We start from the raw sequence: 72089 nt of genomic DNA, 5'->3' as shown, positions 1-72089 counted from the left end.
GGTAAATGGTAGTATATAAGACAGGAGTCAGTATTTATATAACAAGTTGCCTCTAGGGTTATGCATACATTCTTGTTATGGAAGTAATGCAACACCTATATGAAACAAGTATTCTGACACATTTTATGCATCTGGTTATCTGTGCATGTTTTAAAACTTATTGTGTGAAAATAATATTAATAATGTCTAAGACATGTACATGATTTAAAAGCAATCATGCATCCAATAGCCAAACAAAATCCGTTAATAGTGTGAGAGTAATTTTACTTATATTGTCTAAGGCATGCACACGATTTAAAAACAATCATGCATCCAATAGCCAAAGAAAATCCGTTAACAGATAAAGCAACCAAGTGTTTTAGAATGGCTAGTCTAGTTTTTAATTCACTTCCATGTTTTAATGGTTGAATTTGTAATATATACACTAAAAACCTGAAAGATGTACATAATTTTAAAAAATATAAAATAAGTTGCACAGTTGCCAACATAATTTAGAGGGTAACATTATGTTTACATGTTTTCCAATAAACTAAACAATGTTGTCTTTAATATTGTCTATGTTAAACATATTTTGCAGTTTTGGGGTAAACGTTAATGGCATTAACAAAGTACAGCAGGTGTAAAGACTTGCTAGTTTATTGCACAAGAGGTTGTGAACAAGTTGTCTCCCATGACATTTGCCTTCGTTTGCACATGTTTTAATAAATGTGGTAATGGACTTTGTGTCAGTTTTTTTAATTTGAATCATTGAGCTCTCTTTGAACTGTCATTTCAAAAGCTGGAACATGTAAATAGAACATACTAGCAGCTTCTGTAAGAGCACATGATGGAAAACTTCAGAAAAAGATTCACGTTGGAAGATTTTTTTGTTATGGTTATACATGTGAAATGGAGGCATAAGGCACCTGTGTGGTGGCAGCAAACTGATGCCAGAGCCTGGTAAGCAAGAACCCAGTATGACTATATACAGATGGGAAAAAATCACTCGGCAGCACCAGCATGGGCAGCAACTTCTCACAACTATTACAGCGTTGTGTCATGTGTGAGTCTGGATGTTTTATTAAGCTATAGGTTCATAGGTATGTACTAGGCTGATGACCACAAGGGCCTTTTTAAGCTTAGCCATGCAAATTTCTGACAAGTTCTTATACCCTTGCTAAATGTAAGAGGGGGATTAGGAGATGAAACATTTATAAGCAGGAGCCTGAGAGATGAACCATTTACATAGGTGCCAAACCTGGGATGAATTTCCTGTTCCCCATCCAATTGCCCAAGTTACACTTGAATTTGGTTAGTGGGGAACTCTGCTTCACATTGACAGGGAGCCTGTTCCAGAGAAAGGGTAGTCTCTGGGATACATACCTGTCTGTCCAGCAGGTCTTATTAATATCACAGGCAAGGTTTAAGTCTTTAGAATAGGTAATTCTGGTGCTCTTTGTTTTATGGATATACAGGAGGACCATCAGGGTGGGTCTGACAATGCCTTCTATGCCAGGCATAGGTCTCCCCTCAACAGTCCGCAGGAGACTGAATACAGGGATATGGACATGAGGTGGTCTACATATGACACATTACTTATAACCTGTATTCTTTTAGTGAGGATCTTCTGTGGGTGTTCTGACTGTTGGATTTGCATGGTTAGGTACATACCAAAGGGGGCATTGTACTCAATGATAGGTCTGATGAATGCCAAATACAGTGAAACAATGACCTCCTTAGACCTAGATACCATACCTTTGTTTATAAGTTACACAACATAGAATGATTTCCTCACTACTGTAGACCCGTGATGGTCAAAGGCTAGATTACTGTCTGTGTGTGCCCCCAAGTCCATGATAGCTGGGTCAACTGTTAGGGGTGTGTTGTCAATATGATAGTTATCAGTGGTGGATGACTTCCCAAAGGACGCTATTATGCATTTCTTGGCATATAGTTTTAGTCTGTGGCTCTGACACCAGTTATTTGTCTGTGTCAGTCCTTCTTAGAGAACATTTGTGTCAGTGGGGGATTCTGTAACTGCTCCTAATTTGCAATCATCTGCAAATTTAGTCAGACAGAGGTCACAGTCATTGGCCTTGACTTCAGCAAAGTAAATGCCAAAAAGGAGCATTCCCAGAACCGATCCCTGAGGCATTCTTCTTGTAAAAGGCCTCCTTGTAGAGGTAGACTCCCCAATTCTAACTTCATGGGTTCTGTCTGTGAGCCAGCTTGCTATCCATCTGGTGACATAAGGGTTTATACCCAACCTCTTGAGTTTATCAACAATGCACTAATGGGGAACTGTGTTATATGCCTTGGCCAGATCAAGGTAGATAGTGTGAACAGTTTTAGCCTCATCCATTGCTTTAGTGACCTTCTCAAAGAAGACCACCAGGCTGAGTAGGCATGACCTGCCCTTGATGAAACCAGCATGATTGTTAGTGGTTATATGTTGGCATATCTGGGTATATGTGCGGGTTGTGTGGGTATGTGTGTGTATATATATATATATATATATATATATATATATATATATATATATATATATATATATATATATATATATATATATATATATATATATATATAGATACACACACACACACACACACACACACACACACAACCTGGGAAAAACATTGCTTGCGTTGCCTTTACAAAGCAAGAGGAGAAACACAAAGCAGGCAGGCAAATTAGAGGCACTTTATGAAAACCAATCAGGATGAAGTGCATCTTGGAGTATAGAAGAGCTAATTCCTATGGCCGAAGGCTTGTTCCAGATTCCTGATGTCTGGCTTGAGAGAGGGTATCAAAAAGAAGTCTCCACGGCTACACATGAAGGATAAATGCAATCTAAATGGATATTAATGTACATAACTACCAGAAAAAGAAACAAGAAATTTGACTAAAGGTGGGACTTCACCCAAGGCACAATCAGCTAAATTTCACAAATGGACATTCATTATAGACAGACAGGTAAAGTCAGACTTGACTGATGTAATTCATATTTTAAAAAGGGTGGATAGAAGCTCATGTAAATAATGCAGGCACAGTTATAAAAATCTTGACTGTAAATGAATTTACAGGGGATGTTTCTAGTAACTTAAAAAAGGGTTTTCCAGAATGACATAAGCCTTCTGAATGTCTAGTTGTTTTAGCAGAAATGTTGCTGTTAAATGAAACTACAAACCTCATGAGACACCTGCATGCACCAAGGGGTTATAATAAATCTTTGCTTAAGTATGTTTCTTTGAAGACAAAAGATACCACCCATGTTGGTTTGTTTTAAATGTTCTTAAACAGGACACATGGGAAAATACTCTACAGTCACTAAAAACAGTACTGTGCCCGTAAAAACTATTAGTGTTAGTCAGCAAGCTGTACATAAAAAGGTTAGATATGTAACAAGAACATCTAATATGATAATACTGACATTTGAACATTTAACTACTACAGTTGTAAAGTCTGCTGTCTCCCACTGTGCTGTTACTAAACTTGTTAAATATAATATTGTAGAAAAAGAATGACAGGCCATTGGACTCATGGAACATGATTATGTTAGTTAAAACTCAGTTTGTTTGTAAGCACAAAACTCATAAACAGAAAAATAAAGGACTCTGTATACACTGGGAAAAAAGTAGTACTCAGCAATACAAGTAGAAATGCAAACCCTTATAGGAAACATATAACGCCCAGAATCTCTCGGGCCTGGCTTAACACATGGTGTGATAAGTGGCATAGACTTTCCAGAATTTAAACAGCTATAGAAGATGTGTTTGAAAATTTTAATCAGCTATATTATCCGAAATGTATAATCCCAGTAAAGAAGGAGATATAAGACTAGAAAATAAAAAATAGGATTTGGTTCTGGGTGGTAGGGTTAAATAAATCTTATACTAAATTCTGTCAAGAGACACTAGCTGTTAAAGTAATAAAAAAGCCAATTTGGAGACTAGCAAGGAAGGATCCATAGCTAACAAGTCACTGAGGGAATTAAGTGCAGATATTGGGGAAGAGAAAGATGAAAACCATGGCCGAAAGAGAATGGAAATCTGAATCTAAACAGAGAGTTAAACTTTGTCCTGCAGAGAGATAGTCAGAAACAGAGGTATAACTTTAAGCATAAGAAATAAAACTACTACTGAAGAAGAGAAAGAAAAACTTCAAGTACTTCAGGTGGAAAAAAATATTTTGTTTGCATCCTTGTATGGAAGATGAAGTGAATGAACAGGAAAATCTTTTATATGCATTTATAATAAAAGAGGCCACATCCTCCATTTCATGTCAAATACTGATGAAAATAATGTTAACTTAATTCATCTCCAAATAAGCCATGTCAACTTCAAGAAGGCACAGTGAGTAGACAATACTCAGAGATGAGAGAATATAGTAGTAGTTTTGGAAACAAGTGACTAAAACAGGCCAACTCCATACCCATATTTTAGATAAGAAATTACCTGCTCTATAGAAAGTGATATTTCTGTCTAGTTAACAGATTTCCACTGCATCTGAAGGGGGTACTAAGCACTGTGCATTGGTATATGGGAACCCATATGGGCAGCCTAAATCAAAACAGCAGTTTTCACCTGAAAAGGAGAAAGAATTGGTTATGGGACTAGGTTTTGTGGTTAAAAGTTTCTGATGCAACCAAAAGGGGACAAGTATGGTTACATTGTCTACTGAGGCAGGGTGATGAACAAAGGTCTTAGGAAGCAGCAAGCAGATGAGCACTAAGACACTGATGGGTTGTCAGGAGAGAGCATCTGTACCAGACTACCACAAAGTCTGTATCCTATCTTGATAGAAGTGAATGAATAGACCATTGCAAATAGTGATACATAACCAGATATAACCACAGTTAAGCTTGCAGGGATAAAGATTGATCAATACTTGCATGAGCAGCCCACTCCAGTTAGGGTGTTGAGTTAAAAACATACCCTTGGTTAGAGTCTATATGGATTAGAAAGGGAAACAAAGAAGGACACAGGTAGCTCAGTTTGAAAGCATTACTGCTGATATCCTAATAAAGAATAAATCTGATGTCCTTTTCATTCTTCTTCAATGTATGGGTTTGGTTCTGATCCTCAGATCTGACTTGGCGGTTTATTCCAGAATTAGGATCCAGCTCTTGAGTTCCTCACTCTACCCATAATGCTGTATTGCATCCCCAAAGCCTCATATCTCATTTCCCATCATTATGAACAGCTGCAGGTTTTCCAAGCTCTTGCGCAATTACTGGTTTCATGAGTTATAAAACTTTTATTGGTATTTTTCTGTTTCCTCTTCTATATTAATCTACTTTTCCAGTATATTAGCCTCCCTCTCAGTTTATCTCACTTGATTTGGGTGTTTCTCTCCCTTTTTCTTCCTAATACTATATTTAGATAGTATTTGATTACCTTTTCTGGTATTTCTATTTACCCATAATTTAGGGTATTTCTTGCTAACCATAGTTGGTAGCAGAACTTTTCTATTTTCTTTAATAAAAAAATACATCTGTTTTACTCTGTGTGTATTTCTGTATTTGACAGTGAGTGTAAACTTTTTGTTTTCAAACATTGTGGGTTTCTTTGCAGTTATGTTGGAAAAACTCACAGGTTTCAAAAGGTGCACTTCCTGTGGGCATAAAATTCTGAATTGGGATGCCCACAAGAAGTGCTTACATTGTCTAGGGGCTGAACATGTAGAAACAGTATGTAAAACATACTGCACTTTAACCCTTAGGGCTTTAGCTGATTGATGTAATAAACTGATCCTAAGAGATCTTCTACCTTCCACTTCTATGTCAGGGGCTCAAACCCCTGCAAACACAGCAAGTCTGCTCCTTTGGAGCATAGGAACTGCTCCTGTCTGAAGTCCCTCAGGTCTTCTAGGAGCCTTTGACAAAGACAAGGAAATTAGCAGATCCAGTGCTGTCAGATCCTAAGACTCGTTCATTGGATCTGAAGACTTCAGTCCAAAGACTTCAACCCCTGTAATCACAATTAGTCCAACAATGACACCCTTGGATCCTAAGCAGGGATCTGCTTACAGGAGTACTACTCCTTAGTACACTATCAAGCCAGTATCATCTACCCCATCTTTGAGTTGGTTTCAAACCTCCAAGAAGCACTCTAGGCCTCCTTCCACTTCTTCCTCTAGGTCTTCCAGGAGCTTATCTGAATCAGATGTGGATATGATGATACAAACATTTCTCAGAGCTCAGATCCAGATGGGGGTCTTTCCAGCTCCTTCCCCTCTTGGATCTCTGAGTATGCAAATAACTTCCAAAGTTATTTTCTCTTCTTCTCCAGTCCATCATGTGGTTTTGGAGCCCAAGGATCTAAGATCCCCAAGAAGTCTGGTGTCAGATCCGAGGAATGCTTCGCCTCCAGTTTGAAAATATCTTTGGCCAGTTCTGCTCCAATACCACCAGATCAGAATGAGTCTCTGAGCTGAAGTGTTGGCATTGGGTCCAAGGGGATAGGCTTAGCTCCGATTCTGTTAGATCCATCCCTTCCTCTTGCAGCCTCAGCCCTGGACAGTTTGGATCCAGTTCCAGCCCCAAGGCATGGATCTGAGGGAGGTCTAGACATTCATTCATCAGGAGTTTCATCTCCGAGGAGGCACGTTATGGTCTCTCTGGATCTGTTAGCTTTCAAGGTGGTGGAAAGGACTTGTTCTTTCCACAGAGAACTACCATCTCATGCCTCGGATCCTACTCCCTTTCCCCCATAGGTTCCTAGCTCTGAGTCACTCTGGCCTATTCCACAGGGGCAGCCAGAACTAATAAGTGTCCAGCCAGTTCCATTAGAGGAACTTCCCCTCTCATCTGACACCTCGCCTGAACATCCCACAGAGGAGGTACATCAAAAGAGGATGTCTAAAAGGAGACACATTGGCTCTCTATTGGAATCTCTCAAAGAGGATACCAATTTTGATGAAGGAGATTGGTCCCCCAGATCATCAACAGATGACATCTCCTTTGAAGATGTTCTAGAGATCCTGAAGCAGAAAGGTGGCTGGTTTTCCCAAAACTCCTCACTAGAAGAATCTGTGTTTTTGAAAGCTCTTGGTTCTGGCCTGTCTACATCCTGGTTTACCCCCCCCCCCAGTGGATGAACTTATTGATTTAGTTGCCCATGGTGCTTGGAAGGAACCAGATTCCACTGAACCGATTCCTAAAAGACCTGACAAGTTTTTGATCATGAGCAGCCACCAAGAAAGAGATAGTGGAACAGAGCTCTGCAGTTCATCTGTCTAACAGGGAGTCTAGAGCATTGGACAGATTTGGAAAGTGATTTTTTTGCTTCAGCAACCTTTGCTATGAGGTCATTAAATTGCCTGGCACATTTTACTCAGTTTCAGAGAGATTTTACTAAGAAGCTTTCAAATACTCTCTCAGTGTCCATGTCTGTTGAGGATTTCAGACAGACATTCTCTCAACTGGTCACTTTTTTTTCCATGTCCAATGCTTCAATGAGGTTGATCTCTCATACAGCTGAAGATGCCTCATGAGCTGCCAGTTCAGATACTGCCATAAGGAGACATGCCTGCATCTGACTTTGCAACTTTGCAGAACGCTTTAAGATGTCCTTTATTAATGCCTCTTTTGATGGCACTTTTTTGTTTAGGCCATCAGTAAAATAGATGCTTAACCACAGTGAACAAGATGGGAAGAATCTGACTGCCATAGTAATCGAGTTTTCTATGCCTTAACTAACCTTTTTTTAGGAATCAGAGAAGCAGCAAGAAGATGTGGTTCTAGAAATCTCAGAAATCCTTCCAGGATCCATGCAGTGGCAATTTTTCCAAAGGCAGAGGAGGAAATGTCAGTGGTAAATGTCATCCTAGAGGTAGAGGAGGTCCACAGAATCAGGGCTTTAGAGATTCTTTTTTGGATAGGCCCTTTCAGCTCTCCTGAAATGCTGCCTGACTGACCCAACACTGGAAGAAGTCAGGGGGTCATTTGTCTTTGCACCCAGATGCCTGGGAAAGTTTAACACAAGATATGTGGGCAGTAAGAATAATATCCAGAGGTTATTACATACCATTTTCCCTTCTTCCATCTCACAAAAGGAAGAAACTTACTGACATTCCACCCAGTCAGAGAAGGGCAGCAGCACAAGAAATCCAAAATCTGCAAGACAGAAGAGTCATCCAAAAGGTCCCTTCAGACCAGATAAAACATATTCATGATACTTTGTAGTGCCAAAGTAAACAGGGGACTTCAGACCCATTTTGGATCTAAGCAACTTAAATCAGTGTGTAAAGAAAGCAAAGTTCTGAATGGTCATGGTCCAGTCCATTCTACCCTTTGTACACAAGGATGACTGGATCATTACCAATTCAGAGGTCTACCCTTGGACTTACCACAACCCCCATGGTGTTTACCAAATGCATGGCAGTAGTGACAGCTCACATGAAACTAAAGGGATTCCAGGTGTTTCCATATCTAGATGACTGCCTCCTCATCAGCCCTTCCAAGCATCTACTTCTACATGCCAGGAACCATTTGTTCCAGATTTGCAATTCTTTGGGCCTAACTATAAATCATGCCAAGTCAAACCTAACCCCAGTACAGAGCCTGGAGTTCACTGGTGCTCGTCTAGACACAACAGAACAGATAGCCTCTTTACCTCCTCATCATATTTCCACTATAAGGAGTCAGCTCCATTTTCTCCTTGCTCATTCAGCTCCTTCAGCAAGGTGAGTACTGCAGACATTAGGTTCCATGGTAGTGGCCATCATACTACTTCCTTTGGCATGCTTCTTTATGAAGGTTCTACAATGGACTTTAGCTGTACAATGGGCCAGTCTATATCAGCCCCTATACTTTCCAGTTAGGGTCACTCCAGTTTGCATACAGCACATCCAATAGTGGGTACAAATGGACAATCTATGTCAAAGCAGACATTTGTTCTAGCAGCTCCTACAGCCACAGTAACCACAGATGCTTCTCAGTTGGGGTGGGGGCCATTTCTTGGGAAGAATGGTCCAAGGCACTTGGTCTCCCCAAGAGACCAAATTGCATATCAATGTCCTAGAGATGAGAACAGTCCTATTAGCACTGAAAGCATTTCAAAGTGCTCTCCCATTGGAGACTAATGCATTTCAGAATGACAACATGTCTGTTGCCTGGTACATCAACAAACAAGGAGGAACTCGATCTTATCCCTTTTGCAGAGAGGCCATGAGAGTATGAAAATGGGCAATCTCATCAGACTGCTTTCTAACTGAGATGCACATTCTGGGGAAAACCAACGTGCTAGCAAACAAATAAAAAACTAATAAGATTCTCAGGAACTACATCAGCACCGAATATACTGAGACATGAAAGTTTAGAAAACAATTTATTCGCAGCCTTTTACAGTTTCACAAAAAACTTCATAAGGCATATAAAACTAATCCAGATAAGTTTAAAACCAGATAAATAATTAGTTGGATCAAGTCACATGACCATCAAACCTGATGTAACTGCTGTAGCAAAGGTTTTAAATAAATAGATCCATTCAAGCTGGGTGAAATATGTGCTTTCAGTCTCAATATCTACTTATATTCCTTTAATTCAGTTTTTTTAATATTAAATTACCACCCCCTGTAAAGAATCATCGAATGAAGAAACAGTCATAAATTTAAAATGGTGTGTATCACCAAACTGTTCAACATCTTTATGTAGTGCATTAGAATTTATCTTCATATGCATTTCTGATAGATGGCTACTAATATGGTCCTTCAGTCTTCTGTTGGTTTTACCAACATAATATGCTGTACAGATTTTGACATTTTGCCAGATAAACAAAATTTCTCGTACCACAATTCCCTTAGGCATATACCTTAAATATTTCATTTGCAATAGGATGCATAAAAGTGTTCACAATATTGACATTCACACTTATTACAAGTATAAGTACCTATTTTTTATCCTGGGATACATATTACTTTTATTTTATTTTTTAATTCTTTATAACGTAGCTTCTGTTTCAAGTTATTACATTTTTTATAACCAAAAATAGGTTTATCTCCTATTTTCTTTTTAATTTTGGGTACCAATGTCAAAATAGGCCAATATGTTTTTAATAATATGTTCTGATTTTAAGTAAGCATGCATCCGATGGCATTATTAGACAAAGACCATTTAGTAGCCATATTCGTAGTAGAATTTAAAGAATAAATAGGTTTTGTGTAGCTCTGTCGACCCTGAAGAACCTGTTCCTTAGACTGATAGATAATATTCTTGTTATATCCCCTATTCAAGAAAATGGTCATTGTGCTTTCCAATTGTAACATCAACTCTGTATCTTAAGTGTGCAATCTGGCTATACATTTAATTTAATTTTCCATTATATTATTAAACACAAATGGGGGGGTGCATACTTGTCCAGTGTAAATAGGTATGCCTTTTTACAACCTTTTTATGTAGTCTAGTATTTAGCAAACCTCCTTCTGATTTAACCAAAGAGACATCAAGAAAGTCTATTTTATGAAACAAAATGTCCCTTTTAAAATATAGAAACTCAGTACATGTGTTTAAGAATAAAAAAAATCAAACTGCTCTATTGTTCCTGTCCAAATTAGAAATAAATCATCAATAAATCTATGATAGATACCTATGTTGGTTAAAAACAAATTATTGGCAGGTAAAATATGTTCAGACTCCTACATAAACATGACAATATTAGCATATGTACTGGCTACAGGTGTGACCATGGCTATATAAATTGGTTTGGAACAAAAAAATAGTATTCTCCAATACCATATGTAGCAGCTCACAAAGATTATTAATCTTGCTAATGTCAAAATCAGAAAAATGAGTTAAAAAGTATCTAATGGAGTCAATACCAGTAACATTAGGTATACATAAAAAGCGAATTGACATCCATGGTTACAAGATAGCATGAGGTTATAGCTATATCTTTAGTCCCGTGATATAAATCTTTAAGAAATGCTGAAGAGTCTTAGGTTCATAGGTTCATACTAGGCTATCTGCCCTAGGGCATTTATAAGCCTAGCCAGAATGTGTTTGGCTTTCGCCACCCATTTTAAATTTATTTTGCTATGCCCTTTTTCAAGGTTAGTATACTGTGCCTCTGTCTAACAGTGACACAGAAGTGATACCCGGGGTAAACCTACGATCTCCCATCCACTCATCAAGATTCCTCTTGAAGAGAGTCAATGAGGGACTCTACCTAACCTGGACTGGGATTTTATTCCAGAGTGAAGGGAGCCTCTGGGTTATGAATCTGTCCCACCAGCATGTCCTATTTATTTCAGTGCTGAGGTTCAAGTCTCTTGAGCACGTAGCTCGATGGGATTTGGATTTTCTGAGGTGCAGCATGTCCATTAATTCCAGGTTGGACATGGCTTTATAGATCAGGCACAGATTGCCTCTGAAGAGGCGGTATGCCACTGAGTAGAGCTGGAGTTTCTTTAACCGGGCAGCATATGGCATCTGTTTGAGCCCTTTGATCCTCTTGGTGAGGTACTTTTGGGGTCTTTCCAGTTGCTGCAAGTGTCTGGTAAGGTACATCCCAAAAGGGGCATTGTACTCAATTATGGGCCTGATGAGGGATGAGTAAAGAGGCACAATGACCTCCCCTGATCTAGATGTGAATCCCTTCATGATTAGGTTACACAGCAATCTTTTTCACTATTTCTAGCATGTCGAAGGGTCAGTTGCTGGCGTCCTCTCCTGTTCAGCTGGTGAATCTGGGAATCTTGAGGCAATGTTACAATTGCCTCATGTACACAGACAGCCCTCTCCTCCTCCCAACAAATACAAATATATGTGAGAGATGCAACTATATAGCCAAACTGGAGGCTGAGCTCTCTCAATTCAGTACTGGCAAGACCAGTCAGGAGGAGAAGGTAACCACGCACACCACAAACCCAGTCTCACACAGAACTATCACAACAACAAACCAAACACATAAACACAGAAAAACATACTTGGAGGCGCTGATTAAAAATCTACCAAAACAACAGAGGCCTCCAAAGCAGACACCCAAGCAACCACCACCTCAAGACATAGCACATGCAACACATAGTTCACAAAGTCAGTGTGCTAAACAGTCACAGCCCTTAAGGCCAAACAACATGCCAGACACACTTGTAATAGGTGACTCCATAGTCAGACACACTGACGTCCCGCTCACCAGACTGAACAAGGAAAAGGTCACAGTAAGCTGCCTGTCGGGAGCTAGAATCCGCCACATAACACAAGCACTCAGGTCACTCCACAGCAAGTACAAATATGACTCAGTCATTGTACATGCCAGTGTGAACGACCTGAGACGTACCTCCCTGGACTACATGAAAAGAGACATAGAGGAGCTCTCTGATTATGTAGCCCAGGCCGGTATGACCCTGACCCTGAGCAGCATCTTACCCTCACCAAGAATGATGCCACAGTACAAAGACAAAATGATCAGTTTTAACAATTGGCTTAATTACTGGTGTCATTCTAAGGGGATCCAATCTCTGTCTGCTTGGGATGACATGCTTGACAAGCCACGCTGCTTCGCAAGGGATGGCTTGCACCTGTCACCCCTGGGCTTCCGGATATTGGCCAAGGCTCTTGCCACCCCCATGGTGCCTTTTTTAGGCAAGGCTCAAATGACAAACCTTCAAGGAGGACTCCTTGAAGGCTGTTGCCGAGACATCAGGGTTTTTATAATAAATTGTGTTCCAGTGGATTGGTCGTTGTTTTTTCTGGATTACTGTTCCTGGTTGTTTTATCAAATGACAAACCTACCTCACTAGAAAACACAAGTGGAAAAAAACTAAGGGTAATGCTGCTCAATGCCAGAAGTCTAAACCTCAAGATGCATGCCCTCGAAGCCCTCCTCAGTATGGAGAACATCGATGTCTGTGCAGTGACTGAAACCTGGTTCAAGGCTCCTAAGAGCACCCCAGCACTATCAGGTTTTACCTCATATCATACTTTCCGGCCCCAAAACTTGGACCGAACCACAAAAGGAGGGGGAGTATCCATTTTCATCAAAGATACCCACACCTCCAGGTTAGTGGCAATGCACGAAGCATCGGAGACTATCCAGGTGCAACTAACCATAGGCAAAACTGCCTTACAGTTTGTAGCATGCTACAGACCACCCTCTCAAACTCAGGAACCCCACACAGCCTTCCTGAAGACACTGGAGAGTATGAATGTCTCTCCAAATACCATCATTTTGGGAGACTTCAACTACCCAAACATAGACTGGGAACATTACTCAAGCCCCAACACCCTAGCCCAAAGGTTCCTAGAATTCATAAACTCAAATGCAATGGAACAACTAGTCACCATTCCCACAAGAGGAGACAATATACTAGACCTGATCATCACAAACATGGGGACAAAATGCTCCACACCGGAAGTATATCCCTCTTTGGTAAGATCAGACCATAAATTAATCTCACTGGAAATCCACATCCCGCCCCACCCCTGCACAAAAGACCACAGTGAAGAACTTCTCAAAAGCAAACTTCACACTTCTTAAGACTGAAATGGTATCCTTCAAGGCCCCTGGGCCAGTGGAAACCACAACCCACACTGCTGAATCCTTTGCAAATGCCTTCTATGGGCACCTTCAAGAATGCATGGATCATGCAATCCCAAATAAAACCAAGACCCATTCCCCCAAAGGCAGGCGCCCGGTCTGGTGGACCCCAGCCATAAACAAACTTTACAACAGGAGGAGGAAGCTACTACATGACAGAGCAAAATCCCTAAAAGGGAAGGCGTCTCTGATCAGTACTAGCAAAAAACTACGATCACTCATAAAATCATCCAAGGCCAACTTTGAGAGAAAAATCACAAAAGACACAAAAGACAATCACAAGGCCTTCTTTAGCTATGTTAGAAACCTGGGTGGAAACTCTCAGATATGCTCAGAGTTAGTCCAAAATGACACAAAATACACTGAACCCACTGACATTGCCAACATTCTGACAGACAGGTTCAGTGCAAATTTCTCTTCCCCCTCCCCCCCAAAAGGAGAAATAACTATCCCAGCAGAGTGTAGCCTCCCTAACATCTCAGATGCCCAGGTGAGAGCCGCCCTCTCTAAAGCTAAAACACAGCATCAATGGGACCGGATGGTGTCCCGGGCTGTGTGCTACATGAACTCCAAGAGGAACTAAACCCACACATAAGGCTGCTGTTTAATCTTAGCCTTACTACAGGATATGTACCCAAAGAGTGGCGTACGGCAACAGTGGTCCCACTTCACAAAGGCTGTGCCTCTATGGACCCTGGAAATTACCGCCCCATAAGCTTGATGAGCCTGGTCTGCAAAGCTATGGAGAGGATCATTATGGAACTCACAAACAAAGACATTGGGGACCTACAGACATTGGATCCTACTCAATTTGGCTTTGTCAAGGGCAGATCCTGCCTTTTGAACTTGGTCGACTTTTTTGAAACAGTCACTAAGGCCATTGATGAGGGTAAGGCAGTTCACACAGCCTACCTTGACCTTGCAAAAGCCTTTGACACAATACCCCACTCGGGCATCATAGACAAACTCACCAGCTTAAATGTAAACCCATATGTCACAAGATGAGTCGAAAACTGGCTCAAGGACAGAACCCACAGGGTCAGAGTTGTTGGAGCTATGTCAGACTCTAAGCCAGTCACAAGCGGTGTCCCACAGGGCTCAGTCCTGGGACCCCTCTTGTTCGGCGTTTATTTTTCCAAAGTACAGGCAAACATAGGAGGATTGTGGCTGACAAAGTTCGCAGATGACTGCAAACTGGGCGCCATAATTGATACTCCAGCGGACACAAACATCCTTCAGAGAGGCCTCATAGAAACGTATAATTGGTGCCAGAGCCATGGCCTTAAGCTGAACGCCAAAAAATGTATAGTCATACCCTTTGGGAAAAACAAGTTACCGACAAATTACCACATAGGCAGTAATCCATTAAGTACGGAAGAGGTAATCAGGGACCTAGGGACCCAGGTTGACAGTAACCTCTCATTTGACACTCACATTGCCAAAGTGGTTAGGAAGACCTTCTATATTGCCCACCTTATCATGAAGGGTTTCACATCTAGATCAAGAGAGGTCAATGTGCCCCTGTACTCTTCTCTTATCAGGCCAATGATTGAGTACAATGTCCCATTTGGGATGTATCTCACCCGACACCTGCAGCAGTTGGAAAGACCCCAAAAGTTCCTCACCAAGAGGATAAAGGGTCTTAAACATATGTCATATGCTGCCCGACAGAAAAAACTCCAGCTCTATTCAGTCGCATACCGCCTACTCAGAGGTGATCTGTGCCTGACGTACAAGGCCATGTCCAATCCTGAATTAATGGACATGCTCCACCTCAGAAAATACAAATCCATCAGAGCCACGAGAACAAGTGACTTAAACCTCAACACAGAAATAAATAGGACGTGCTGGAGGGACAGATTCATAACCCAGAGGCTCCCTACACTCTGGAACAGAATCCCAGTCCATGTTAGGCAGAGCCCCTCACTGATTCTATTCAAGAGAAATCTCGACGAGTGGATGGGAGATTGTAGGTTTACGCTGGGGGTCATCTCTGTGTCATTACTAGACAGAGGCATAGTAAACTAATCCCTAAAAGGGTGTAGTATTCTCATCCTAAGGGGTGGTGTAAGCCACATACACTCTGGCTAGGCTTATAAATGCCTTAGGGCAGATAGCCTAGTATGAACCTATGAACCTATATAAAATGTTTTTCTAACCACTTTGGTCACGTGGTTGTCAAATGAGAGATTGCTGTCATCTTGGGTCCCCAGGTCCCTAATTACTTCTTCTGTACTTAATGGATTACCAACTATGTGGTAATTTGTGGGCACTTTGATTTTGCCAAAGGGGATAACTATACACTTTTAGCATTTAGCTTGAGGCCATGGCTCTGGCACCAGTTGTCTGTTTCTATAAGCATGATGCAAGCACTTTTTAAGCTCTAAATATATATACATGGAAATAGGTTCCGTTAACCAGTCCCTTACAGAGACAATTGGTCTCAATGGTGCTTTGATCTTACATTTATGTAATTTCAGAATCCTGTAAATTATAGACATTATCTGTGTGCTGGTCATAAAAAATAATTGAACAAATTAAAACTTATATCACCTGACATATACAGCCTATGTAAAGCTTCATTCACTTATTTTATGATGTTATCTCTATGAAGTTTTGTGATCTTATAGTCAGGAGAACTAAGCATCTCATACATTGTTAGCATATAATAATCAGTGTCTAGTATCATAACACTGCCCCCCTTATCGGCTGGCTTAATCACAATCTGATCATTTTATTTTAATGACTTGATAGCATGATATTCATTCATATTTAAATTACAGAAGGAATTTGTATGATTTGGAGAATAGTATAACTGATATATTTCATGCTCAACAGCTTGCTCAGAAACTTGAACAAAGAATTGGATTGTGGAACAAAAGTCCTTGTTCTTTTTTAAGACTTTTTCCTTCAGATTTTTTTTGGTAAGCCAATGTCTACTTACTTGTTATAGCACTATATGAACACAGGGTTAACAGGCCCCTTAAATGGCAGCTGAGTGAGTTAGGGAAGCTCTGTGAGTTACACTGCAGCAAATGTTGGATCTGGTGAAATGCTGGGCTACAACAGTTTCTGGGCCTTGCTGGCCAAGCTGCTGCTAAAAATAAGGCAGCATTAGGCTGTTTGTAGACTATCAGAAACTGATATAGACTCAAACATTTACCCTGTTCTTAGAAGAGATGAAGCCTCAGAGCTACGTATAACTACTTTTGAATTTTTCAAAAGTAATTTTTGGCAAGTTCCCTAATACCTGCACTGAGGGAAAGGCCAGCTCCTATGACTCCTCTTTTATGAGTTCACCAAAAGGCCATCTGGAATTAATAGTTCTCCAGCAATTACCAGAGGTTGGTAGATCACATCCAGGAGATGAGATTTCTTGCTTAACTAGGTGATATGGAAATCTGCTGCTGGTTCTGGCAAGAATATATTAAACATTTTCAGGAGGCAGACTAAAAAGGGCAGGGTTAACTATTCAACTAACAAGTAACAGGTAGCAAGGGCATAAGTGACTTATCTAGGTCACAGAATGGGTATGGTAGGATTAGGTTACAGCCTAGCAAGAAAGATGCTATTCAAGCATGGCATACTTCTGCTACTAGGAAGCAGACAAGGGCATTCAAAGAAACAATGAAATAATATCAGAAGTTTGTCCTTCACTGTAGCTCATTACAAGCAGTCCTCTTTCAGACCTCACCCACAAAGAACAGACTAGTTAGGCTGGTCTGTTCTCTAGTATGTCAGAAGGTATTCCAAATGCTTAAAGAGACCTTAAGAGTACTACCTCTGCCAGCCAGTCCTGGCTACAGACAAGAATGCACTGTGCAAATAGAGGCTTCAAACCATTGTGTGGGGATGTACTAAACCAGGTTTCCTTAAAGGGAGAAGAGCACCCCAAAATGTGTCTCAACTGTGGACCTCACAGAAGGAGAAACCCCATGAAGCTGCAGAAAAGAAGCATCTGGGCAAAGTTTGCGCTATAAAAACGTTTCAATCCTATTTGTATGGTAGAAAATTAACCCTAGTTATTGGCCACATCCCCTTCAAGTGGTCATACAACACAAGTAATCACAATGCTAAGTTACGTGGTAGAACTTAGGTTTTCAGTTCTACAGCTTAAACATCTAGCAGATAAATGATTCCAGTATGGATGGGAGAATATGATGTTTCTGTGCAAATCTGCCACTTTTATTTGTCAGACTATAACGCATCTGTGAAATGCACATTCATGAATTAGATTGCAGGATTGTTAAGGGTGAACTGTGCATATGTGATTGAAAAAGATGTGTAAGACGTGTACTTGTTTTTCTGTACAATGCATACAAAAGTATATAAGGACTGTAGCTGTGGTTGCAAAAAATGTATTCTTCTGGGACGTGCATCAACTATATATAAAATTTCAAATATAAAATGTACAGCTGATATGTAAAATACATGAAAGAAAGTGTAACTGTTTTGACTTTGTCAGTTTCTCTTTGAGGGAAGGATAGCCATGCTAACTCATTGCTTGTTCTAAATCTTTCATATCATATTTTGTTAATGTTTGTGGGTTGTTGCCCAGAATGAGAAATAAAATATAACATAAGCCTGTTTTTCCTCTCACTTCATATTGCAGTTCCTATTTGTATTAGACTAACTTACCTTTAATTTCTCTACAGACTGTCTAAAATTTGTCTAAATATTAAATGATTGTCATATACCTTGTATCGATTCTTAACCAATGTTTTTATATTATGTCTAATTTGTTATAATTATTTAAACTGCAGATGATTTTGTTTTATTTTTGAAGATTGTAAAATTGTTGTTAAAATGTTTTGTAATAATCTGGAGCTTTTTTCCCTGGGCCTCCACTAAAAATGGGTTTCACCCATTCAGACTTTCCTAGTAAACAAATGTCTTCTCCTGTTTGGCATCTACTTTTCAGAAGTCCAGACCAACACGGAGGGACTCTGGCTGACCTAGTTCACAGATGATTGCAAGCTGGTAGCCATTATTAACTCCCCAGGTGATGCAGACATCCTACAAAAAGGCTTCACTGAGACCAGCGACTGGTGTCTAAACCATGGCCTTAAGCTTAATGCCAAAAAATGAGTAGTCATTCCCTTTGGGAAAAAACTCAGGTCCCACTAATTACCACATTGATGGTAAACACTAAACACAAAAGGCGTTATAAGAGATCTGGGGACACAGGTTAACAACAACCTCTCCTTTGACCCCCCACATTGGCACTGTGGTCAGAAAGTCCTTCTATGTGGCACATCTCATAATCAAGGGTTTTGCATCCAGTAAGAAAGAGGTCATCATCTCTCTCTCTCTCTCTCTCTACTCTTCCCAAATTAGACCGATCATCGAGTATAATTCCCCATTTGGCATGTATCTCACTAAACACCCGCAACAGCTGCAAAGGCCACAGAAGTACCTCATGAAGAAGATCCTAGGCCTTAAACACATGCCCTACATGGACAGACTCAAAAAACTCAAACTTTTCTGTCTCATATCATCTATTAAGAGACAATCTCTGCTTGACTTACAAAGCAATGTCTGGCCCAGCCCTGTTAGTAATGTTACACTTAAGGAAATCCCAATCCCTCCACACCACACACTCCAGGGACCTCAACTGCATTACCACAATCAACAAAACATGCTGGAGGGACAGGTTCACAACCCAGAGACTGCCCATGCTCTGGAATAGACTCCCCATACATGTCAAGCAGAGCACCTCACTGGCCCAATTCAAGAGAAATCTTGATGAGTGGATGGGAAATACAAAGTTCACCCCGGAGATCACTCCAGTGGCTCTAATTAATAGAGGTACCGGGAACTAATGGCAGCATGATGCCAGGGCACTTCTATGGGCTAGGCTTGTAAAGGGCACCAGGGCCGTTGGCATAGTACACACCTACGAACCTATGAAATAAAAGCAACCAGTTAACTAAAGCAGCACAGAACTGTTTTCTCAAAGACATTACCATGTGGAAAATATCATGGACTGTGCTTCTCTGAGGGGAACATGATTTGAAAAAATATGGTAATGGTATACCTCACTTTGTATTACCAGACATCCCTATACGGGATGAAAGGAGTGGCTCTCTTTGCAGAAACCATTGAACGGGCAACCTTCATTTACTGTTTATAGTAAGTATTGCCAGTTTATTGTCAGTGAGTTTATTGCTGCAATAAATCTGTGACACTTTTTTTTTTTTTTTGCTGAAAATTCAGATAGTGTAGATAGATCCAAGTAACTCTTCCAGTTAGAAATAAATAGGCAAGAGTTAGCTGGTTGGACAGATTCTTCTTTTAACCATGCTAACTACTCATATTGGTTGTTTTGCAATTTTCACTGTGCAATTATATACTTCTCTGAATATTTAACTATTAACTGTACTGACCAACTTTTTAGCATAAGTAAAACATTTTTATTTATTCACCATTAAAAATGTGTGACTAAGTTCTTTATTTATGTATGTATTGATTGACAAGAGGGTACTTACTGTGGATGGTGGCTAGTTGCTGGTAATCTGCTTCAGACTGGTCATACTGCACTGCAGTATATTACCATTTCAATTCATAGTAAATTGGATTATTTCTTAAGAGTGGAACAGTAATTGGAATTTCACAGTCAGGAAATCTGGTGCGGTGACAGTGATTTTACCTTGGGTCAGGACAGAAAATTGTAATATTAGGAAATGTTACCCGCTGCCCTGTAAAATAGTGTGTGTGTGTGTGTGTGTGTGTGTGTGTGTGTGTGTGTGTGTGTGTGTGTGTGTGTGTGTCTGTGTGTGTGTGTGTGTGTGTGTGTGTGTGTGTGTGTGTGTGTGTGTGTGTGTGTGTGTGGTATTTTCCCTCACAGCTATGTTAATTTGCTCAAAGTACAGGTTGCATGTAGAAGAGAGACAGTAAGACATTAAATCCAGACCAAAGACAGAAGGGGGTGGCTTGAGAAATTAAGCCTAAAACATGTTAATGGTGGTTGCTCAGTGTGAAGCCTATTCCAGGGCATGGATGGTGTGGGGACAGAGGCCAATCTTTAAGTAGTGAGTTGTTTAGTGGTTAGTTGGTTGTACACATATTTTATATTTTATTCTGCTTAGAGCCAGTAGTGTGAATTGTGAGACCATACCTCCTGGCAATCTTCAGCTTATTGTGGAAAGTAGGTGGAATTCAAGTACCACAGCCCCAAACCACCATAATACTCTCTCCAGTTTACATTTTATGTAAATTTTCAGGTCAAAAATATTTCTTCCTTAATCAGAGGTCAAAGAACACATAATCACTACCCCAATACTGCATCATTATGAACTAAAAAATAATTTGTAAAGTATTAGGCTGCTTACCTCAATGCACAGTCAGCTACTAAGTAGTAACAATGCATCTGTTAGATATGGAAGAAGAATAAATGGTGCTGCAGATTCCAGATACTGGCTAAGACTCTTGCCACCCCTATAGTGCCTTTTTTAGGCAAGGATTCAAATGACAAATTCACCACCTTAACAGGTACAAACAAGCAAAATATGAGGGTAATGCTACTCAATGCTAAAAGTCTAAACCTCAAAATGTATTCACTCGAGCCACTCCTTAAAATGGAGAACATCGACATCTGTGCAGTGACAGAGACGTGGTTCAAGGCTCCAGAGAGCACCCCTGCATTAACAGGCTATAATTCATACCACACCTTTCGGCCACCTAACCTGGACTGAAACACTAAAGGGGGAAGCGTGCCCAAATTCATTAAGGATATTCATACATCCAGGCTAGTTGCTTAGCATAATGCATCTTAGATTATCCAAGTGCAACTAACTCTGGGCAAGACCACAATCCAAATTGTAACTTGCTACAGATCCCCCACCATGCCCCAGAATTTCCACTCCTCAATTTTTGATACACTGGAAAATATCAGGGTACACCCCAACACCCTAATAATGGGCAATTTCAACTACCCCACCATTAATTGGGAAAACTACTCATGTACCAACTCTTTTGCTCTACGTTTTCTGGAATTCATAAATTCCAATGCCTTGGATCAACTTTTCCACAACTCCACCAGGGGCAGCAATATCCTAGACCTGGTCATTACCAACATGGGCGACCGGTGTTCCACGCCAGAGGTCAATTCCTCATTGGTCAGATACAGCCACAAGCTAATCACCCTAGACATCCACATCCCTCTCCCACCCTCCATTAGGGAAACCACCGTAAAAAATTTCTCCAAAGCCAACTTCCCACTTCTTAAGACAGAAGTGGCAAACTTCACGACACCCATGCAGACGGACAATAGAGGTATGACTGCTGAATCCTACACAAATGCACTTTATAAGCACTTACATGAGTGCATGGATCATGCTATCCCTAACAGAACCAAGATGTTATCCTCCAAAAAAAGGAAGCCAATCTGGTGGTCCCCTGCCATAAACAAACTCTACAGCAGAAGAAAGAAACTGTTTTAAAAAGAGTAAAATCCCATTATTGAAGGAACTCCCTGGTCAGCCTCAGTAAGAAGCTGAGATCCCTCATAAAATCTTCCAAAGCTAGTTACGAAAACAAAATCACCACTGATTCTAAAGACAACCACAAAACATTCTATAGCTATGTCAAGAATCTCGATGCCAACACCCAGATCTGCTCTGAGTTACAGCACAATGGCACTAAATATACAGAACCAACTGATATTGCCAACATCCTGGCAGATAGGTTCAGTGCTAACTTTACCCCCTCTCACTCCCTAAAGGGCCCATCTCTATACCAGAAGAATGCAAAGTTCCAGTAATCATGGCTGCACAGGTAAAAACCACACTCTCCAAAGCCAAGAACATAGCATCCATGGGACCTGACAACATCCCAGGCTGCGTTCTACATGAACTGCAGAATGAACTGGCACCCCACCTAAGCACCATGCTCAGTCATAGCTTCACCTCAGGCATTGTGCCCACTGAATGGTGCACAGCAATGGTTATCCCACTCCACAAAGGGGGAGCCACCACAGAGCCTGTGAACTACCGCCCTATTAGCCTAAAGAGCCTGGTCTGCAAGGTCATGGAACGTATCATCATGGATCTTATACACAAAGACATTGGTAATCTCCAAACTCTGGACCCCACCCAGTTTGGGTTTGTAAAAGGCAGATCATGTCTCCTAAACCTGATAGACTTCTTTGAAGCAGCCACCAAAGACGTAGATGAGGGTAAGGTGGTTCACACAGCCTATCTAGATCTCACCAAGGCTTTCAACACCATCCCCCACTCTGAAATTTTAGATAAACTCACTAAACTAGGTATAAATCCTTATGTCACAAGATGGGTTGCCAACTGGCTCACTGAAAGAACCCACACTGTGAAGGTAGCAGACTCCAAATCTGACTTCAGACCAGTGACAAGTGGAGTACCACAGGGTTCAGTCCTGGGTCCTCTCCTGTTTGGTATTTACTTTTCTGAAGTACAGGCTAACACAGAAGGTCTTTGGCTAATGAAGTTCGCAGATGGCTGCAAACTAGGAGCCATAATCAAAACTCCTAACAATGTGGACATCCTACAAAAGGGCCTCATGGAGAAAGATGCCTGGTGTCAAAGCCATGGCCTCAAGCTCAGTTCCAAAAAGTGCATTGTCATCCCCTTTGGTAAAATCTCTGTACCCATGAGCTACCACATAGGTGGTAGTCTATGTATCACCAAAAGTGTGATAAGAGACCTTGGGGCACAGGTGGACAGTAGTCTCTCCTTTGATAATCACATCGCCACAGTAGTCAGGAAATCCTTCTAGGTGGCACACCTCATCACAAAAGGTTTCTCATCCAGGAAAAAAGAGGTCATTGTTCCCCTCTACTCGTCAGTCATTAGACCCATTATAGAGTACAATGCCCCTTTTGCTATGTACCTCACAAGAAATCTACAGCAACTGGAAAGGCTGCAGAAATACCTCACAAAGAGGATTACCGGCCTCAAACAGATGCCCTATGCAGACCGTCTCAAAAACCACCAGCTTTACTCCATTGCATATCTCTAACTCAGAGGCAATCTTTGCCTAACATACAAAGCTATATCAAACCCAGAGCTGTTAGACATGCTCCACTTAAAGAAATCCCAATCCGTTCGAGCTACATGCTCTAGGGACCTAAACCTTGTCACCCCAATAAACAGAACATGCTGGAGGGATAGATTACTGTCTCAGAGACTTCCCATACTCTGGAACAAACTACCTATCTATATGAAACAAAGTCCCTCATTAGCACTTTTCAAGAAAAATTTTGACGACTGGATAGGAAATAGGAAATTCACCCCAGGGATCACCTCTGTGGCTCTGCTCGACAGGAGCACAGTAAAATAATTTTCTTGTGTGGCGAAAGCCAGGGTACCTTTTTGGCTGGGCTTATATAGGCCCTAGGGCTAATAGCCTAGTACCTACCTATGAACCTATGAACCTATGAAACTAAATCAAATAAAAATCTTTCAGCCACTGTGGAGGAGCTGCATCCCAACAGCCCAGTATTATGACCCACCCCTGCATATAAGTAAAATAATCTAAGAAGATGCAATTTAGTGATTTTGACACAGATTTTATTGTCTATATAAAGCAAAGCTTTGCAATAGACAATAATCAAATAATGACATAATGATGCAGGTCTTTATAAGTTCATAGGTGATTACTATGCTATTGACCCTAAATGGCCTTTTTAAGCATAGCCATGTTTCCATACTTCTCAATCTCTTAGCACAAGAATTCTGGACAAAACCAAAAATAATTGAGAGAAAGGCCCACAAATAGGAACACATTTTTAATATTGCTCTTATAAAATTGATAGAATAATATGTTTTGTATTAGCACACATTTTCTAAAGGATATCAAATGTGAGACTCAAATGTCTGTCATTATTTAGTGACATCAGTCTTTGGTGACTTGCCAAAAAAACACAAATTTTATGAGGAGTAGACCAAAAATATGAGAGTAAAAATCTAGACATTTTTCAAAAAATCTGGACAGTTGAGAGGTGTGCAATACTTCCCAACTGTATTTGACAGGTTATGATACCACACATTTTAGAGGGGGTATAACTTGGTTATGAGTGGTTGAACATTTACAAGCTTCATCTTTCCAATAGTGATATAGGTAGCAGACCAGGGGTAAATTCATAATTACCCATCCAATAATCCAAGTTGCTTGTGAAAAAGTGCAGGAATGAATTCTGTTAAACATGGATGGGAAGCCTGTTCCAGGGAAGGGGTTTTCTCTGTGACACATAGCTGTCCCTTCAACAAGTCTTGTTTATGTTGCAGAAGATGTTCAGGTACTTAGCTCAGGTGTTTCTGATGATATTTGTTTTATGGATGTGCAAAAAAAGTCCATAATGACTGGCTCAGAGGCTGCTCTGAATGCCAGGTATAGATTACCCCACAGCAGTCTGTAGGAGACCGAGTACAAGGAAAAGGTTTTGTGACGGCCTGCATAGGGCATGTTTTTCCACACTATGTATTCTTTTTGTGAGGAACCTCTGAGCATACTCCAGTTGTTGCATACACATTGTCATGTGCCTACCAGAGGGAGCTCTGTACTCAATGACTGGGCTGATGCGGGCTGAGTAAACCAGACCATGACATTTTTTTATCTAGATGTCATACCAGTGCTTATAAGTTGTGGAATGTAAAATTAGTTCTTACTGCAGTAAACACATGATGTTCAAATGCACTGTCTACATGTTTTCCCAAATCCTTGATCACAGTGTCAACTCTTAAGGGTGTATTATCGGTGCAGTAATTTTCAAGAGTGGCTGTCTTTCTGCAAGCTACTAGTATGCATTTTTTAGCATTGAGATTTAGACCGTGAATCTACCACCAGGTATTAGTCTGTGATTGTCCTTTTTGGAGGATGTTTGTATCTTTGTGTGATTCTATGACTGTGCCTAGTTTGTAATCATCTGCGAACTTGGTCAGCCAGAGGCCTTTGATGTTGGCCTTCACTTCAGTGAAGTAGACACCAAAACGAATCAGCCCAAGCAGTGAGCCCTATGGGACACCACTAGTGACTGGCCTTTTTGCGGAGGTAGACTCAGCTATCCTGATTTCATGTGTCCTATTTGAAAAGCAGCTGGCTGTCTATTGAGTGACATAGGAGTTCATACCTAGTGTCATGAGCTTGTCTACAATGCCTTTGTGGGGTATTGTGTAAGATGTTTTGGCCTGGTCGAGGAAGGCAGTATGCACCATTAGGCCTTCATCCACTGCTTTAGTGACTTTCTCAAAGAAATCCACCAGGTTAAGTAAGCATGCCCTTCCCTTGATAAAACCAAACTGGATTGGACCCAATAAATGAAGGTTTCCCATGTCAGTCCTTATAAAATCCTAGATTATTCTTTCCATTATCTTACATATGAGAGTGGTCAGGCTTATGAGTTGGTAGTTTCCTGGGTTCATGGATGGACTGCCTTTATGCAAAGGGATAACAGCCTTAGCCTTCCTGTTGCTTGGGTTGAAACCTGTTTTGTGGCTATTATTGAATAATGTGTCCAATAGACCATATTTTATGTTATTAAGAATGCATCTTCAGGTCCTACTGATGTTATGTTTTTGGTTTTGAGGAGTGCATTGAGGACCTCCTCCCTAGTGATAGTTGAGGGAGCTGTGGTTAGGGGTATTTCTCGAGAGGTGTCTGAGGGAAGTGAGGCAAAATTGGAGATGAGTTTATCATTCCGTAGACCTGCTATATCCTCTGGCTTAATGTACTCTGATTCCATTTGAAATGAGTTCAGCACATTGTTATGTATTGTCTTTGAGGTTTCGGACTTAGTTGAAGAATGTATTCTGGTTGGCAGACTGGGGGTACTTTTATCTCATATCTGGCTTTGGTAAACATGATGAAAAAGTATTGCTAAATTAACACATTGATCTGAAATCCCCTGTAGAAATAGATTTCAAAACACTAATCTAAACAAATAGGGTAGCAATATATCTTGAAAGGTAATATCAGATTCACAAGGCAAGTGATCTACAAACAAATCTTTATTTTTTGTAAGTTGTCTGATAGAATGAATTACTGTCTCAGGATTTAAATCAAAAAATGGGGCTGTAATTGATCTGGTGTGAAAAAAGTATAGTACATACCATTGTAAAAGATAACTTACTACAATACAACAGCTTATGGGACTGTGCCAAAGTTATCATAAATCTGAATATTAGACTTGTCTCTCAACATTCCATCCCCAAAATGTGCAACACTGCCTCTTAAAATATACACCAAATGGGCAAAATATAGAATACCTTCTAACATTTGTGATTGGTGAATTCACAGCATGGTTACTAACTGATTTTTCATACTTACAAAAAGTTTTTTTAGATTAGTTAGTATAATTCAATATTGCTTGCCATGAATATTTGTTAAAAATGCTAGCACTGAGTGCGTGGCAGGCTCTTTCAATGTGGGATAGCAAGGAACATGGAATTTTTAAGACTCAAAATGAAGACTGTTCATCATAATAAGGTTCATTTAAGATGTCTGATATTTATTCAAGTCTAATACTTCTGTCTAGTTAAACTATGATATGAAATTTTACACACATAACTAAAATGTTAACATAATAAAAATGAAACAAATTACACAAGTGTCTACATCAACTCTTGCTATATACATGACTAAAATTAATCAAACAGCCATAAATTGATCATAGAACATAGACTAAAATGTCCATATTAATGAGTTCAATTCAATCCACTAAATATAATTTATGGTTATTTTGTTTGTTTTCACCGTAATAGTAGACATTTCTTTATGACACACAATGATGAAAATATTTATAATTTTTTTTAAATTAAGGCATAACCTAATACTCCAATTATTTGTAGTAACTTCACTGACTGTTGTTAATAAGCTCAAAATAAGTGAGGACTGAGTCTTGGGTATACATCTGGGAACTGGAGCACTGAACAGCATCAAATGTTTAGTTAATATAAATTTATCAGACCACAATGCCTGGAAGAAACATTAACATTTTTCTAGAAAGGTTGTAGAACTTTGCAAGCATAAATTACATGCTGCTAATCTGCACTGATTGGGGATTTACACCTCAAATAGCAATACCTTCTTTTTAACATAAGTCTATGTCCGGGTGAAGTGATAAATGAAAGGTGTCAACATTTCTAAAATAATAATCTCCAAAATAAAGATGATGCATTTTTGAGGCTATTAAAAATTATCTATTGTAGTTAAAGATGAGCTGCTCATTGTTGATATGGAATTTATAGTCCATTACTTTACATATTTGAATAATTATGATCTCTTTATCTCACTATTTATGTCAAGATTATTTAGAAACTCAATAATGGGTAGATATTTTTAATTATATCCAATATCAAGTCAACTTTAGAAATTAAGAAATGTCTGTTGATTTGTACTATAAGCCAGTTTTCCTTATCCAGATCATAGTTACCCCATTAAATAGTCTGTGTTAAGTACTTTTGTGTTTCTTAACATTTGATTTCAAAGGATCATTTCCCTATTTTTTAATATTTTTGAAAGTTCAAACTATCTAATGCATTTTGGTATAAATTTTATAGAGTGAATACTGTGGAACACCATGCCGATATTTACATATAAAATTTCTAAATGTCTTTAGTAAATTATCTATGCATGTAGAATCTGTTGGATCATTTGGGTTTTTAAATAAATATTTCTTTAACAGTCACTTCATATTACTATTCAAGATTTGTATGTGTTGTACAGTGACATATTTTATTTAACCAAATGTTTTTTCTGCCTTTTTCCAATTGGCTGAATAATCGGAATTTAACCATAAAACTACTGTTTTAATAACTAAGGCTATAGTATAAGTTTCTAGGTCATGAAATCCTACCACCATGTTTTTTTTTCTCTTACATATTGTCCCAAAGCTACCTTAGGTTTGCTGGGATGCAGTACTAACTTTAAACAAATGTTATTAAATTGTTTAATGTGTTCTTTAGAAGGAATGAAAGAAGTTGACATAATGTATAATGTTTTGGTAACAAATCCCTTTTGATTGAAATAAGCCCATCTTCCACAGAAAATTATAAACTGTTCAATTTATTTTATTTTTTTTTTAATTTTTAAAAATATTTTTATTTTATTGTTTCTATTTTTTTTACAACTGCATATGCAGTAAGCCCTAAATATTTAATTGATTTACCATCAAATTTAAATTCACCTGTAGTTTCCATCAAATTATGTAACTCTTTTTTAATTAATGTCTTAGTTTTATTCAAATTGAACTTAAAAACTGTCATCAGTTCAACATATTTTAAAGATTCTTTATATTTCTTAGTGAATAATCAATATTACTTATCATTAAAAGTATATTAGCAAATAACTGAATTTTGGAAGTATATTGGTCATTTATATTAAATCCTACTAGACTAAGATTTATTTAATTATCTAGAGACTCAGTAGCTAAAGTATAAAATAGAGGAAACAAGGGACAGACTTATTTTCATTTTTGTCCTTGGTTATGCTTATTGACTGAGAAATGCAAGATCCTAGTTTAAAATATTAGAATGAATTTGGCTAAAGATGATTAATAAGAAATAGAAAATTACTTGGAAATCTGTGTTTTTCTAAAATGTTAGTTAAATAAGACTAGTTTACTGAATCAAATACTTTATCTAGATCCAAGCTAATTACAGATAGTTCTTGTTACTGTTATTATCATAAACAATCAAAGCAATTATTCTTTTGATGTTATCTTGTGTTTACCTATTTAATATAAAAACAATGTGATTTTCCTGTTTTAATGTAGGGAGGATATTTTAATCTTTTAGCAAGTACTGACACAAAACATTTGTAATAAACATTCAATAATGATATAGGTCTAGCAGAAGACTATAGCGATGGATTTTATCTTCATTTAATAGAGGAGAAATTATTGTAATTTCCATGATGGATATATCTTAAATGTTGTTTTAGTTTTTTTGTAAATGCTTATGATAAAAGAGATTAAACACTGTGAGATAATGTTTTATATAATTTAGGAATGGTGCCATCATTACTTGGCACTTTATTTTATTTCAGCCTTTTAATTTTTTCCTATATTTATGTTATAAAACAGTTTTTATCTTTCTGTTTGCTTCTTATTTAGTAAAGGTTGATTTTTATTTTCTACACTACTACTATTTGCAATAATTTTCTCATATTTTAAATAGTCCAGCATTTCTTCTACACATGTATATTTCCTATTACTACCAGTGAGAGATATAACATCGACATGATTAGTTTTTGTTAAAATTTGGGATCTAAGAGTTAACCTCTGTAAGCCTTTGGGAGTTAGAGAGTAAGAAGATAATTTGACTTCTTCCAAACGAATGGAAAATTTATGCTGTTGAATCTTCTAAACCTCTGCATTTATTTAATAATAGTCTTTTTTCTCCTTTTTTCTATTTTTTACTTTATTTTCTGTGTCTTTCCTTGCCATTCCAATATGTATGTATCCCATTACCATCTCTTGATGCTGTAGCAAGTGGAGACTCTGTCATAAATATGTTTTTGTTACTACCATAAGATCACATCAGAATTATTACTGAAGTCTGAGAACTGTAGTATTGCTGTTAGAAACCACTTTTTAAACTATTTTAACTTGGATAGAAATAAGTAACAGTGCATTAATAACCATATCTGCATGCTTAAAGCATGCACATTCTTGATATACTGCATACTAACAACATTTTAAATCATTTACTTCAAATATGTTACTAAAATGCAAAATATAAAGAAGTAACCTGGTGCAAAAATATTAGATCTGATCTCTTCTCTATAACTTTATATTCTCTTTTCCTTTCTAGTAACAATATTTGCCCATCCTGATTATTTCACCTCTCAGGAAAGTTTAAACCCAGAGAAGACATTACTAGAGAAAGGAAATACTGGATTGTGCCTAACTGCTATTAAGTATGCCAGATGATCATACCTAACTGCTAAACAATACATCAACTGTACTGTTTCTGCTGTATGCTGTCCTGACTTCAGTTGAGCAGCTGTCCCCATACAACTATTCTTCTTGGTCACTCATGAGATATATACTACATTTCAATCTCTTTCTCTCTAAAACTAAGCAGCTCTGCAGAAACATAGCAAGCAGCAACCCTTTAACCTGTCTGATAAAACCAATTCATAGTATAAAAAAAAATCTAACATTATATTTTGATTACACTGCTGATGAATAAACATTTTTTATTCATTACCATAGATCAGGATCTGACTGTTTTTACTGAGACCTAGCCCCACTCCACTCAGCCACTCTACAACTGGCTTCACTACACTCCCCACTCACCCCATATCATTAAATTTCTTGGCCAGAGCATATTACTTGATACTTCACCACCTGTACCAGCTAATATAGCCAACCAATTAAAAAGTAATAAATGACCAATTAATTACAAATCAGAAAGTAACAATCATTTCGCCCATCCTTCTCTTATCAACCCACCTACCCAACAGGTGCACCACAATATTTTGTAGTTTTCTTCCTTCCATTTCCTTTCTCTACTCTTCTATACAATTATTTCATACCTCCCAACATGCATATGCGTGTAGTTCCCCTAATAGGACATTTAACTATCCTAAGCCAATTAAATTTTTATGTATCATGCCCTACAAGCCCCCCCTACTTACTCCTTGTCCTCAGATACAACTCCCTAATCTCGTCATCCCTCTTCATCAATCCTACCCAAAAATATACATTACTAACCTACACCAAAGAAACAAAAACACATTATAGTGCAATAAAAGTACCAGAATTACTCCATAACCTCAACAACTCCACCACACATCACAATAGTCTAATAGAGAGAGGTGATGTGCACACCAGCCTTGCCCAAACACTAACCACACCTTAACAAACCCAACACCCAACCCGCTCAACCCCCCTGCATAAATACTCCCCTCAACAACAATCCTCTAAAACACAACAAACCCCAGTTTCTTCCCCAGCCTAAAAATATACCTGAAGCATCTGCAATAAGATATATGACCTTCATGCATGGATTGAATTCCATCAACCCCACATCATAGTTATTATTAAAACCATAAGACCTGAAATTAAAGATGAAGTCATTCCTTGCAGTTACACCATCATAAGTAAAGACCGAATAGGTAAACAGGCTAGGAGCATGGCCATCATCTTTCAAACCACCTTACAAATCCATACCCACCTCCCAACATGTACGAACCCAACTATTCCACAATACACCAATGAAGAAATACTAATAGCCAACCTCCACCTAAACAATCAGCAATGGATAATCATTGTAGCCACCTACATTCCCCCACCAAAATGTTAAAACTCCTGAAAACATACTTAGCTACTTATCATCTATTTTCAACCAAGAAACTATCCTGTTTGATAATTTTAGCATAGATTGGACCTCTTACAAACCTAACTGAACCCCCTTAATTTTGACCTCTATCATTTCACTCAGCTGATCCAACAACCAACTCAATTTGACTGCATACTGTCAAACTACCATGAAAAAGTAAGCTAGTCAGCATCCTCCCAGACTTTGTGAGAAACTTAACCCATTTTGATAAATCCGTATTTAGTGATACACTTAAACAATGTGGCTGGAAACCCCTCAAATATCTGATTCTAGATGAAGCTATCTGTCACTTCAGTAACTCCTCCTTAGCCATACTAAGCCAACAAGCCTCACTGCCACATAAAAGAGTAAAAATAAATTCTGACCCATGGCTAACCTATCAAACTAAACACAATATGAAAGACAGAGACAAAGCCTGAAAACAATGGCACAAAACTAGAACCCAGTCCTACCTAGATAGATATTGGTGCCTCAGAAACTATAAAGATCTAAGTTCATTATGATTAAAATAGCTTTTTCACCACAAACCAGATCACACATACAAAAGAAAAACACAAAAGATTTTGGCAAAATTTAAAAAAACTCTCAAAACCAGCCAGAAAATCCACCCCAAATCCTTTCCCATCTGAAACTAGTAGGGACATTGCAGGCAATTTCAACAAACACTTTATTTCCAGTACTCTATTTAATTGAGATAGCAAGAACCTATACAAGGTAACCAAGAAAGTAAACAAACAGGAATCAACAAAATCCAAAACCAGCAATAAGGTCCAGGAATGAAAAATGCAGGCCAACCAGAGTTTCAGTACTTTAATAAAATACAAGATTGAGCACTTTCGTATAAAAATACTTCATCAGAATAAAATGCATAAGCACAAACAGCATCTTTAAATACCCCTCCCTATACCAACCCAGCCTAACCCCACCATATCTCCACACCCCAGCTTAACAACCATCCAAACAGCAACAAAAATACATTAAAAAAATGAAAACCACAGCACTAGACCCTGACAACCTGCCATCCATATACCTCAGTATAGCCTCTAACTCCATTTGCTACCTCGTATCTCTTCTAATTAATAGATCCATTCAGGAAAAATACATCCCAGCCCTATAGAAAGCTTCCTTCACAATCCTATTACACAAAGGCGGCATGTCCACTAAACTGTCAAACTATCATACTATAGCAATCCTTTCACCCCTCTCCAAAGTACAGGAAAAATGCATATATCAGTATCTCCTATCCTTTCTACTTAACAAACAATTGCTTTCTCCTACCCAGCATGGCTTTTGACCCTACAACAGCACTGAAACTAACCTGCTATATTTCCTAGATCCCCTAATCAAAGTAAAAACTCAGATAATTTTGTCTCCACACTTTTCCTGGACTTGTCAAAAGCCTTTAACATGGTCTCACATCAACCACCTCTCCAATGACTAAATCTTATAGGCCTCACAAAGTTGTCAACTAGCTCTTTCACCAGCTACCTAAACAATCAAACCCAGTCTGTAAAATGAAATTACTCTCACTCCATATTCTTTCCACTCACCACTGGAATCTCACAAGATGATCTACTTGGGCCATTGCTTTTCAATATCTTAATGTAGACAACTCAGCTTTAGTTTGTTCAGCTACAAATCTTTCTACATTACAAAAATCACACAGGAGCTGGCAACCCTACAGAAAACTGGCTAAATAAATCTCAGTTGCTCTTAAACCTCAACAAAACCAAACTAATCATATTCCTTCCTAAAAACATAAATCAAAACAACATTGACCATAATATTATCTCCTCAAACAATACAAACATTGAAAAAGTGGCCCACACAAAATTAATAGGAGTTGTCATTGATAAGTTAAAATTTTGTTGACACTGCAGTCAGAAAGACATAATGCCGACTAGGCTTTCTTTACAGAGCAAAGCACTTGTTAAGTGATGAAAGTAATAAAAAAAAATAGCTGCCCCTCCCTTCTCCTTCCTACCCTTCAGTATGCCTCAGAAATATTCACAAATCTTAACTCTTCAACCAAACAGAAACTAGAAAGTACCTACAGCAAAATTAGAAAATTTGCCTGCAGCCTCCCAAACTGTTGCCATCACTGCACAACTCTCAACTGGCTTGGACTTCCTCAACAATCATCCTCTCCAAGTTATTCACAGCACACAAAATACTTCACCATCAACTTAAAACACCCTCGCTGTCAAATTTCATCCAATGGCATGTACCAAATAGAACCCTAAGATCCTCAGAAATTTAATACCTTTTGCTAATAAATCTAATAATTATTATTATGGTGACTCACAATTCTATGTTGCCATCACCAAGGCATGGAACAATCTCCCAAACCACATCATACTTTTAAATAACCTGCAACATTTAAATCTGTCCTATAATATCACCTGGTAACTAATAAACTATGCAACTGTACCACACGTACACTTTGCAGTATGCAGTCCTAACTCTCATCACTATGGATAATATGCAAGTGTATTAATATAATATTTTTGATTCTACTCACAATATCTTGAAAACATGTATTTCCTTAATCTGATATACTTTAAAAATAATGTTTGTTGACCATTTGCTTTGAAATATTTTATAAATAATGTTTGTTAACCATTTTTATTTTGAATTATCACAAATGTATTTCTATATTGTTTTAGAACTTTTCTCCACAGACCTCTGCTGAAAATGGACGTTTCAGTTCCTAGATGGACCTTCCCAGTAAACTAAAGGAAACAAACAAACAAACAAATAAAGTTGATGCTTTTGGAACCAGCAGAACCTGAGAATGCTTATATTCAGCCAAAGTGGCTGCTACTGGTCACATTTCACACCTTCCAGCTTGCTAGTTAACACCAAAACAACTATTCTGGCATCATAGTTAAAATATAAATAAGGCTTTGCTGTTTGTCATGAAAAAATCCTGAGAAGTGGTAACTAGAAAGATAGATAGATAGATAGATAGATAGACAGATAGATAGATAGACAGATAGATAGATAGATAGATAGATAGATAATACAGTCTTTGTAAACTCATGTTAAAACATTGAACTTAGGTTCATAGATTAGTACTAGGCTAACTGCCCTTGCAAGCCATTTTAAGCCTAGCCAATTATCCCCTGTGAGATTCAAGCCTTGTACCTTGTGTTTGTAAGGCAAACACCTTAACCATTAGGCCACACTCCCAACCCCTTATGCATATCTATATGACAGACTATGCAACAAAATGTCAAGTAAATATGTTTTACGCATTAAGTGAGATACCTGTGGACTATACCCTGTGTGTGTAAATAAAATGTGTTAAAATAAGGAAGATGGCATAACCTAGGCAGAGCTTACCAAACAATATGATATAAACAGTCCTTATTGTAAAGAATAAATGATAGAGTTTAAAAACTGCATTGTGTTTATCTGACCAGTTAAAGGCATAATACTCGTTCTCAAAACATGTATTTTAAATCCTCTCTGAAAATTAATATAAATATAATAAGAATAGTAATAATATTGCATGATTATTATTGCTATTATTATTATTATTATTATTATTATTATTATTATTATTATTAATGGCACATTGAAGTCCAGGAAGATAAAGTCTTGTGTGAAGTTTCAGTACTAGTTTACTGGATAGACAAAAACTATACTTTACTTATATAAACATACTAGGTTGTTGCATTAATGTTCCATTTTCATGTGTATTTTGCATTTTGTTAGAACACTTTTCCATCATGGTCTCTTTACTTGTCTCTTTAGGCCTGAGTGTCTCCGGTCCACTGTTTCCTGAATATTGTTGATCTTTTCAGATTTAAGAATGGAGATAAAATCTTCTATAAAATCAATAGTAATTGTCCCCTCTGAAAGAAAGATTTTTAATCTTGCTGGAAATAAAATGTATAATGTAGTAATTTATACTATTTTAGGGACTTTACTAGCAATAAGTATGCCTTTCTTTTTTCTATTACTTTCTGTGATAAATCATTATAAAATCTAATGACAAAACTACCAATTTTCAGAGGGAAATTTAATGTAAAAGTTCTAATAACAAGATGTAAGATGAATTTTACAATTATAGACATGGGTGACGTGCCATCCTTAGCTGGAAATTTTAGTAGAGATCTCTGAGCACTCTCTATATGATATGACAACCCTCCTGGATATTTAATACTTTTGGAATCCAGCCATTGAGGAAATTATTATCAGCAGCTTATCATTGCTACAATACAACTGAAATGGAATTTTGTGGAATATAATGATTTCTAGGATCTAGCTATTGTGTTGTTTTTCTTTCTTTCTTTCTTTCTATGGTAACTTTTGTATTTTATATATGATAGCTAACATTTGCTGTGTGCATTTGTATTGTGTTGTATGGCATCTTGTAGGATATGTTAACTGTGGAGCTTTTCTCCCCAGACCTCTGCTGAAAATGGGCCTGTCATGGCCCAGTTGGACTTTCATGGTTGAGAAATGTTAATAATAAATAAATAAGTAAATAAATAAATAACATTTTTTCCATTTTCACAGGCACACAGAACATCCTCACTTTATTTCTTCTATCTCGGTTTTCTAGGTTGTCATAGCCAACAGCCAGTTGCATTGTTGTAGCAAAAATTCAATTATGATTTTCTTGCTCACCCAGTCTTCACTCAATATCATTTAAATTTCTTTTTATACTGTTTATATGAGTATTTTGTTGTTGGATCATAGTTTTTAAAAGTTCAAACTGTTTGTTGCCATTTTGTTGTATATAATCCACCTTTTTATCCAGACTGTCTATTTTTCAGGATAATCCTTGTATAGAAGAGAATCCCTGTTATTCATTAACATCATGTCCATGTCATCCCAAAGCTAACACAATTGATCATGTTAGTACAACAAGCGGTATTGCTAACCAAATATGCAATAAGTCAAGGCAGACAGCATGATGAGGAACCTCACCTTGACACCACAGCACAAGCTTGTGGCCACATCATAGTAAGCAAGTGTATGGACAAACGAGTGTGCACAATGTAAACAGAAGAGTGTGCTAGAGAAAACACACAATCAGAGGTGAGGGCACACACACTCGACAATATAAGACATCAATATATTGGAGAAAACTGGCAAAGGAACCTGGGTATCAGGAGCAAATAACTAGAGAGGGAATGGTAATAGAATGGGGAGAAGCCAAGAACTTATTTGGACTGCAGGCTAAAGATTGCCTTCCATATCAAGGATTGATGTCAGAGTATAAGCAAAGAGAAAGAAATAGGGTGGTCCTAAACAAAAGACCAGCACTGGTATTTTAGTAAAATCTAGAACAGAAGTTGCCATTAAGAAAGGAATAATTAGTAGAGCATACCAAATATTGCATGATAACTATAAGATTTAATCAGAGGAGGTTAGGAAGGACTGGGAAGAGAGATTAGATAAGCAATTCACAAAGAAACAATGGGGGGATATATGTATGTCTCCCAAATATGCAACAAAATCTAGAAGATTTCAGATCATTGCCTGGAAGTACTTACATAGGTATTTTTATACCCCAAGCAGACTTCAAAGTATTTTTCCTCAGGTAGACAGCAAATATTGGAAGTGTGATGAGGAAGAAAGAGGTAACTGGGAACATATTTTCTGGGAGTGTAATGAGTTGGTAGACTTTAAAGATTCCCTGCAGACTGCTCTGTTATAGATGCTGGGTGAGCAAATTGGAGTGAGTAGGGAAATATTTTTTGAGCTATGATACAAACTTGGAATTGCCTAGACATAGTAAGGCCTTGCTGAGTCTAATTATGGCTGCCAAAAATGCAATTACTAGAAACTGGAAATGAAAGTTTAAACCAGCTTTACTGGAAGTAGTGAAGATAGTAACAGAGTTAAAACAACTGTAACTGGGAATTTTAGACAATGGTAGGAGCAAATTATATAGGAAAAAAATAGGAACCCTGGGATCAATACACGCAGAGGAGGAATGAGGTTTTAAAAAAAGGCAGGATATGAATGAGTTATGTAATGGTTGATGAACAATGACTGGATATTTTAAAAGTGATATGTAATTTTTGCAGCTACAGTTGCGTTAGCACTGTTTGGAATTTATAATGTTGCCACTTCTCAGGATTGTGTCACTATGATTTATTGTTATTTATATAAATGTAACATGGCCTATGTGATACATTTTAATTTAATAAAGATGCTTCTTGTTTAAAAAAAATATAAGACATCACTGCATATGGGAAAACCTTGCAACAAACAGACAATAAAGCAAGATGAAGTACATTTCATTAACTAAACTCATGGAGATGTTGAACATTGTCTTCTATATGATTCACAAAAACAAGCAGTCATTGACAAAACTGGTTTTAGGGCAATATGGCCACATGACTCTTTTTTCTTTAACATGGACACACTTCTTAACCTCTCAAATGCAAGGACTACTTAACAGACACACAAATAATATGGGGACAAATGCACTAATGTAGGGGAAACTTGTAAATAGTGCTCCTACACTTTGTGAAACTGGATAGAATAACAGTTGTGGCAGTAGCATGCTTGTTCTGAAGGGTCTGAAGTCAGATACACAACATTTCTGCCATTAGTGACTGCAGTCCTCAAGGATATGCCAGATAAATGCCAGGTGATACAGCATATACCAAGTTATGATGCAGAGAGTGGAAAAACTGAAGATCATAACATGTGAGAATTATGTACACAGGACATGTTAGATATGTGAATAAACTGGCATTTTGATGCAACAACGTGTACGAACCTAAAGGTGGGTAAGAAATGGTAGATGGTTTGTCTCAACGTAAGTGCAGAACTGCAGTCAACACACCAGTATATCGGTATTTTTATGGTGATATGAGACACTGTACATATCATAGTGCAAGGAGTCATGAGAACATAATCAGTCAAATTTCTCACATGTGCAGGCTGATTGCAAGAAAACAGAACAAATAACAGACCTCAAGGGAAGTGAACATGGAACTAACACATGACAAATTTACCATACTTATGCCTTAACAAGGACAGTCAGTGAAGCGCTCATGATGCAAGTGTCCCAGGCCACATTATACATCCTTGCAGATATACACAGATCACCTACATATCCATTATTGACACATATCCCCTAAATGGCCATTGTAACTGTGGCATAAGACTGCAGATAAATCCATTCATGTTAAGACAAGATAGGCTAGCCAATAATGTGGGGAATGCAGCACATGAGACTAGAAAAAGAGACAAAATAAGGGATGAGATTGAATCCCTTCCAATATCACAGACTGTCTACAGACCACTGTCATAGCTGGACATGCTACAGATGCACATGGAGCAGAGGAGGTGAGTATAATAGGTGAGTATAATAACACATTGCTGGGGTGCAGAACAATTGCTATCAGGCAGACAAAATGGTCATATCTATGTTTGAACTCAAGGCTCTGTTAAATTATATATTCCCAAGGAATGCAGATTATCAATGCATGATAACAGACTGGTCAAGAGACAGGTGGCTGCCAAATATATTTCAGCAGTAAGGTGCGTAACTCAAAAAAGCAACAAAATTAAGTGAAAGGGCTCCCTATTGAAATCGAGTGCCGACAAGCCAAAAAAAAAACGTCCAAAAACATAGGAGAAAATTGTTCTTTTCCTTAAAACCTCTTTTTGCCTTCTTTATACCAACAGCAACATTGCCATAATTTGGAGAAAAGGGAATATTCCTAGAAATGGCATCTCGGACTTAATATATATAAGTTTTTTCTTTTGGGCATTCAGTCTCCACATTTTGGGACTTGCTCTAGCGGGTCCCACCATTTCAAATGGTTATTAAGTGGAAGACATTATCTTTTTAATAATTATAAAAGTCGCCAAAAGTTTAGCGTAAAACAATCATACATACACTTTTGTCCCTTATAGGAACACTATAGGATTTATTCATTACAACTCACTTTGCTAATGGCTTCCCTCTTTGTGACATCACTTGTGATGGTACATACAATCCCACCAATGGCATTATCTTTATTTAAATTCCTGGTCAATCCCTTAGCTCAGCCGTCTTGGTTCCTTGTAGAAATATGCACTCTGCATTTGGTTCCTTCAAATGTTCTATTCTTCATTAAAAAATCTCCTGCATATCTTTATTAGGCAGTTTTGCTTTGGATTTGTTAACAGATCATTTTAAGTAATAGCATTTTGCCATAAATGCACTATATAGTTTTTAATTATGTGTTTCCTGCACCAAAAGCTTGATCTGTTGCTTTTAAGAACTGGCTTTATTCTTCCTAAGACAGATGTCCATTACTGACACGAAAGTCAGTAAGCCAGGACAAGTCTCACTTTTCAGTTTTGAATGAATGTGAAAAGTTCAATATCATGCTGACAATTGAGCTTATTAATTTGCTCTGTGATGTATGGGTAAAAGAATGCTTACATGAATATGAAAAGTTGTATGCTGTGCTAACAACTGAGATAAATAATGTAATCTGTGATGTATGGGTAAAAGAATGCTTTCATGAATGTGAAAAGTTTGTGCATTTTGGAGATGTTGCAGGTTATTACTGGCGCATATAAGTGTTGTGTCATCTGCATATTGGATAGTCCAAGCCAGTGGGGTAGCACTATGGAGGTTGTTTATAAAAATAGTGTATAGTAGTGGCCCAAAAACTGAGCCTTGAAGTACTCTTACTGTGACGGGAAGGGGTGGAATAGAACATTAAGCCATTTTACAGATTGTTGGCAGTCCTGTAGATAGCTTTGGAACCATTGAATTGCAGAGGGCTGAGGTTGAATTTGGAGAGTGTATTTAATAACTTGGGGTGGGAGACCATATCAAAGGCCTTGGACATATCTAGAAAGACAGAATAGGCTATTTTGCCATTGTTTCTGAGTTGGTTGATGGTATTGGTGAAACTGAGGAGTGCAGTTGTGGTATTACGATGGGGCCTAAAACCATCTTGACATGTTGCTAGCATGTTGTTGAAGGTAAGATAATGAATCAGTTGGGAGTGGATAAGAGCACTGACATATTGTTCATCTCTACAGAATGTGATTTCTGCACTAGCTGTGGGCCATCCGTCATGTTGCATACATTTGACACATAGTCTGCACCTCTACTCATCCGGTAAGTACTTAATGATTACGTACTGCTCAATAAGCTGGATGAGATGCAGTATTTTATAGTGATGGCCTATTCACTATTTGAATGAATGGCTCTCAGAAGGTTAGTGTATACCAGCTGCAGAAAGAACATTAGCTTGCTGTAAGGTTTTGTTAGTAATGGCAGTATTTTGCTTTCTGTATTTTAGTACTTCCTGGCATTTTCAGTCAGGATTTTACTTCCATTTGCTAAGCCATCATTAACACAGTTTTGGAATACATGACCTACTTCAGGTTTTCTCTAAACCCTTGTATCATTTTTTGGAGGTAACATGCTTGAGTCTCTAAGGTGCAGAGGTCTTGTGGTAATCCCCTATTACAGACCACCAATCACTGATTGGCTCTCCACTGCTGATACGACCATGTTCTTTCTTCTTAGAAATGTTACTCTTATTATGCACATAGTTCCCTGTGAGGATCTGCCTGCAGTAGTTCATATCATGTTTTCTTTCCACCTAGATTGCTTTTTGTTTGCTTTTTGTAAACGGATCTTCCTTGATCCATATGAACCACCAGGCAATCCAGAACCCAGCTGCTCATCAGTGTACTGGACTTTTTATCATCATATCACTGATGTTGTGCATGCATGGCTCATCATCTAGAAGGTTCTCGTTTACTATTTCATTTATTCATTCTCCCTACCTCTCATCTGATTTTTGTTAAATCCTTAATTATGTTAGTATAGTGCTCAGTAGATAGGTAGAGGTTCAAGTGTATCAGTAGTAGGTTATGCATGTATGTCTATATATCTATATATCTATATCTATATCTATATAACTATATCTATACAGTGAATATAAAAAGTGTACACACCCCTGTTAAAATGCAAGGTTTTTGTGATATAACACCTGCCATCAATTAAGGAGACTCTGATTAACCTCAAATAAAGTTCATCTGTCCTACAAGGATTTTCCTGACATTTACTCAGTTGCCTGCAAAAGCCATGGTTCGCAGAGAGCTTACAAAGCATCAAAGGGATTTCATTGTTGAAAGGTATCACTCAGAAGAAGGATAAAAAAAATGTCCACAGCATTGGATATACCATGGAACACAGTGAAGACAGTCATCAAAAAGTGGAGAACATATGGGACAACAGTGACGTTGCAAAGAACTGGCGGTCCCTCCAAAATTGATGCAAAGACAAAACAAAAACTGATCAGGGAGGCTGCCAAGAGACCTACAGCAACACTGAAGGAGCTACAGGAATTTCTGGTAAGTACTGGTTGTGTACTACATGTGACAACAATCTCCCTTATTTTCCATATGTCTGGACTATGGGTAGGGTTGCAAGACGGAAGCCTTTTCTTAGACAGAAAAACATCCAGGCCCAGATAAAATTTGCAAAACAATACATCAAGTCTCCCAAAAGCATGTGAGAAAATGTGTTATAGCCTGATCAGTCCAAGGTTGAACTTTTTGGTCACAATTCCAAAAGGTACGTTTGGCACAGAAACAACACTCCGCATCACTAAAAAAAACACCATCCCCATGGTGAAGCATGGTAGTGGCAGTATCATGCCTTGGGGGTGCTTTTCTTCAGCTGGAACTGGGGCATTAGTCAAGGTGGAGGGAATTGTAAACAGTTCCAAATACCAATCACTTTTGACCCAAAACCTTTGGGCGTCTGCTGGAAAGCTGAAGATGAAGAGGAATTTTACCTTTCAGCATAACAGTGATCCCAATCATACATCAAAATCAAAAAATGAATGGCTTTACCAGAAGAAAATTAAAGTTTTGGAATTGCCCAGCCAGAGCCTAGACATAACTCCAATAGAAAATCTGTGGGGTGACCTGAAGTGGGCTGTGCACAAGAGATGCCCTTGCGCTCTGACAAATTTGCAGCGCTTTTGCAAGGAAGAGTGGGCAAATATTGCCAAGTCAAGATGTGCCATGCTGATAGACTCCTACCCAAGAAGACTGAATGTTGTAATTAAATCAAATGGTGCTTCAACAAAGTATTATTTAAGGGTGTGCACATTTATGCAACCAGCTTATTGTATGTTTTTTATTTTTTATATTTTTTTCTCCTAACAGATTTTTTGTTTTTCAATTGAATTGTACATGTTATAGGGCACATTAAAGGTGGGAAAAGTTTTGAAATGATTTATTGTGATCTAATTTTTTTATATCACAAAAACCTGGCATTTTAACAGGGGTGTGTACACTTTTTATATCCACTATATATATCTATATCTATATCTATATCTATCTATCTATCTATCTATCTATCTATCTATCTCTCTCTCTCTCTATATATATATATATATATATATATATATATGGTTCCCTTCAAAACGTTGAAAACCCATAACATCTAATTTCAAAACAGCGAGACCATAAGATCGAAAATGCATATCTAAAACAAATAACATCGAATCTCACAACATCGAACACGACAAAGCAAGTATAAATAATATCCCACACACTTTTTACTATGTTTCTGCAGGGGGGCAAGCCACCCTGCACCCCACAAGTGGAGGGATATGCCCCGCACACACCCCCGTAAATTAAATATATCAACTCCAACATTGCACTACAGTGAGAAAAAGTTACATTTCCTAACTCCACTGTATCACGATCACCATAAACAATGTACACATAATATGTAAATCACTTACCTGTATGGCCTAAAAACATGTACTGAGTGGCATAATAAACACTATATACAGATTAACAAAATAAACTATACCATGTTTTATGATACACAACTAAATTTTATGCATTTTCAATGTTGTGAGATTTGATGTTATGAGTTTTAGATGTTATGCATTTTCGATCTTATGGTCTCGCTGTTTTGAAATTAGATGTTATGAGTTTTTGACTTTTTGAATGGGAACTATATATATATATATATATATATATATATATATATATATATATATATATATATATATATATATATATATATATATATGCACACATCTCATTTGATCTAAAGCACATTTCATCCAAAAAAAAAAAACAGTGGCATATTTGATCTAAAACACATTATAACAAACCAAAAAACATCTAAAAACACATTTCACTGAAAATGTCAAAAGACACTAAAAATATCTCCCAAAGATGTTTTTACATCCCCCTGACATAGGTGTACTAACTCCACATGCCACTGTTTTTTTTTAATCCAATGTGTTTTAGATCAAATGAAATGTAACCATACATGTACTGTACAGACTTGCAAACACACACACACACACACACACACACACACACACACACACACACACACACACACACACGTACAGAATATGTGTGCATGTATGCAGCCAGTCTTCCTATGACAGAAAATTGTGTTCAGTAAGTAAGTCTGTGGATACTGATAATGACTGAAATCAAGAATCACTAGTCCCACAGAACACATCCTTTAAAAACTGAAAACTGCTACTTACTAGCATAGGACCTATGCTATAGGAACATTGAAATATAAGACGATGTATGTAATAGTGGGTTGACCATAAATAATTACATTTTGATAATCTGAACTGATTAGCAGTGACTCTACATGTCTATGGATCAGAGTCAGTAAATATAGTGCAATATCATGAATGAAAATGTCCAAATTACATCTTATTGGCTACCATCATGATCTTTGGAGCACTTCAAAATATTTGTAAGAATGCCAGTTTTGTTGTTGCAGACACAGACAGAAGAAATGTTATATTTGTTACTGAATACAGATACCTGCATCTCACCCTTGTCTCCTCTCTATTCTTCTCTGAACACACACATATTGTTATAAACAAAGCAATCTCAAGGCTAAATTTGTGCTACAGGCACTGTATGTTTTCCAGTCTATGGAGGCGTAGTTGAAGTCTCCCAGAACAAGGTATCTGAATGGATGGTGAGTGTCTCCAGTAAGTTGAGGTATGAGCTATCATATTCTTGGGACATAGAGAGTGACCTATAACTTGCCAAGATGAGGTCTGGGACTTCATTTATAGTATAGAAAAAACTCCAGTCCAAAATGACCTTGGAGGATGCGAAGCTAACTCCATCGGCTTTGATCTCCATGTTGCAGCAGTGGTCTAGACATCTTTCTATCTGGCATAACTGATCAAAAAGTGTATTTCCATTTGATCCAATGAAATCATTGCCCTTCTACATTGCACTGATCTGGCCCATCATTGAATACAATGAACCTTTTGGGATATATATTACCAGACATATAAAGAAGTTGGAGAGACCACAAAGTATCTTAACAAAAAAGATCATGGGCCTAAAGGACTTGAGCTACAAAGTGAGGCTGGAGGCCTTTTCCATGTACCCAGTGTCCTATGCACTTCTGAAGGGTGATCTTTGCTTCTCCTCCTATGGCCAGTAAGGGTCTGGCAGTCCAACACTTGTTCCCACTTAATTACACCAGCCACACACCAAGCTACAGCAGGGAACAGCTCCATGTGCAAAAGCAGCAATAAAATATGTAATCAAAACTGACTCTGCTGGGTGTAATAACAAACAATAACCAGGACTTACTACTCCTTAAATTTTATTGATGGCCAAGAACTGTCATGCAGAACAATTAAGGACTTCAATAGAACAAACTATTAACAGTCATCCCAGTCATCCACATCTTTTATGCTAACAAATAATTACATAATCAGTGTCATATCACAATAAAAAAATATCTTTTAAACTTGCATTTTAAATTATTATACACCCAACACGTGCGTTAGAAGTCATGTAAATATATATATATATATATATATATATATATATATATATATATATATATATATATATATATATATATATATATATAAATATATATATATATATATATATATATATATATATATATATATATAGATAGATAGATAAAATATATATATATATATATATATATACATCATAAAAGAATATTGTTGTGCTATAATAATATTTTTTATACAAACCCAATAATGAATGAAGATGTCACTGCCAAATTCTGTGCATTCCAGTTTCAGATCATTATTTGTAAATTTACAGATTTGTAGTTGTCTGTCTTTATCATCATTACATATCCTAGTGTCATAGGATCATAGAATCACAGAATGTGCAAGGCAACTGGGTCATATGGGTCATATGGTCATTTACTTCTTCCCAGCACTCACCCAAAAACTTTAACTCTTTTTTCAAGGAGTTATAGTCCATTAATTATGGGGGTGAATTTATGAATACCCACTAAGAAGAAATTAAAGGAAGACTGTGTCACATTGCTAGATCTGGAGGTGATGTTTGTTCCAGAGAAAGGGTAGTCTTTACCTGATCATTCTGTCTCTCTACCATGATTTATTTATTTGCTGAAGCAAATGTAGGTCTGTGGTTATGGTATTTGCTGGACTGCTTGATTTGTGGAGAAGTTAAAAGTGTTGGGCTGCCAAACCCTTAATGGCCATAGGAGGTGAAGCAAAGATCACCCTTCAGAAGTGCATAGGACACTGGGTACATGGAAAAGGCCTCCAGCCTCACTTGGTAGCTCAAGTCCTTTAGGTCCATGATCTTTTTTGTTAGGATACTTTGTGGTCTCTCCAACTTCTTTATATGTATGGTAATAACTATCCCAAAAGGTGCATTGTATTTAATGATGGGGCAGATCAGTGCAATGTAGAAGGGCAGTGATTTCATTGGATCAAATGGAAATACACTTTTTGATCAGTTATGCCAGATAGAAAGATGTCTAGACCACTGCTGCAACATGGAGATCAAAGCCGATGGAGTTAGCTACACATACTCCAAGGTCATTTTGGACTGGAGTTTTTTTCTATACTATAAGCTTAGCTAAGTCCCATACCACATCTTGGCAAGATACAGGTCACCCTCTATGTCCCAAGAATCTGATAGCTCATACCTCAACTTAGTGGAGACACTCACCATCCAACCAAATACCTTGCTCTGGGAGACTTCAACTACCCCTCCATAGACTGGAAAACATACACTGCCTCTAACCCACAGATACATTTCCTGGATTTCATTAACTCAGATACACTTGACCAAGTAGTGTGCACACCCAGGGCTGGCCTTTGCTCAGCTGGTGCCCAATGACAAAGAGCACCCCCCCACACCACCTGGTGTCCCCATCCTGGTTTATACCATCCAGATTACTTTTTTCTCTGTTTTTCTCACAGTTTTTCTTACTCTTCAGTTTTTCCTGTATTTATTCCATACATTTTAAAGAAACCATTTCTTTACTACAAAAAATAAACAAATAAATACTGGAAAAGTGTTCCTGCTAGATCAGCGCCCTAGGCGACCACCTAGTTGGCCTTTGCTTAAGGCCGGCTATGCACACACCAATCAGAGGTTCAAACATGCTGGACCTGGTACACATCAAAATTGAAGAACACTGCACCTCTCTCAAATGTCACATCCACAGTGTTGAGGTCGACTGCAAAGCTGTTTTCTTTGAGGTATAAATCAACCTGACAACCTCTGCTAACCCTATAATAGTTAGGAACTATTCCAAAACAAACTATATGTACTAAGTGATAGTTTGTCAAAATTCAATGCTCCACTTAACCCAGAGTTCACAGAAACCTATGCAGCATTGTTCAAACAGACCCTGTACAACCATCTAAGTGGCTGCATAGTAGCTGCTGTACCTACTAGTGGCATGCCTAAAACAAAGTCTAAAAACAAACCACAGTAGTGGAACCCAAACCTTTAATAGGCTATATAGCAAAAGGAAACAGGAAAAACAATTCTCCCAACAACTGAAGTTCTCTAATAAAAGTAAACAGGAAACTCAGGGGTTTGATCGAGTTCAACAAGGCTAATTATTAGGTCAAGATAGCCTCACAGACTAAAGACAACTACAGGGCCTTCTACAGCTATGTCCAAAGCCTCAAAGGCAGTATACATCACCATGCTGTACTGGTGGTCAGTGGTGCCAACTACAATGAGCAGAGCAGCATAGCAAATCTGCTGGCTGACAAATTCAGCTTTAATTTCACTACCCTTCTTCCCTCTACCTCAACCCACAAAATACCCACCAGCATACCCCCCAGCTATTAGCAAGGAGCAGATCCTGGTACCACTTGCCAAGGTGAAAAGCACAGATGAAATTGGGCCCTGATAATATCCCAGGATGCCTCTTTTTAATTTCCCCAAATTTTTGGGGTTTCTGGTACCATGATGGGAATGGACCCCATTCCTATGTCAAAGTATGATTAAAGTTCATGAAATTAGTATTGTTTCAATCTTTGATGTCAGTCAGAAGTACTCTTTGCAGCACCTGCAATATGCCCAGTAATGACCCCTTCTGCAATTCGTATAGTGTCACATGTATCGGTAACATCTAAATACCATTGTAGATTCTTTTTTATAACACCCATTGCTCATATTACTATTGGAACTGTCAGAGTATCTTCCTTCCACACTGCTCTTGTTTCTGCCTATAAATCCTGATATTTTTATGGCTGTGTGTCTCTCTGTACACAAGACATTGTAGTCACTGGGTGTAGTGATTTCAATGATCAATGTTTCTTTTGCCTTCTGTTCATGGACCACTATATCTGGTTTTCTTGTATCTATCTTTTGAACTGTTAGTAATGGGTGATCCCATGTGATGCAGACTTCATTATTTTCTATGATGCCTTGTGGTTCATGCTTCCAGTGTTTTTTAGCTACTTCAGTATTATAATGTTTGCACAATCTCCAACGCAACAGTCTTGCCACATTATGCCTTTATAATGTTTGCACAATCTCCAACGCAACAGTCTTGCCACATTATGCCTTTCAGTATACAGTCCTTCTGCCATCAGTATGTCGCAACCAGCAACAAGGTGTGCAACTGTTTACGATTCTGTTATAATAAAATCTACATTTGTCTGTTTCTCCCACATGTTCAATAGACTTTGTAAACCAACGTGTACGTAGTTCACTATCTTGGGCCGCCAATATTAACCTTTCATCTTTTGGTTTAAATTCATCTCTCCTTAACCATTCCTGTGTTCGATCCTGATCAACATGAGATTGTTCCAGGAGTTTTCTATACTTGCAACTATTTTCATGCATTTTCCACATTTCTTGTCTTCTCATCTGATCCTTCACCTTATATTCCTTCTTTTGTTTTTGGCACATTCAGTTGCTGCCTGATTTTTATCTACTTCTGATTTGATTTACATTCCTGCTTGACGCCGATATGCTTCTGATAGACTAAGAAGAGAAGTCATCTTAGATTTATTCTCCTCATGTTTCAAAACTTTCACTATGTTTGGTTTTGTATGGTTAGCGGATATGTATGCAGTCCTACGATTGCAGATCTATACATGTAATAAATGTCAAGGAGGTACATACTCCTTCGCAGTGGGGAATATATAATCTTGGTATGAACTGATTTTAATACATCATTTGATGAGCATGAAGCATCCTTCTTGTTTTTCCTGTCTAATCTATCCAACACATTTTGGGGCCAGTCAATCACTCCAAAATTCTAAGTTAGGACAGGAAGAGCAAATTGGTTTATAGCTTGAAATGTATTCCTAGATGTCAACACTGTTTTCAGGATTAATTTTAGTCTTCTAGAATATTCCTTACTGAGTTTTATTCACATTTGTTCATGTTTTATTGCTGACCCTTCATCAGTTCCCAAATATTTATATACTACCACTTGCTCAAGTTCTTTTACATCACATTCTTGTCCCAAACTGATGTTTTCTTGGTGCTGCAGCTTTCCTGATTTAAAGGTTGCTTTTGTACATTTGTCAAGACCATATGACATTCTTTTATCATCTGAAAAAGTTTTTACTACATGCAGTTGTGCTTTCAATTCCTCATCTGATGAGCTATACAGTTTTAAATCATCGGCAAAGAGAAGATGAGAAGTCTTTACACTCTGTTGCTTTCTGAGAGCCAAATTATAGCCATAACCTTATCTTTTAAGCTGATAGCTTAATGGGTTAAGGGCAAGACAGAATAGCAGCAGTGACAGGGAGTCACCCTGGAATACCCCCTTTGAATTTTTATCCCTGGGATAATAATTTGTCCTTTATCATGGCTTAATTGCAAAGTTGTCTACCACTGTTTAATGGTCACTGTAATGTAGTCGACCAGTGTAGGGTCTATCTTATACATTTTTAAGCACTCTTTTATCCGTGAATGTGGAATACTATCAAATGCTTTTTTGTGGTCAATCCATGCCATACTTAGATTCTTCCCCTGTTCACAGTTCTCCATTATAACTTTATTTAGTAATGGGTGATCTTTTTTTCCATATGACTTTCTTTTATTACCCTTTTATTCTATTGCCATGATTGCATTTTCTTCTGACTATAAACTCTGTTTGCATCAATTTCAGTGTATAGTTTATATGTCATCGGAAGGCAAGTTATTGGTCTATAATTTTTAGGTTAACTTGCAGGTTCACTTTTAAGTTGGAGCATTGTTTTTCCTATTGTTAACCAGGTTGGTGTCTTTTCGGGGTGCACATATAAATAGTTCTTACTCATGGCTAAATCTTCATGCAAAGATGTTAATACTTTTAGCCAGATGTTGGTACAGCATCTGGGCCTGGGATTTTCCAACTGGAGACTTTTCTTAACTTTAACTCAGTCTCTCTGGCCGTTACTTTATCCCATTTCATATCCTGTACCTTTGAACTTCTTATTCTTTCTTTTACTTCTATAAATTTAGCATCATTTTTATGTTCCACAGGATCTTCATAGATACTTCTCCAAAATGTATCTACTTCTTCTTTTTTTGGTATCCTTTCAATTCCTTTTGCTTTGTTTCCCAATTCTATATAGAACTTTTGCGGTCATCAATAAATTGTTTATTCTGTACTTTTCCTTTATATTTATTTGTGAATCTTCTAAGTTTTTCTGCCTGTGCTGAGATTTTTAGTTTATTTGCAATAGTGCAAGATAGATCCTGATCCGTTAGAATACTGTACATTGCTTTTATCATGTCTATCTTTCTGAGTATTTTTGTTGATCTGTTCCCTCTTCAATACTTTTCCAACAGTGATACTTCTTTTCTTAATTGCTTTATAGGTTTCTCTATTTGATACTTCCATAATGGTATTCGATTTCTCCCCTTCCTTTCTCTCACTACCCTGTGTTCTTATGGTAGAACTTTATCAGTTATTAATTTAGCAGCACAGTAATATATTCTGTTTACTTCTGTTATATTGCATGGATCTCTATAGAGAGTCCTAATTACTGTATTCACTTGTTTTATCAAACTTCTGACTTTTGGGGGTTTATTGACCTTCTGCAGTCTATTTCTTTCATTTATCTTAATATGTCTATCTCTATTAAATCAAGCAACTCTTCTCTTAGCTCATTTTCTTCTAAACTAGGGGCACATTTTTTGTTCGCCATTTCCTTTAGGCATTCTATAGAGAGTTCTATAGCAACTTCCTGTGGCACATTCTCTTCAAATTCATCCTGTGTCATTCTTTGCTCTTTCGTATGGGAACTCACTGGCCTATCACTCCTCAACATTGACCCCAACGTCTATATAGCTTGAAACATGGCCTTCAAGTCCACCCTTCAGGTCTACATGACCTTCAGGTCCACTTGAGTCACTTTTCAAATACTGCCTCAAAACAGAATTTGTATCAGTGAATGGAGGACTGCTACAGTAATCCCATTTCACAAGGATGGACCATAAACCTACCCTGGAAACTACAGACCCATCAGTCTGACCAGCGTAATATGCAAAGTCATAGAATGAGTTATCATGGATATGTTATCAAGTAGCCCACTGGTGACACTTTTCTTTCTAGAGCAAACAACCCTGACTTTAACAGTATGGTTTCTGTCAAAGCCATTTGCCTATGCAGCAAGTTACATAAGTTAATGTTTAATTGGTAGAGTTGGTCAATAATCCCAGCATGGAAAGTAATGTCAGTGGCCTAGACAAGGTCCAAGTAGGCAGCATGGAATATATGCCAGCTATCTGTGTTCTCTCTAATCTTTTCCAAGAACTCAGTCAGGTCAAGCATACATGATTTGGCTCTTATAATGCTAAATGTTTACCAACCAGAGATATCAGGTCACCTATTTCATTGGTAATTACTTGAAATATAATGCACTCACTAGTTTTGCAAATAATTCTAGTAAGTCTAACAAACTTCTAATTCTGAGAGTCAGTATAGGATAACCTTTATGCGAGGGCACTGCAACAGATGTTCTCCATACCTTAGGGATATTATTCCTAGACAGCCTCAGGTTGAAGAGCTGATAGGGGGGTTTGTGAGATGGCACTTAATGCTTCTCAACAGATAATGCACATTTTTTTCTGCTGCAGAGTGGGCATTTCAGATGTGTGTCATCAGCTTTGGCTGAAGGGAAAACCAGCATTACCTGCAATGCTATATAAGCTTTTTGTTAGGCATAGGCATGTTGTTATTGCAGTTACTTTTACTACTTATGATTTTCATTTTTTCTTTTTTTGAAGTACTGGCCCACTTGACATCCATAGGTAAATTCAGTTATGCATAAACTGCTAGTCTTGTCCACATATATACACTGTTTATGTGCATCTTTGACATTTGCAGGACACTTTGGTACATGTATTGGTGTGATAATTTCATAGCTATATACCAGGTAGGCAGTCCAGAAGACCACTAAGAAGCCTAGCCAGCTAATCCTGAGAAAAGTCAAATAGGTTCCAGAAAGTAATTTATAAGACAGGTACTTCCATGCACATGGAACAACACAAGCAACTTACAAGGCAATCAAACATGAGGAAGGCTCAGTACAACCAGCAGTATTGTTGGAAGGTGCATTATGTGTCTTACAGGTAACACCCAGTATATTGCCTGATCATTCTGATACATGTTTTGAAAATGCAGTATCATGTGATGGTGTCAGCTGTACTTCCTTTTTGATGGAGACAGAGAGTCAGGAGATACAACATTGTGGCCATGGCCTCCTAGACTGCTTTTAACCAAAGAGCTTGTCTCACCTCAAATGGCCACCAACCTAATTTAGGTTACTGTCAAGACAAGCACTGACCACTTTAGGCCACTAATGCTTACCACCAGCTCAGCTACTGAAATCTTGAAAATGATCCAGTCTGAATTCTCATTTGCAACCTCTCCAGGTAAATGGAAGGTTTCAAAAGGTGGAAGCTGTACTCATCCCATACAGCTGCATTAGCTTAACATTACCAGTATACCTTCTCTGCATATTGTGGTTTCCTGGATCCGTCCAGCAATGATGCATGTCAAGTGAACCAACCCAGCATAAATGGAGATTACTTGACAGCTGTGTACCTCTCCTGGGGTGACTTCTGACAGCATATGGCTTCAGTTCTGATGAAATTACTAAAAAGCCAGTCATCAGACAAGCTGTTTACACCGATCCCACTCTACTAGTTATGTCTATCTCCTCATGTAATCCTTGAAGTTTTACTCTAGAACTATAGAAGCAGTAGGTGTTACTCTAGAACTATAGAAGCGGTAGATGTTACTCTAGAACTATAGAAGCAGTAGGTGTTACATTATAATACACTATAGCCTCTGTGTTTATGAAGGTAAAGTGTTCTTTATAGCTTTTATGTGCAAGTGCACCAACAGACATGACTTTTCCTTTGTATAACTCAACATTCTATTGCGGTAGTTCAACTATAACCTTCATTTTGCCAGGGAGACAGATACTAAAGCAGTGAATCATTTTTTTTCCCCCAAATCCCATTATAGTGCAACTTGCAGGTCGTGGAACATGAGGTCACCTAACAAGAAATCATTTGTAATGCAGAGCAATACTGACTACCTAATCAGTATGCAAGCTTTAACTCCAGTATTAAATTCATTCATAGAAACTATGCTGTACAATATTTCCTTAAAGATGAATGGTTGTATTCCTCATCTCATTATTTGCCATCTGCTACTGGTGGTGACCACCATCTCTATCAACTGTCCAGATTTGCACAGAGTATTCACATTTAGGATTTATATATTGGTGTGTCTCTCATAAGATTTGTTGTTTCCTAGCAAATCCCTGAGGACTGAAGTCACTAAATAACGGCAGCCATTTGAGCTTAGAATGCAGAACCCTCAGAAAATGCATTATACTAGAAACTTCTAAGTTTATAAGAGCACTATTTAAAATCACTCTCTATTTTTTGGCCTTTGACCCCCATATATTTAGGCTTTGTCCAGATTTCTTGCACTAGGAGGTTGAGCGGTATGCTGACGTCACAGTCACTACATGTATCACAGGGAAATATGCTTGTTTGCAAGTTATCTGCTGAAGCTGCCATTTACCCTATGCATCTAGTGCTAATGTTCAGTGTCATTTCAAAATTCTGCTACTGTTTTTAAGCTCAGTTTTCACAAAACATAAAGTTTTTACAATTCATGTTATTAACTACATTTATCTGACACTTTGTACTTACGTACTAGCTACATTTATCTAACACTTTGTACTTGCGTACATAGTAAGTTAGAAAATATATACAAATATTGGAAATGTTTACACAAAATGCTATAACATGTGGTAAAGAAAGCCGTAATAAGTAAGTTTTAAATGATTTACTACAAACTTGGTTTCATCATTGCTGGATACAAGTTGGAGTTCAATTGCCACTTGAAAACTTTTCAGTAGCAAAGAGAAATCCACAATAGGTATGAAATAGGTAAAAATGTGTCCATTCACTTTGAAGAGGCAGTGGAGACAGTTCTGCTCTGTATGACTGACAGACTTCCTTACTGTCAGTGTTCTTCCTGAAAGGATTATAGTTTCAGCGTATGAGTAGTTGTACAGAAGGCTTTATTGGTGGGACCTAATCCAACTTCCTAAAGAAATTTTATCTCATCTGAGAACTTACAGTCAGAGGGAAAAGTTGGAAGAGAGTTTAGTGTGATTTTTTTATATTGCGTAATTCTTTCTGAACTATATTTAAAACAAAGTTTTGTGAAAGGAAGAATTATGAATTTCTACCCTTTTGAGGAATGTATTAATGATAATGACCGTGTTTTGTTCCATGGTTACTGGTTAGGTCTTTGAAGGGACTACTGCAACATCACAATGTAATATAGTTGTACTAGACAGCTGCATTACAGGTATGTGCAACATTTATTACTTCTGAGAGATTTCTCCTAAAATTGTGATGAATTACACTTTCTCAGATGTTGTATTTTGAATGCACATTGAGGAAGAAGTACAAATTACATATTTAGTGTACTTTTGTTGCATTTTTCCTTAAGGGGTGTAATGTTCTGTAGTAATAGAATTTATTTATATATGTTCCAAGTTTCCTACTTTAACTATGATTTGGGCGGGCAGTTATTTCCATGTGTGCAAATGATTTCTAACCTTTGGGCTTATTTATACAGATTAGATGGGAATCTGCTTATTTGAGTGAGTGTGAATGTGCACATGTCTGTGGTTTGAGGTTAATTCTTGTTTGTGGGTAGTGGACAAGCACATGGGTGCTACTAGCTGCAGCTTCCTTAGATGATTAATAGCATATTAAAGCCACAGTGAGACACTGAAGACCTTTTGGCAAAATGTAAAGTCACTACTATATATTGGTCCTCGTTAACCTAATTAGGTACAGTAGATGTAGCATAGTGATTCATGATGAGAACACTTAGGGTCCCAAGATTTCTCAAACACTTTGTTTACATAATAAAGGGCAAGCTACAGTCAGGTGCAGTCAGCTTAAGCAGCAGAAGACTCAGTTTAATTTCTCTGAGTCTTTCAGGTTTCTAGTACCATGATGGGCATGGACCGCATTCCTCAGTCAAAGTGTGTTTAAAGTTCATGAAATTAGTATTGTTTAAATCTTTTATGTTAGCAAAATGTGCTCTTTGCAGCACCCACAATGTGCCCAGAAATGAATTCATATGGAGCTGCATCTATCGGTAGCATATAATCTTTTTGAATATCTTCTAACTGGAAATTCTGGGCTTTTTGCATGATAGTAACAATACACAATTTCTGTCTTATTCTCAGTAGTCCACTGTATCATCTTTATAACCCTTTTTTGGCCTATCAATTTTTGTGTTATTTTGTGGACTACTACTAGTTTCCACAACAGGGGGCTATCCTCCTCCTGAGCCTAGTCTAACCCCATTGTATGAATGTTTCTATGTCTGGCGGATTTTACACTGTCATTTTTTCCAGTTCTGGCACCAGTGCACCCTTCCAGGAATAGTCACTTTTTTATCCTGAGATTTGTGCACTCAACTGTCTTTTTTGATTGTTAACATATCTCTGTCCATGATATATGCTGTATAAAATATAGGCTATATATTAGAGTCACCTTGGTGAGATTTTGTGAAACATGGTCCACCACATGAAGATACTCACCAAGACATGAGAATGAATTCAGTTCCAGCAATGCTAGTCTCCTTTTCTTGCTGATTTTATCATCTCTCCATTTGGACCCCAAAGATATGTAGGATTTTTCTTATGTTTCTACAGTTTGTATATATAAAGCTTCAAATGAATGATATTATTCATGCATTAATGTGTATAAACACTTTGGGTACATCTTGCAATGATGCAAGCGATTATAATTTTGTTGTTTATTATTATGCCATCTCACATCCATTTCCCCAGGGATGTTTTCCTTTTATTCTTTACTGTAACATTGTTTGTAGAATGTGTGAATTTTGAAATGTTGGGGACAAAAATTTGAAGGTGTAGCTAAGATTCTTAGATTCATAGATTGTTACTAGACTAATGACCTTGGAGGCCTTTCTAAGCCTAGCCTAGTTTTCCTGAAAGAATAATGATGCCCTGTATCCATATAGGATATTGAGGGCTAGGCATTTATAAGCTCTCACTGTCTATAAGGGACATGGATGCCAGGCATGGTGTAAAAAATTGTATCCAGACTGATAGTTGAATGAAGAGACATACACACACACACACACACACACACACACACACACGCTCACACTCAAGTTGACTGTTGTGACATTAGAACCCTTATCTATCTAGATATATAAGCTGAGGAGCACACAGCACTGTGTATGAGATGCCAGCCTCATCTGTCACATATTTTTGCTTATTTTCTGGCAAATATGCTGTCTACTATTTTAAGACACCCCCATTGCTAATCAATATTATCATGAGCACATGATACTTAAAACATAAGGCCTCACCAGTTGATGTGCATATGTATTTGCTAAACGTTGTAGATAGATATGAGTGGGGGTAATTGGACAGCAGCAGATAAGTATTCTGTTGTGAAACCTTGAAGAGATGTGATACGAGATGATTTTGCTTATTTTTTTGTCCGACAACGGACATTTGACATGAGTATCAGAATTTGTCATGGGTATAAAAACTTTGATTACCTAATTTTTACTTGATTCAGTGGTATCATTTTTATTATTTTGATTTTCTTGGAGTATTAGAAAACATGTCCTTACTCTTCTACCTTTTCTTCAACAATATATGTATAAAATGCTTTTAAGAATACCTTAACTGTGATTTCGTATTTATACTGTGTACCATATTTCTTTCTTATTTAGAGCTATCCATTTCCTGTTTCTGATATTAAATTGAGCTTTCCTGAAGTGCATTTATTATCAGTACGAGATGGAGATGGTAATTGCAAACTGTCTGTATACATGGATGAAAAAATACATTACTCCTGGCAAATCTTTTCCTCAAATATTCCATTATTCTGCTCACTTTCTATGTTGCTTTGCCACAGGGCTTACTTGCTTATCTTTATGTTATCAGGCAAGGTCTACCCCTAATCAGTTTTATTTTTATTATCAATTAACAGTTTTATATAAATTTCCTGGATTTTTATCTTGCAGATAACATTATGGTACATTTTCAAAGAAATTTTACAGGGATACTTTCAGCTTCAATTTTCTTTCTCTTTTTTTTTTTTTGTTTCTTCCCTGCTGCCTGCCAGTCATCAGCCCTCCTCACCACTGGCCAATTGGACACTCATTTATTTTCCTATGGGCAAGAGCCAGCAAAGAGGGACTATCATTTAGGCAGCCTTTAGAGGCTTTTCTTGTAAGCTCTAACAACCCTCCCCTTAACAGCTGGCATGCATGATCACATGTGTGAGGACCCTACAGTGCCCTCCCTTCTGTAGAAGTGCATGATTCCAAACATGCCCTCCTCAGAATGCAGTGTCCCTCAGAAGGCTATTGATGAAGCAGCTTGGCAGGAGTTGAACACGTGTCCCTTGCTCTCTTCAATCTTCGGTGAGATCAAAGATTGCTGCATTGAAGATGTCAGGATGGGCCTGTATGTATGTATGTATGTATTGTATGTCAGTGCTGCTCACTGCCCCAGGCTCCTTCAGGTCATGAGCATCTATGTGGGCTTTTTGAGTCACAACTATAGAATCATAGAAATTAAAAGGCAATTGGGCCATGTGGCCATTTACTCCTTACCAATACCCAGCCTTAGACCTTAGATCCTTTTTCAAGTAGCATTAGGCCAGTCAGGTTGTGGGTGAGTTTGTGAACACCCATCTAATTGTCTAACTCTTTTTTAAAGAAAGATATATAGTATCACATTGTTTGGTCTTTGTGGTAGTTTATTCCTGAAAAGGGCTAGTCACTGCATAATGATTCTGTCTCTCCACCACTTTGTTTATTTGCCAAAGCAGGTTCACATCCCTGATTCTGGTGTTTACTGGATGGTTTGTTTTGTGGAGATACAATAGGTATTTAATGCCAGATCTCAAATAGCATGAAAATCAAGGCACATATCACCCCTATAAAGCTTACAGGGCACTAAATTCAGGGACAGTGCCTCCAGCCTCTCCTGATAGCTCAATTCTTTTAGGCCCATGATCTTTTCGTTAAGAATCTTTGAGGTCTCTCCAACTGATTGATATGACTACCAAGGTTCCCTTCACATGGTCGACATTTCAGAATGTCGACATTCATATGGACAAGACTATATGATCGACATTCAAAATGTCGACCATGCGGAACCAGCATCTCTGTACAGCGCAGAATGGAAAGATTTCCATCTTCCACACTGTAGTGCGATCTCGGAGTTAGTATATTTAAGTTCCGGGGTGGGGTGGGGGGTGAAGCTCCCCACGTGGGTGCAGGGAGGCATAGCCCTCCTGCTAGCAGCGTGAAGGTAAGTTTTATTGTGTTTTTTATTTTTTATTCTATGGTCAACATTTCAAATGTCGATAATATGGTCTCGGCCATATGAATGTCGACATTCTGAAATATTGACCATATGAAGTATATCCGTCTACCAATATATATCCCAAAAGGGGGCATTCAGTGATGGGTCTGACCACTGCAGAGCATAGAGGGGTGAGGACTCCTTTAGATCTAGAGGAGATATCCTTTGTGATCAGGTGTGCCAGATAGAATTAATGTCTTGGCCACTGTTGTGACATGATAATCAAAGTAGAGGGAATTATCTACCCATGTCTGTCACAATATCTTCATTTTGGAATGGGGTGTTATCTATTGAGGGATTGCTTTCCAAATGTGAAAATATTGTGGATTTTTATCATTTAGTTTTTAGACTGTTTTCTGAACACTGGCTATTAAAATATGTAAGTTCAAGTTACATCATTTGCATATCATTTGGAGACTTGAGGATAACACACAATTTATATTCATCCTCAAATGTGGTTTAATCAGAAAGTTCCTTATGTGATTTGGAGATCAGAAAAGTATATGCTGAATAACAGAAGTCCTAACATTTATCCCTGGGTGGCTCAACTAGTTACCATCATGTTCTGTGAGGAAACACCTGCAGCAATTGTTATTAAAGGGAATTCCACATGCCCGTCAATATACGCAGTAGCAGGGGTCATCCATTCCTTCTGATTAATGTCACAGATGTTCATGCCCATTTAGAGATATGTATTAGATTCCCATAAGCAATGTAAAAATTAAAGAGTATGGTTGCAATAGTACAAACAATTTAAAACATTATGGTGCATATAATAATTTAATGGACTGCATAAGGGATGACTGCTGCTCACCATAATCCCTACTTTTAAACAATATTTTTGGTAATATTTAATTACATTTAGTGCTGATCATTCATTTAATGTTACTCCTGGTTATATATTATAAAACATAAGTAAATATTAGTAAAAATACTGTAAATGATTGGGGTTAAGCCCACCTTATATGGTACATTAACTTAAATTAAATCTAAACATAATTTTGTACAGTAAATGAAATGATATATACCGTTGTAATATACCCTTGTTTGTTTGCTTATTTATTTTTATTTGTTTACTAGGGTAGTGCACTGATTAGTGATCAAATTCAGGCTCAGCCTCGGTGAAATACAACACATTTCACAAAAAATAAATAAATAAATAAATAGAAATGCAGAACTGGAAAAAGTCAGAGAGTAGTTCGGAATAGTTAAACAGAAAAACTGTCTGTGTGTGTGTGTGTGTGTGTGTGTGTGTGTGTGTGTGTGTGTGTGTGTGTGTGTGTGTGTGTGTGTGTGTGTGTGTGTGTGTGTGTGTGTGTGTGTGTGTGTGTGTGTGCGTGTGTATATATATATATATATATATATATATATATATACACACACACACACACACACACACACACACACACACAGTTTGTATACACATTCTAGTGAACAAGCAAAATGTCATGTATAATATATACCCTAGTTTCTAAAGTGGATCAACCTTCAGTAAATCTGAGAGAGCAGAAGAGACTTGGAAAGGAGCTAGAGATAGTACGTTAGGTGATACCCTGTGTTGCATCTGGCTTGGATGCAGAAGTGTTTTTTCTTTGTCAATAGTGTACAGAGGCTAGATGGGGATAAATGGCTAACAGAATTAATTAGTTGTACTTGACAGCTTTGGTTGTAAAATCCAGTGCCAGTTATTGTAGCCTTGTCCAACACCTGTGCATTGCAAAATCCAGTAATCCCTTTCTTAACAATTAACACACCTGTCACCCTTACTATGTGGGTGCTATCTCTCAGCAAGTTTGCTATCCACTTAACTTCATAGGAATCAGTTTGGGGCACATTTAGTTTGTTAATTATGTTAGCATGTGGTGTAGCATCAAATGTTTTGGCAAGGTCAACATATGTGTGGACAGCATGACCACTGCCTGCAATTTGTGTTACCCTCTCAAAGAAGTTTACCAGATTCATTAGACAGGATCTACCCTTAACATCACTAAACTGATGGGGTCAAGTCTTATATGATTGCTTTAATATTGCAGTTTAGCATAGTTTATACAACTATGTTTTAGTTGAGCATTATGATCTGATGACCAAAAGCTCCCGTCTGTCCACAAATCTATCAAATCTGCGGCTCATTGTCTGTACCTGTACCATGTTGCTAAGGCCAGGAACTCCTTACCTGTATCCATCTGGTCAGTTGTCTCCCTCCTATCCTTGAAAACCATTCTGAAATACTTCCTAGCCAAAAGCTATCTCTGTTCTTGCTCAACACTAGCTTAAACTATATCCATAAATGTGGACAAATATCTTTTCATACCTTACATCTCTCTATTCTCCCTTCTTCACTAACTTCTCTACTTCTATCAATTTCTTTCCCTTGGCTTTCTCTCTAAATATACCATAAGCCTGCTTTTTTCTCATTTTGTATTGCAGTTCTTGTCTGCATTATATTAACTTACCTTTCATTTTTCAATAAACAGGTTAAAATTTGTCTAAGTGTTAAATCATTGTCATGTAACTTGTATCTAGTCTTATCCAATGTTTTCACATTATGCCTAATTTGGTATAATTATTTAAACCATATTTGTTTTTGAGTTATTTTTAAAGACTGTAAAAGTATTATTTTTAAAATGTTTTCTAATACTTTGGAGCTTTTCTCCCCCGGTCTTTGCTGCAAATGGGCTCTTACCCAGTCAGACTTTCTCAGCAATCAAATGTCAGTAAATAAATAAATAAATAAATAAATCATGTCATTTATGATGGGTTCTTTGACATTTTAGTTCACAGAGTTTTTGTTCATGCAATCAAGGAATTCTTGGGTGTACCCCACACTTGAGATATAGGTATTCTAGTTTATAATAGGGTAGTTAAAGTCTCCTAGGATAATGGAATTCCTGATGATTTGGAGTTTATCCAGTATATTTAGGAATCTTGGAGTATGGAGGAGGTCTGTTATACACTTTGTTCTGATAGAAGGTCCTGTTAAGTGAACTTTGCATCACAGTCAAGTTCAGTTTCTGAGTCTGTAGGGATCGCCCTGGAAGTGATATTGTCTCTACCAAATATGGATACTATACCAGAGTTACCATCAGGCTGAACTATGTGGCAAGAGCAATATCCTGGAAAGGAGGGAATGCTTTCTATACTTTTAAACCAAGTTTCTGTAATAGCACACACACCTGTATGTGCTCCAAATGCAGTAGGACCTCAAGATCAAGCAGTTTGTTAGTTAGACGCCTGGCATTGAGTATGTAAGATTGTCTAAAAACAGCATAGATTCCTTAAGTAGTACTTACCAAAAAAAATGAAAGAACTATAATAGTTAGGTATACCTTCCTAGGAATCTCAGTCAATGGATAGATTTTATACGTGGCACATAGAGTCTTCTGCTAGTTTTCAGTAGTATCATTACATAAAGGCGAACATTCATTGCACAGACTGTACAGGGTGCTCATGTAGTTATTAGTGATACTCATGTATCATGTGGGTGCCTAATTTGGTATAATGTATCATGTGGGGGGGAGGTTGGCATAATGGTTAAGGTATTTACCTTGCACACACAAGGCACAGGGTTTGATTCTCACATGGGGTAATTGGCTAGGCTTGAAATGACCCACAAGGTCGTTAGCCTAGTATTAATCTATGAACCTATGTACAACATGCCACTCTTTATATTTACAATATAGATGACCCCTGAGGTTATTGATAATATAGTACACTGAATATAAAGGTGATAATAGTATTACAAAGAACTACAGGTGGAGGTCATAAGGTGGAGTTAAGAGTGAAAACATGATAAATAAATGTCTCAAAGGCATTTCAGCTGGGTTGGAGAGTTGTGCTATAGATTTATTTTGCTAGCCTAGCCTAACCTGGTGTGGAGGACTTTGGTAGGTGCTTTAGCCAATTAAATGTTTCTGCAAAGGCTTTTTTCTACATACTTCCTTTGGATAGATGATTTGTCCCTTGAGAGAGGTGTATGACAAGAGATTGAAATGTAATGGGAGTGGAGGCCCAAATTCAAGATGTTGACACTGCAGCAGCTGTTGCTGCAGCTGCTGCGAGCTGTTTGGACTGGGGATTTTGATCTGATCTCTGCTCTGGATTTCACATTCCTGGCTATAGGCCCACTTGGCAGGAAATTCCTGGAGGTTTCGGACTGTGAATCGGTTATCAGTTCTCTGCAAGTGCTGTTTTTGCGTTATCTACTGCACCCAGGGTATGTCCAGGTTCAAAGGCTCCAGTGCTCCAGTAATAGCTTTTCCAGGGGAAAGAATTCAAATTTATATTATCTTGACGATTGTTTGATACTGGAGTTGCTTCACTATATCAAGGGTTCAATTGCCCTTTTCAATTTGCCTTAAAGTATTCAGACTGGACTGGTGTTGATGGTGTTGACACGAACGAACAACACACACAAACATCATGGGGGGGGTAACATTCTACTCCTCTTTTCAGACAAGCAATGCTGTTATGGAAACTGCTTTTGGGAAACTGCTCTTTTCTCGAGCACATCCTTCTTCTGCACAGTTTGCCAGGAGCACAAAATTTAGCAGATGTCAGCAGAGAGATGGATCTCACGATAATGGAAGTTGATCCTTTGTATTTCGGCCAGTTGACCATGGCTTGGGAACTCCCAGACATAGATCTGTTCACTTCTCCTCTGAATTTTTTTTCTACTATGGGGTTTTCACAGCTGGGAGGAGGAGTGAAAGGCCCAGGAAAGCAGTTTTGCAATTAGTGTTGTAAATCAACCTAGTGATAGCAGAAAACTGGAACTGTACTGGCAGTTGTGAGAGGGTGGGAAGAATGCTGACCCTACATACACAGCAAACAGTAAACCTAATCAGTCCTTTTTGTCATTGTCTTTTTTATCAATTCAAAGCCCATCATTTTTTTTGTTGTTGTTTTTGCAATTTTTGTACATTTGTTGATGTGCCATCCTACTGAGATAAATATTAATTCATAATGAGAAAACTTCCTATGATCCTATGAAAATATCTAGCAGCAGAAGTGTCTTTCTGAACAAGTTCTGTAAACATCTCTTCATAACTTTGGACATGACATTGGTGATGCTGATGGATCTGTAGTCCCCAAGGAAGCTACAGGTTCTAGCCTGTATGAAGAGAACGCTTTGCCCCACTGCAATAGCTTATGTTTAAACCCTGTAGAAAGTGGTTATTTAAGATGTTAAAGGAGTAACTACATTATATATGCTGCATCACAAAGAAGACTTCCTGCGATGATATCGGGACCTATGGAACTAGTGGATTGTGCTCAAAGCTACTTTAGCATGATCATAAGATATGAAGGCAGTTATCCTTAAAGTCTAATGCAGTTGTGGCCTTACTTTTCTGAGGTTCAGAAGTTGTGATAATACTAATGGCTTTGGTTTTGACTTTATTATATCACTGATTTGTAAGGCAGTGCAGTAGTGAGTGCTACCTCCAGCCTTCCTTGGGCATTTGCTGAATATCGTTTTCTCACATTTTAGCTAAAAGCGTAAGATCATAAGATGTTTTGTTTAGCTGGAACTATAGTACTGGGGTCCTGATCTTGGGGATAAAATTCTTTGCTAGGGTGTTGCTGATGCCTGTGATCTGGTATTGATAGTACCACAGACTTCTGGGGTACTACTGTACTGAAAGTTCTTCTTCAGGTATACAGTGCTATTTTCCTTCCATTTTTTTTATTCCAAGTTAAACCAAAAGGAGACCTGGTTTGAGTGAACCAATAAACATAACTGTACTCTGTGTCAACATAAATTATACTACTGCTTTGTGGATGTGTATGTATATGACTTTAATTGCTGAGACCACACATAAATAGTAATAATTTATTTTCATTCTTATCTTGTTTTATTTATAAAGTTTTATGAATGATTTTTTTTTCTATTTTGATCATGTAATTGTTTGAGTATACTAATATTTAATTATAAATTGTTTCTGGAAAGGACTAAAATAAACTTGCATTGATTCCTTGTCTTGTATCTAGTTTGTGACCGAAAATGGGGGAAAGTGGTCCAGTTGGCCCACAGCATAAACCACTGGTGGCAACAATCAGCTGCAAGCAGTGGTCAGAGAAGGCTCTAAGATCAACAGAGACTAGCCTGAAAACCTAGAAGTTAATTGGAGAGAAAGCACAGGAGTTCAAGGAATAACTCAGGACTCCAGCACCTTGGGAAGACGAGGAAATAGGTGAAGTTGAAAAAGAATGGCAGGACCTCAAAACAACATATGTGAGGATTACAGAACAGATATGAGGTCAAGTCTGGTATTGAAATAAGGTACATAAGGAAAACTGGTGGTGTAAAGCAGAAGTCCAGGAAATCATTGAAAGAAAGAAGTCATGCAGGAAAAAGTAGAAGAAAGAAAAGCTCAACTAGGCTAAGAAAGAGGCTAAGAGAGCAGAGGCAATAGCAAAGAACAAAGCATGACAGGCACTCTACCAGCTTCTGTAAAGTGAGTTAATAGATGGGGCAAAGAAACTACATCAGGTTGCAAGGCAAAGACAGAATGATAAAGATGATAGTCAGGCATCCTTCATAAGGGATGTCAGCAACAACCTGCTCACCAGTCCACAGGACCTCGAAGGCAGATGGAAGAAGTACTTCCAGCAGCTACTGAATGAAGAAAATGCTAAAAAAGCTGTACTCCCAAAGACACAGGCTTTGAGGAAAGAAGAGAAGGACCCCACCATAAAAGAAGTAAGAATAGCACTTAGGAAAATGAAGTCAGGGAAAGCAGCTGGCTCAGATGAGGTCACAGCAGACATAATCAAGATGCTGGATGAGCTAGAGGAGAAATGGCTCCTGAGGGTACTAATAGCAGTTAGGAGAGAAAGGCATATCCCAGGTGACTGGAGAACAAGCATACTAGTGTCAGTGAGTAAGAGCAAAGGAGTATTCACAGCTGTGGCGAGTATAGCTACATCGAATCCCTGTCACGATGCATGGAAGTCCTGGAGTGGATGACTGATAAATGACTAAGCAGAGTAGTAGAAAGGAAGATGGGAAACGAGCAGTTCAGATTCAGACCAGGATGCATGCAGTACAACTGACCTGACGTTTGTATTGAGACAGATAGTTGAGAAGACGTTAGAGATGAGGAGAGATTCCAACTGGGCATTCCTTGATTTTGAGAAAGCAGGTCCCAAGAAAGCTGATTTGTGCAATACTGCAGTGGTTCAAAGTCCTAGAAGCATTGGTAGAATGATTGTAGGCTATGTACAAGGACCGAGTGGCTCAAGTACGAACAGTGTTCAGTTTCACAGAGAGGTTCCCAGTGGAAGTTGGTGTGCACCAGTTTTCAGTTCTGAGCCCACTGCTGTTCATATTGATGATGGACTTCATTAACAAACAGGTTGGAGGGGACAAATCAACAAGGTTGCAGTATGCAGATGATATGGTATTACATGCAGTCTCTCAGCAAGAACTTCAGCAAAGGATAGGGGAATGGAATGCAAAACTGTAGGCACATGGTATGAAACTGAGTACAAATAAGACAGTTGCAGTCAAAGCAAATGGAACAAATCAGAAGAAGCTAAGAACTGAGATAGAAGGGCAAATAGTGGAACAGATTAACAGTGTCAAGTACCTGGGAGGGGTGGTTGAAGAGAAGGGAAGTTTGAATGAGGAGGTCAAAGTTAGAATCAGTGGGGCTGCAGCAAACTGGCACAGTGTGTCAGGTGTAGTGAATGACAGAAGAATTCCAAAGAAACTAAGTAAGTTGTACAAAACAGCGGTACAGACAGTACTACTGTATGGTACAGAATCCTGGGCAGTAAAGGAAGAACAGTTAAGGAAGCTAGAGGTGATGGAGGTGAAATACCTGAAATGGGTGGAAGGATGGACTCTGTGGAACAGACAAAGAAATGAAGCATCAGAGCAAAAGCCAATGTAGCTCCAATTGCAGACAAGGTCAAACAAAACAGATTATGGTGGTTTGTGCATATGTGCAGAAAAGCTGAAGACAATCCGTTGAAGAAGATTTTGGACATACAGGAAGAAGGCAAGAAGAAATAAAGGCATCCATCAAAGAAATGGATGGATTGTGTGAGAGAGGACCTGTGACAGTCAGACCCTCTTTTTTTGGCCATCACTTCAGCTAAGAGAGTGTCTGAGCCTCAGGCCCACATAAAGTAAGAGCCAAAAGAACAGTCTTCTAAGTACAATGTTGTAAGGAAGTTGAAGCAGCAGGCTCAAAAGGAACCTCAGTCAAGCACAACAGAAAGCAGGAATACATCAGCATTCCTACTTCCTGTTGTGACTGATGTCTTGGTTTTGCAATATGAAAGACAACAATGTCAGGCATGTTATAACAGGTTATTTTACAGCTATCTTTCTTAAGCCTTGGGCTTCCATCTTCCTACCTTCTTGATGTTCTCCCATGATGCCCTTGACCATTGTGCATGAGAAGCTGCAGCTATGCTAAATGAATGTGGAATCTAACTGAGCATTGAGTATATCTTTGGGATCCACGATGCATCACTCTACTGTTTTCTTCAATACTGCCCTGACCTGAAGCTGGGTAAGCAGTGCACCACTCTCATGGTAGAAAATGCTCTTTCTTAAGTAGCAGTCTAGGATGAGATTGTGCTAGTAGACTTCCGTGATGGAGACACAGTGTTTGGTAATGTCATTGCACTATATTCCATTCTGTAGCCCAAGGGCTGCAGCCACCCACTGGGTCTTCACATTTTGATCGAGCATAAATTGCTCTTATTTACCATTCGAATGGTGTTATTCTGACCAAGTAAATGCTCCACATAGGATTGATAAAAAACAGGTTATGAAAAACAATCTCTTGTATTACTGATGACATACTTTTGGAAGTTTGTCCCATATGGCTCGTACTGCCACTCCATGGGTTTCTGCAACCAAATTATAGCTTGCCAGGTATAATGCTGCCTTTGATTTGCTTTAACCTACCTTCATCATTAACAGGCTGTGTGCCTTCCATTGTTTTACTGCTATGAGCCATATCATTGGTCAACCTTGCATCTTCCTCGTGTCTCTAAACTGCTGTAACAGTCTTTTGTAAACAGCCTAATTAATTGCACTGAGGATGTTGTTCGTTAGCTGTCATTGTGATTTATCCACCAATATTGTGAATGAATCTGTACCTGCATTAGTAATGGTGCTGGTTTCAGTGCCTGTCTTTTGATTTTATCCCACTGTGAAAACAACACATTGTAAAATTTCCCATTGTTCTATGCCTCTCATTGCTCTCTGCCTGAACTATACTTGTGTTGTCCAGTTTGAGTTGGCAGCACTTTGTCTGCATTCTGTTTCTATCTCTAGAAAATAGTCCAACCCTGTCATGGCAAATTGATGTCTACCCTTAATTACTCTTGGCCACCTGCTGCTGAGCTTGCCTACTCTGAAGTACCGCACAAATCCTATACCATATAGGGATATGGCAACAGTTATTCTGAAAGATACCCCTCCTGGCATTATTAAAGGGCAGTTCCCTGTGCTTTCTCATATTAACCTGGTGCATGTGGGCATTCTGAGGCAAGGTAGCAACTGCCTCATGTACACAGACAACTCTCTCCTCTAACACTCAGACTTGTGAGAGATGCACTTATACCACCAAACTGGAAGCTATGCACTCTCCAGCCAAGACCAGACTAGCTGGTCAAGACGAGAAGGTCAACACCTGCACCACATCACATGGAACACATAGCCCTCCAGAAAACCACTATCACAGCTCTCACATAAAAACACAAACCACTCACCCACCTTCACAGAGGCACTCAATAGAAATTTACCCAAATAGCAGAGACCTCCAAGACAGAAATGCACTCGACCACCACGACACAGCACAAACCACAGGGCACATAGCTCACCTCCACAGTGTACCCCTCAACCTAAGTCCTTAAGGTTAAACACCTTGCCCAATACACTAATCATAGGTGACTCAATAGTGAGGCACGCAGATGCTCCACTCACTAGGTTGAATAAGGAGAAGGTAACAGTCAGCTGTCTATCAGGTGCCAGAATCCAACACATAACACACTCACTCAGGTCACTCCACAGCAATTACAAGTATGACTCTGTCATTGTCCATATTGGTGTAAATGATCTGAGATGCACCTCCCTGGACTACATGAAAAGAGACATGGTGGAGCTCTCAGATTATGTGGCCCAGGCAGGTATGATACTAGCCCTGAGCAGTATCCTACCATCACCCAGAATGATACGACAGTACAAACAAAAAAATTATTGACTTCAACAATTGGCTAAGTTTCTGGTATCATTCTAAGGGGATCCAGTATCTGTCTTCTTGGGATGACATGATTGACAGACCTCAATGCTTTGACAGAGATGGCCTGCATCTGTCACCCCTGGGTTTTCGGGTACTGGCTAAGGCTCTTGCCACCCTTATAGTGCCTTTTTTTAGGCAGTGTTCCAAAGACCAAATTACCACCGTAACAGCTATAAATAAATACAATATGAGGGTCATGCTGCTCAATGCTAGAAGTCTAAATCTCAAGATGCACTCACTCAAAGCACTCCTCAAAATGGAGAACATCAACTGTAATGGAGACCTGTTTAAAGCAGAAAGCACCCCTGCTCTACCAGACTATAGCTCATTACACACCTTTTGGCCCTGAAACATGGACTGAAGCTCCAAAGGCAGTGGTGTCTCCATATTCATAAAGGATATGCACCAGACTAGTAGCCAGCATAATGCATCTGAGATACTTCAGGTACAACTAACATTGGGTAAGACTGCGATCCAGGTCATAGCCTGCTATAGGTCCCCAACCATGTCCTTAGACTCTCACTCCACATTCCTAAGCACCCTGGAATCTATCAAGGTCCAACCCAACACTCTTATACTAGGAGACTTCAACTACCCCTCCATCAACTGGGAAAACGTCTCAAGCACCAGTGCATTGGCCCAGCACTTCCTAGAATTCTTCAAATCCAATGCCCTAGAGCAGCTCATTCTTACCCCCACTAGAGGAAGCAACATCCTTGATCTGGTTATTACTAACATGGGCAACCATTGCTCTACACCAATAGTCAATTCCTCCCTGGTTAGATCTGACCACAAACTAATCACCATGGAAATCCACATCTCACCCACACCGCCCGCAAAGGTATCCACTATGAAAAACTTTTCCAAAGCTGACTTTGGACTCCTAAAAACAAAGGTGGCTAACTTCACAGCACTCATGCCAATGGAAAATAGATGCATGACTGCTGAATCATACATCAATGCACTGTAAAACACATACATAAATGCATGGAACTAGCCACACCCAACAGAACCAATTTGCTCTCTTCCAAAAAAGGAAGTCAGTCTGGTGGTTCTCTGCCATTAATAAACTCTACAACAGAAGGAAGAAATTGTTGCAGAAAAAGACTGGAAAAAGTCCCTTATTAGCCTCAAAAAAAAGTTGAGATTTCTCATCAAAACCTCTAAAGCCAGCTATGAAGGCAGAATTGCGGAAGACACTAAAAACAACCTAAAAGCCTTTTTTAGTTATATCAAAACTCTCCATGGCAATACCCAGATTTGTCCTGAGTTACTGCACAATGGTACCTCCTATAATGAGTCAACAGATATAGCCAACATACTGGCCAACAGATTCAGTACCAACTTTACCCACCTCTCCCTCCCTAAAGGACCAATCTCAATAATGGAAGAATGCCAGGCACCCTGCATTACTGCAGCACAGGTTAAAGCTGCATTGTCTAAGGCCAAGAATACAGCTTCCATGGGACCCAACAATATCCCTGGCTGTGTTTTACCTGAATTACAAAGTTTACTGGCACCACATCTGTGTGCTCTGTTCACTCACAGCCTCACCTTAGGCTTTGCTGGTACCGAATGCCGCACTGCTATAGTCATCCCTCTCCGTAAAAGAGAAGCGACTACAGACCCTGGAAATTATCACCCCATTAGCCTGATGAGTCTGATATGTAAGGCTATGGAGCGCATCATCATGGACCTAATTAACAAGGTTATAGGGAATCTCCTAACTCTAGATCCCACGCAATTTGGTTTTGTAAAAGGTAGCATCAAAAAAGTTCCCCCTGCATGAAAGGCAATTGCATGGCTCAAATAATATAAAATCCAACAACAAAAGTGTAAGTCAGCAAACTGTAAGGCTGAAAAAATACATTTATTTAGTTAATGCAGTGCACAAACAAACCAGTTTCGGCTGGTGTACAACACAGCCTTCCTCAGTGAAAGGTAGATCATGCCTGCTCAACCTGGTTGACTTCTTTGAGTCAGTCACCAGAGCAGTGGATGAAGGTAAGGCAGTTCATACAGCCTACCTCAATCTGGCCAAGGCCTTTGATACCATTCCTCACTCAGGAATTATTAATAAACTCACCAAGCTAGGCATCAACCCCTATATCATTAGGTGGGTTGCAAATTGGCTCACAGACAGAACACACAGTGTAAAAGTAGTGGACTCCAAGTCAGACTGCCAACCAGTCACAAGTGGAGTCCCACATGGATCGGTCCTGGGTCCTCTCCTGTTTGGCATCTACTTCTCAGAAGTCCACACCAACACGGAGGAACTCTTGCTGACCAAATTCACAGACAACAGCAATCTAGGAGCCATTATTAACTCCCCAAGTGATGCAGACCCTACAGAAAGGCCTCACTGAGACCAATGACTGGTGTCGATACCATAGCCTTAAGCCTAATGCCAAAATATGCATCATCATCCCCTTTGGGAAAAACTCAGTTCCCATTAATTACCACATTGATGGGAGCCCACTGAACACTAAAGGCGTTATAAGAGATCTGGGGACACAGGTTGACAGCAACCTCTCCTTTGACCATCACATTGCCACTGTGGTCAGAAAGTCCTTTGATGTGGCACATCTCGTTACCAAGGGTTTTGCATCCAGGAAGTAAGAGGTCATCATTTCTCTCTACTCTTTCCTCATTAGACCAGTCATAGAGTATAATGCCCCATTTGGCATGTACCTCACTAAACAACTGCAACAGCTGGGGAGGCCACAAAAGTACCTCACAAAGAAGATCCTAGGCCTTAAACACATGTCTTACATGGACAGACTCAAAATACTCCAGCTATTC

At 38.4% G+C, this 72089-nt stretch overlaps 1 protein-coding gene across 1 annotated transcript in view; it reads left to right on the top strand.

The window, feature by feature from the left end:
- Window positions 1-723, top strand: part of ETNPPL (ethanolamine-phosphate phospho-lyase) — a 276355-nt gene extending 275632 nt beyond the window's left edge. Inside the window, exon 13 of the mRNA XM_044061317.1 lies at window positions 1-723. This exon is cut by the window's left edge and continues 181 nt beyond it. The gene's annotated coding sequence lies outside the window, so the exon portion shown is untranslated.
- Window positions 724-72089: the final 71366 nt, after the last annotated feature.

The sequence above is a fragment of the Protopterus annectens genome, chromosome 2.part0 (assembly GCF_019279795.1).
Source record: "Protopterus annectens isolate FY-2018-M chromosome 2.part0, PAN1.0, whole genome shotgun sequence".
Lineage (NCBI taxonomy): Eukaryota > Metazoa > Chordata > Ceratodontiformes > Protopteridae > Protopterus > Protopterus annectens.
Note: the sequence above shows the minus strand (reverse complement) of the source record. Positions and strands in the feature narration are given on the sequence as shown.